At 50.6% G+C, this 71641-nt stretch overlaps 2 protein-coding genes across 2 annotated transcripts; one reads left to right on the plus strand and one right to left on the minus strand.

Moving 5' to 3' along the window:
• Positions 1-39383: 39383 nt before the first annotated feature.
• Positions 39384-41060, plus strand: LOC149326307 (uncharacterized). The gene has a single exon (XM_089562516.1). The coding sequence runs from the start codon at positions 39409-39411 to the stop codon at positions 40693-40695; it is 1287 nt and encodes a 428-aa protein (XP_089418642.1). The 5' UTR covers positions 39384-39408; the 3' UTR covers positions 40696-41060.
• Positions 41061-42080: 1020 nt separating this feature from the next.
• On the minus strand, positions 42081-44023 carry LOC149326308 (uncharacterized). The gene is made up of 3 exons (XM_089565046.1): positions 43804-44023; positions 43450-43707; positions 42081-43195 (listed from the first exon to the last, which is right to left on the minus strand). The coding sequence occupies exons 1-3, from the start codon at positions 44021-44023 to the stop codon at positions 42135-42137; spliced, it is 1539 nt and encodes a 512-aa protein (XP_089421172.1). The 3' UTR covers positions 42081-42134.
• Between the last annotated feature and the right edge of the window lie 27618 nt (positions 44024-71641).

A 71641-nucleotide genomic window follows, 5' to 3' on the forward strand; every position in this document is an offset into this window, starting at 1 on the left:
GCAATGGCTATCCTAGTCGCTTTATCTGCAAAATTGAGAAGCGGATATTGAAGCCGGAAACACAGACCGACAAGATGTTCCAGGCGCGTGCAGCCATTCCTTACGTGCGGGGAATCAGCGAGGCACTATCGCGCGTATTTTCAAAGTACGACCTGCGCATTGCCCACATCCCGACCAGCAAGCTCCGTAACCAGCTCGTGAACGTGAAAGATAGACTGCAGATTGAAGAGTATCCAGGCGTCATATACCAGATACCATGTGCTGACTGCCCCCAGGTGTACATTGGTGAGACGGGAAAGTTTACAAGACGGCTCAGTGAACACAAACGTGACGTAAGAAATAATAATCACGCGACTAACGCTATTGCACAGCATGTGCAAGAACATGGTCACGCGATTGACTGGGACCACGCCACTGTCGTCGCGAAGGAAAGGAACGTGTCATCTCGGCGGCTGCTGGAATCTCTAATCATCCAGTCGACACCAGCTGGCATGAACCGGATGCAAGGAAATATGCCACCAATCTACGCACGCTCGTTACGCCACGCGTTGCGTATATAAGTCGCGGCGCTTCCTGTCCCGCTCAGTGATCAAGGAACCCGTACGAGGTTCCGAAACGTCTAAAATTTCTTCACTTGGTCAGTGACCGTATTCTTTTTCCTTTAACTCAATGCCTGACCAGACGTATTTTCGTCGAACTATTGATTATTTTAAGCTGAATCTGCAACACGCTGAGTTTGCAACATGCAACAACGGTTCAGCAAAGCGTTTGGGCTACGAACGAGCTCCACACCACAGGGTCGTCGTCTTGTTTTTCATCCCAGTCCACCACAATGAGTGGTGGTGGTGGCGGAAACGTTTACTGCCAATGATGTGATGCCTCCTCAATGTGAGGAGGAGGCACCCTTACAACGCGAAGGATAGCCTCCGGAGCGTAATCGTTCTGTGATGATCCGGCGCTGGTCTTGAGTGGACGAGCTGGTAAGAAGAGACTCCCAGCAAGACTCCGCCGCGGTTGGTGATGGGGGATGAGGGAAAAGGACGCATCCTGACGACTTAGGGAACACCCACGAAATGCGGATCATAGCGCGGCTCGAGGCAGTCGACGAGCACTATTTCACGGCCGCGATGCCGGGCATCTTAGGGCGGTGAAAGCGGTTCAATAATGCAGTTCACTGGATAGGTCTGGTGGCACGTTACGGGCTTTGGTACTTGGAAAGGAGTTTCGTAGAGAGGCGGGGCCGGTTTACGGAACCCAAAGCCATAAGAGGTATATGACAGAAGCGGATTGGTGGGAGCACGAAGGTACTTCTGACGATTTTGGTCCTGAGTTGTAAGAGAGCGGGCAAGCTGGCGGCATTCTTCAGCATATGTGGCTGCTTGAAAAAGGGTCAGGGACTCGGACATATCAGCGCGATAAGGGAGCACGGTATCCATGATGCAGGTGGGCTCGCGGCCATAAAGAAGGAAGAATGGAAAAAAGCCAGTTGTGTTCCGTGTCGCAGTGTTATAAGCGTATGTCACAAATGGGAGAATGCGGTCCCAATTTGAGTGGTCAGATGCAGCGTACATGGTCAGCGTGTCGCTCGATGTGCGGTGGAAACGTTCGGTCATGCCATTTCAGTCATTCCATTTATTTGAGGGTGGCAGGCACTTGTAGAGCGGTGAACTATGCGGTAATGGCGAAGGAGTGCTTCGACGGTGTTGGAGAGGAAGACACAGCAGTTTCTTAAGTGAACCATGGCACAAAACGAGATTATGCAAGATGAAAGACGCGGACGCCAAGGATGGGGTTCCTACGTAACGGGCGAGGTGATCCACTGCCACTGTGACCCAGCGGTGATCAGCCGGAGTGATGGGAAGGCGCCCGTAGAAATCTGTGCCAACGTGGTAGAATCGCTTCGTGGGGCAGGCAAGGGCTGCATCGGAGCGGTAGAACAGTGAGGAGGGGTTTGTGACGCTGGCATTCCGGGCAGGAGCGAACGTATTGTCGGATATGCATTCCCCGCCAGTAGAAGCGGAGTCGAAGGTGAGTGTAAGTCTTCACCACACCGGAGCGAGCACACTGGCGGAGAGCGTGACAAGAGGCGCATATGTCGGAACGGAGGTGGCGAGGAATGATTAGGAGCCATTTTCTCCCGTAGGGAAGGTAGTTGTGGCGGTAAAGCAGGCCGTCTCACTTTGCAAATTGGAGGGCTAGAGTACGAGCCGCCGGAAGAGTGCATGACGTAGATAGGACAGCGGAGAAGAAAGCGGTCCAGGGGTGGTGGCGTTGCTCAGATGGCATGTCGGCAATGTCAAGGGAAGAGGAATCGCTGGTGGCGAGAGGTGTGGAGTCCAAGTGACAGGGGGCAGGTGTGCGGGCTAGGGCGTTGGGGTCGGAATGCTTACGGCCAGAGAGATAGAAGACTTGAGTGTCATAATCCTGTAAACGCAGCACCCAACCAGCAAGACAGCCAGAGGGGTATTTGAGGGAAGATAACCAGCAGAGGGCATAGTGATCAGTTACGACAGAAAATGGACGACCATATATGTAAGGTCGGAACTTGCGGATAGCCAAGACGATCGTCAAGCACTCTTTTTCCGTTACGGAATAATTCATTTCGGCTCTCGTCAAAGTACGGCTGGCATACGCAACAATCAGTTCGGCGATGCCGGGTTTGCGTTGGTTCAGGACTGCGCCGAGGCCCATGCCGCTGTAATCGGCGCGAATTTCAGAGCGTGTTAGCTGGGCTAAAAATGTCCGAGGATAGGAGGGTACAGAGTAGGCGGCGGAACGTGGAGAAGGCCGCATCACGGGCTGGTGTCCAAGAAGAGAGGCTGGGGTCGCCGGCAAGCAGTTCAACCAGAGGAGACAGTATGGAAGCAAAATTTCGCAAGAAGCGGCGGAAGTAAGAGCATAGCCCTATGAAGCTACGCCGCTCTGTCATAGAAGTCGGTCGAGGGAACTCGGCGAATGCAAGCAGCTTGGCAGTATCGCGAAGAACGCCTTCTTTTGAGCCGACGTGGTCCAATATGGGGCACCGCCTGGCATTCTTCAGGTTTCAGTTGCAGGCCGGAGTCCGTAAGACATTGTAGGACACGCTCGAGGCGGACCAGGTGGTAGGAAAAGTCTATAGTAAAGACATCGTCCAGGTAACAGAGACACGTGCTCCTCTTGAGTCCGCTGAGAATTGCGTCCATTATGCGCTCGGAAGTGGCCGGCGCGGTGCACAAACCGAACGGCATGACGTTAAATTCCTAGAGGCCATCGGGCGTAACAAAGGCTGTTTTCTGCCTGCTACGGACACCTGCCAGTAGCCGGAGCACGGCTCCAGCGAGTTCTGCGCCTTGCAGGCAGTTAAGGGCACCGTCAATATAGAGAAGTGGATGCACATCATCATCAGCCTGACTACACCCACTGCGGGGCAAAGGCCTCTCCCATGTCTCTCCAACTAAACCTGTCCTTTGCCAGTTGCGGCCACTGTATCCCCGCAAACTTCTTAATCTCATCCGCCCATCTAACTTTCTGCCGTCCCCTGCTACGTTTGCCTTCTCTTGGAATCGACTCCGTTACCCTCAAGGACCAGCGGTTATCTTGTCTTCGCATGAGATGCCCTGCCCAAGCCCATTTCTTCGTCTTGATTTCGACTAGGATGTCATTAACCCGCGTTTGTTCCCTCAGCCACTCCGCCCTCTTCCGATCCCATTACGTTACATCTATCATTTTTCTTTCCATAGCTCGCTGCGTTGTCCTTAACTTAAGCTGAACCCTCTATGTTAGCCTCCACGTTTCTGCCCCATGGGTGAGTACCGGTAAGATACACCTGTTGTATACTTTTCTCTTGAGAGATATTGGTAAACTGCCATCCATGACCTGAGTGAACCTGCCATATGCGCTCCACCCCATTTTTATTCTTCTAGTTATTTCCCTCTCATGATCCGGATCTGCGGTCACTACCTGCCCTAAGTAGACATATTCTCTTACTACATTCCAGCACCTCACCACCAATTGCGAACTGCTGTTCTATTGCTAGACTGATCAACATTACTTTGGTTTTCTGCATGTTAATTTTTAGCCCCACCGTTCTGCTCTGCCTGTCTAACGCATTGATCATGCTTTGCAGTTCATGCCCTGAGTGGCTTAGCAAGGCAATGTCATCAGCGAATCGCAAATTACTCAGGTATTCTCCATTAACTCTTATCCCCAACTCTTTCCATTTCAGGCCCCGGAATACCTCCTGTAAGCAGGCGGTGAATAGCATTGGCGAGATCGTGTCTCCCCGCCTGACACCTTTTTGTATTGGAATTTTATTGCTGACTTTATGGAGAACTATAGTAGCTGTGTAATGGTTACAAATATCTTCCAATATTTTCACATAACATTCTTCCACACCCTGATTCCGCAATGCCTGCATGACAGCTGAGGTTTCCACTGAGTCAAATGCTTTCTGGTAATCAAAGAAGGCTATACAGGGTCTGTTCTGAAAGTAGTAGGACTGGTTTTTTCCTGGGCGAACGAGCGGACGAGAGGTGGTCTGCGCGTGCAGGGTCGTTGAAGGGGGATATTGGGAATGCTGGGGAAAATCGGCAGTCGGCTCTCGGCCGTTGAAGAGAGGAGGTCGCTTCACTGTGAACCCCTTTCGAAACGTCTCGTCACGCAGAATCGTCGAGCGTTTACTGGATCAGCGATACGCGATCAAATTTTGAGGAAATCTTGGTAAAACGGGCAAAGGGACTCACAACATGATTAAGGAGGCCTGCGGTGAGGCTTCCATGGGTAGATCATGTGTTTTTTGAGCGGAACAAGCTTTTCAAGAAGGTAAGGAAAGAGAGGAGGAAGACGACCGCTTCAGACGCCCTTCGACCAGCAAGACCAACGAATATGTGTAGCGAGGGAAACATTTACTTAACATTGATCGTAGAATGAGTATCAGAATGATTGCTGATGACTTGATCATTCCTCAAACCCAAGTTTTTGAGATCGTGACAGAAAACTTATCCATGAGGAAAGCGTTCGCGAAGTTGGTTTCGGGAGTGTTGTCAGAGGAGGAAATGGCCAACCGGTAGGATCTTCTTCATCATGTGAATGAGGACCCCGATTTTTTGCCCAGCCGAAGGCGGCAACGCTGCCTCAGGCCCACTACAGCCTCGACTTGGCCCCGCCAGACTTTTTTGTATTCCCGAGAATAAAATCGACGCTCGAGGGGAAACATCACAGATCGGTAGAGGTGGTTCAACCGGCCGTGACGAGGGAGCTAAACATCATTCCGGTCCAGGCGTTCCTGGAGGCGTACGAAAACTGTAAAACTCAATGGCAGCAGCGTGTAGGTGCGGAAGGGTGCTACCTTGAAAAATTGTAATCGTTGGTACTATTCTCTTGAATAAATTTTGTTTAAAAAAATGAGTCCTACTACTTTCAGAACAGACCATGTATATAGGGGTTGGTTATATTCTGCGTATTTCTCTATCACCTGGTTGATATTGTGATGCACATACTTTCGCGTAATCTTGTTGAGGCGACGGTAATCAACGCAAAAGCGGATGGATCCGTCCTTCTTCATTATGAGAACACTGGGGAGGCCCCGGGGCTATGAGAAGGCTGGATGACGCCGCGCTGAAGCATTTCATCCACTTCTTTGCTAATGACGTTTCGTTCAGTGGCCGACACGCGATACGGGCGCTGGCGCAGAGGCATGCGTGCCGGTGTCTGTGTAATGAGTGACGACAGATGCGCGGACCAAATAGGTGTGCGGGAAGTCGCGAGACGGACGGCAACGCTGAAGCAATGCGACGAGCTGATCGTGTTGTGCTGGAAAAAGGCTAGCATCAATAGAGAAAAAAAAAAAAAAACATTGGAGTCTTGTTTTGGCGCAGCAGCATGCGAATTGGTGGCATCTATCTGGAGAGGGGCTCCGTCGTCAGAGATGGAGTATGCCAAGAGCGTGATCGACGACATGTCCAAGGCATTCGCCACGGAGGAGCATTGATGAGCAAGAAAAAGGGTTTATGACGTAAATTTCACTGTGGCCATCACACATAATCAGAAGAGTGAGCGAAAGTAAGCCGAAAACAGTGGCGACAGGCAGCAGGATCAGTCGGATTGAAGAGAACAGTCGAATTAGTAAAGTAGGCGCACGAAAGAGTCACCAGGGCTGTAGGGAAAGCAGGAGTGGCGGTATCTTCAGCGACCAGCATTTTACCGGCATGGGGAGAGGCGTCGAGCGGAGACAGTTCAGTGCTGGCACAGTCGATGATCGCGTGATGTCAGATGCAGCCCAGAATGACACTTCGAGTAGAGCAGGAGAGCACGAGAAACTCGGCGGTGCACAAAACGGTGTGGGTAACAAGGCGAGCTATGCACGCTGCCAGAGGTTGAATGCGGTGCGAGCTGGCAGTGCGGAAGCAAAAGTTCAAAACAGGCGTCCTCTCTTTACGTAACTTTCGGCAGAGGGCGGCGTAAATAACAGAGACAGCAGCGCCCGTGTCCACATGGGCGAGAACGGCGACGCCATCGACAAACACTCGACGACATTGGCGGGGAAAGACGCGGGACTTGAACAGTTCGATAGAAGCGCATCTCTTGCCTCCGGAACTGCGGCTGTTAGTTTTCCTTGTGGTGGGAAGGAAAACGACGGCGCGTGGAAGAGAGAGATCGACGACGGGGAGAAGGCGATCAGCGTAAACAGTTCATGAAGAACAGGGGCCGGATGAACAGGCAGCGGAGGAGGTGCATTGCCGCAGCTGTACGGGAGTGCCCTGTCCTGTAGACTCCCCGCCTGTTGTCGACAAAGCCGTGCGACGTGGCCCGGCAAGCCACAGGCATAGAAGATGGGGCGCTTGTCCTGGGTGCGCCATGGGTTCATAACGACGCGGCGAGGGGGCGGGTGACGACGGGGAGGCGCCAGTGGTGCTGGCAGCGCTGCGAGGGGGAGACGTAGGCATCAGGGCACCGAGGAAAAGAGCGGCGTAGGTGAGTGGGGCGGTCACAGGCTGAAGCCGAAGGCTTGAGGGCAAAGCATCGGCGAAATGGTCCTGGATGGCGCGTCGAAGCGTGGTATCAAGGGATGGCGCAGGATCTCCAGACACAGGCAGGAGACAGCTGGTTGGCCACCTCTTCCCTTATGATGGCCTTGGCCTCAGGAAGCAGTCACGTAGGGTCAGAAGCGAGACTGCAGACCGCCGGCGCAGGAAGGGACTTGTCGGGCACGCCGGAATAGCGAGTAGAAGCCCGCTGCTGCTTGAGGACGTCATAGCTTTGGCAAAGCTGGATAACATCCACGGCTGTTTGTAGATTCCTTGCTAGCAACATCTGGAACGCGTCATCGGAGATACCCTTCAAGATGTTATTAATCTTTTCGGCCTGGGGCATTGGTGGGTTGATGCGTTTCCACAGGTCGAGAACATCTTCTATGTAACTCGTGTAGGTTTCGTTGGTGTGCTGAGCGCGGAGGCGTTGCTCGGCGAGCAGCTGGCGTACAGCTGGGCGGCCGAATACCTTGGAGAAACTGCTCTTCAAGGAAGACCAGGCAGGCAAGTCGGCCTTATGGTTTCGGAACCACAAATCAGCCACGTCAGTGAGACAGAAAAAAAACGTTAGCGCGTTTGGTGGCATCGTCCCAATTGTTGTAGGCGCTCACGCGCTCGCACTACGACAAGCAGTCGTCGACATCGTGGTGGTCGGCTCGGCTGAGGTCGCACTGCCGGATGGTAGGCGAAGGGCCTGTATGGCTGGCGACTTGGGGCATAAGGTGCGCCTACGAAGCTCCAGGATGAGACGGGAAAGGCACAGCAGCCTCCACCAAATGTAACAGGGGGTTGTGGCTCAGCTGAACCTGCAACACCCTGAGTTTGCAACACGCAACCACGGCTGAGACAAGCGTCAGGGCTGCGAACGAGATTCACACCACAGGTAGTCTTCTTTTTCATCGCAGTTCACCACAGTGAGTGAGCGTGGCTGCTACGCCACAGTGTGATTACGTAATCGCTGAAAGTTAGCCGAATACAAAGAAGAAAACTCAACCACATGCCGCATGTGGGATCCGCACCGAAGACCTCCGAATTTCGCGCCCGGTGCTCTACCAACTGAACTACGGCGACGGTTGTCCAATCTTTTGCTTTCTGGGGTATATGTGCTGCGCGTAACCGAACCTTGAGAGCTAACCAGAGCCGCCCTCCTTCAGAGCAGAGAACGTATACTTGACAAGTCGTTTGCAGCACTGGTAGAGCTCTCTCGTCCAAACAGTGTCGGCAAGCAGGTATCTGAGCAGTGTTGTGACTGTTCTTTAAACATCTGTCGCAGTACATGAAAAAGTAGTTGCGGACAGTGTTTCGAAAGTAACGGACCGTTTCATTCATTGGCTCAATTAGGATAGACAGTCCGCCGCGCGAACACAGCACTACGGAGAAAAGCGTCCTCCGAGTCGGCTTTCTCTCCTGCGCGCAACAGCTGGGCACTGATGCTCTTTCCTTCCCACTGATGAAGCCACCTGTCGCCGGGGGGGGGGGGGGGGGGGGGGAGTGATGAGAGTATAGTACGTCCTGAATTACTGTGAGTGCCAAGTGGACTCCTTTCCACTCTCCAGTCAGTCATCTTTCAAATCAACAGCCCAAAATAAAAAAAAAATTGAAAGATAACATCGTTGACGTACTACGCGCCTTGGTTTCGATTACTGTTGGCTTCCATCATGTGAATGTCATAACGAGCCTCTCATTTCCGTTTCTTTTATCCACAGCTTAACGAGGGCCTCGGTTCCGGCAGTCTTGATGCTATAGGGAGCATAAGAGGGTTTCCGCCCCTAACGTCCGATCACTTTCCGCTTGATACTCGCGGCAGTGCAGGACGCACTATGTCCGCCGCTTATGGACATGGGTGGCGCTGGCGAATAGCCCAAAGGTTAGGTTACACGCAGCATAAATACCCCCGAAAGTATAAGGTTCGGCAGCCGCCACCGTAGCTCAGTTGGTAGAGCACCGGACGCGAAATTTCAAGGTCGTGGGTTCGGATCCCACCGGCGGCATGTGGTTGTTCTAATCAATTATATCTCAGCGATAAATTATTTACACTATTAATTTCCCATTATTCGACGCCATAAATTAAAAAAAGAAACATTCCCCCTATTATACATGGTTTCGACGACTGCTGGCTTCCTTCATTTGTAAATTAGCTAGTAATCTGCTAAGCCACTTTCTAATAGTATACCCCTTGCATTAGACCCCTGGCTGCAATCAGATAATCTGTAGCAGGCCGCTAGTATAGCCATAGCAGTTCTGCAACCCGGAAAATGCGATCAGCCTGTGGCTCAAGGAATTTCTCCTGAAATTCGAAAACCATCGACGCACACCAGTGAACGTCTCTTCGTGGCGAACGTGACCTTCTCTGCCTCTCCTCGGCTGGAGCAGCGGTGACCATAAACTATAAACAAGCTGTTCGACCCAGTTCGCCAGTGGAATCATGTACTGCACTCCATCGTCGCTGTTTCACAGGCTGTTTCAAATTGCTCCGACCAGCCTTCACATAAAGCTGCTACATAGTGCAAGAACGAAAGAAAATCATCATTATGCGCTAGCATTTGCCCTGGGAAAGTCTTAGCATCATTCCTTAACAAAGCGGTCTTCAAGAAGTAGATTCGCATTTTTTTTTTAAAGTCAACTTCAGTTGGAAAGTTGCTGGAGAGAGCGAAAGAAACCATGAAATGGCGCGATCAAATATTACATTCTCTCCAAGTGTTTTACTGAAGGAGGTTTCCAGTTAGGTCCTGTGCAACGACGTTGGTGGGTTCCTCTAGTGCTGACAGCGCCGGACCTTAGCGAGAAGTGCAAGAGCACGGTGCACAGAAAAGCGTTCACTGCGCGCACTTGTGGCCACAAGCAAACGGCTCACCTTGGAGAGAATGTGCGGCGGGGTCGATTGCTATTGCGGTCAAGGGTCAGTGACCCCGAGGAAAAGATCTGGGCGGTGCTAGATTGGAAATCGGAAGTGCACTAGTAATGACGAAAATAACCGCATTTTTTTTAAATTGATTGTTTGACGTGATAGCGCAAGCAAAACGAGCTTAAATAGTTTTAACCGTGAAAAAAAAAACTATGCAAAAGAGAAGCCAAGGCCAGACAAGACGAACTCATTTAGCCTATTCAGAATTTTGACAACAAATAAGATGTCGACGTGCAGTGGAAACGCATCTCATCTCGTTCCTTTCCTGTGTTGCTTTGCATGTTGCTATAACGAAGAAATGATTTTTTAAAGCAGTGTTTCAACAATTACAATAAACTTTTCTACGCACTACACATGAGGCTTTCGAAGAGTGCTGTGCGTGACTCTTGGCCTGCGCCGTTCGGCCTTGGGAGACTACATATGCCGAAACTTCTTGCAACCTGCGCCCTTGACAGGGGGACCACTTTTGAGGCACGGGAAAGAAAAATGTCATTGGGGATGGATGTGCAGTGCCAACTCGCCGGTCGTCCGCGGCCGGCGTTTCCTCAAGCAACGGCCATGTATAAGGTGATACCGTACATCATGCCTGTGCGGATGCGCGCGTACTCGGCGCGCTGACAGAAGACACGTTCGCCGGCGCCGGAATTTAAGCGCATAAAAAGCGCGCTATCGATGCCCCTGGATACACTCCCTCCAGCCAATGTCACCGCGGTTACTCTCCTCGCACCGGTAAGGGGATCAACAGCGACGACGTGCCTGCGGTCGGCTGAAGGGAGGCGTGTCTCGGACTAAGCTTGCTGCGCGACACGGACAGTGAGCGCACAGCCTTCGTCAAAAGTCCCAAGGGGTTTGCTCCTAAGCACTATTGTGGCGATCCTGTAGCACTCGTGGAAGTCCTACGCATCGGAGGGAGCAGGACCAAAAATATTCTTCCCTTCAGGAGATTTGGGATGCTGAGGACGCATTACGAGCAAAGCAGTGTGGCCCAGAAGCAAACCCCCTGGGCTCTAAACTTTTGACAAAGACTGTACATCTGATCTGACGCCGGCGCTGCTCCGATTCCCTCAGAGCAAGATCACGCCGCTTCACAGGGAAGCTGACTGTTCACATGCACAAATAGTTGAAAGGGCAGTTGAAAAAAAAAAAAAAAGCCGATAGCGTTCATCAGGGAACGTCACTAAACATAACCCTGTGACATTACGCGAATGACACTAAAGGCGACTGTCGTTCGTCAAAAGTGACGCTCAATCTGCCACAGTGGCATTGCTCCCATAGCTGCTCTCTGCAGCCTCGTTACTCAACGGCAGCTACGAGGAAACCATGGGCTTCACTCACATATTGCTAGCTTTGTGCAAACCATTTAGTAGAAACAATTTGCGGGTACCCGCCGCACGTACCTGAAGGCGCGAGTGGGCTGTCCACTGACCATTTCCCTCCCTCAACCCCGGCGGAGGGTTTGGAATGCAAATAGGCCAATACACTCCGTTTCATACACACGCTGCGAAAGCTACGAAGAGGGAGGCGTGTTACTTGCTGTGTGGTCTTGGGTACGAGAAAGCGACGGCGTGTCGTCAGCAGTAGGAGCGAATTTAATGAAGCTCGTGGCAAATGCATTACGTAACAATACAACAGGCAAAACGTTTACTTTTTTCGCTTGCCGCAAGGAACGTGCTGCTTTTTGTTCGCGGCTGTAGGCAGCGCGAACAAGAAAATTAGGAGAGGTGTATCGGCGGGCATCGCAACCGCGGAGGCAGCAAGACGGGAGTGGAACAGGAACGCTTCGATGCTCGCCACCTCTAAAACGGAGTGTAGCTTCCTGGGCCCCGGATTCTGTGAAGTGTACCGAGAACGCGATCGAACCGCATGCGGAAGAGCGTATCGACACCAAAACGGGCTTGGGAGGCGCCCAAGCGGGCAGTCGAAACGTCAAAACGGACTTCCCACTCGAGACTTCTCGGCCGCTAACGCCCATCGGCTTTCGCTGAATAATACGCTCAGCTGAGATGTAATATTTTTTTTGCCCTTGTCTTGCCGTGGCGTAACACGTCCGCTTTTGTAAACGGTCTGTGCCACTTGATAAGTGGAAAATTCCCGTGTTTAGGCTGCCTCGAAACACCCCCGAGCGAAGAAGCCTCCGAGGCGCTCTCCATAGCGAAACAAGTGGGCCGCTAAATCAGGGGCATCAAATGCCGTGAAGAAAGCGTGACGCGCTTACGCCGCTCTCGGCGAGCGCACTGTTGACGATGTTCTTGAGGTTGTACCAACGGAGTCCCCACATCCACTGGCAGCCGAGGAGTTTGTTGGGCACCGGCAAGTAGTAGTTCTCTGCAAGAAACCGTCAGCGCGGACATCTTCAACACGGCCGAAGGGTTACAAACACGAACAAATTCTTTAAGCTCCAATTCCAATACAAGCCGGGCTATTCAGCAGCAAAAAGTTTGACGATTCGATTGAAATAAAGTATTTACGCGGGACATCGTCTGCTCAATATTTCATAACGGACACGGAAATGGTAAGTAGCACTAAAGTTCCTTCACCAAATCTTGCGAATGTTGTTTTTCCCAGATTTTTTTCGCCACGTTAAATATTATTTCCGCGCAGCACATGCACGTACGCGCCTGCCTTTGTTTGCACAGCGCTAACAGATTGTCTGATTCAACGCACACCGTTAGCACGGGTATAGTGTGCTGGATACGACGACGTCAATAAGAGGCCTAGTCAGCACACGTGACTGACCCCACGCTTCCAAAACTACACAGTAGCGACACGATAAGTAAACTCCGGCTTCAAAAAATCAGTCAACTGCAAACAGAAGGGGCACAAGATATCTGTTCATCTTCGTGCAGATTTTCGCTCTCGAAATGCGCGCTGTCTCAAGGGGTCGTTTCGGGTAGAAAAGGGGCGAGACCCGATTAAGAAAAGGCTGTTCAAGCACACGGTGAAAGCGGGTTTCGTCCGAAAACGAAGGCCTGCAAGGTAAGTGGTAAAGAGCGCAGAAAAATCGCGGGACGGACGCGAGAACAGCGGCCCTCGCTTGAGTGGATTAACTCCATTCCAACGAAGGCTCCGCGCGTACAGCAAAAAACATTGGACTATGGTACCGCGCAGGTGGGGCCGGTTATCTTAGAGGGCAACTGCAGCACTTTTTTGAGAATATCACGATATTCAAGGATTCAAATTTATATAGGCTGCACGTAAAGCAAGCCAAGTGTTTTTGCACTAGCATTTAAAATAGTGACGTAATCTACGATTGAATTTTGCGCTTGTCCTCAATGCACCGGAGGAGTGCAGGGAAATTCAGCGTGACGTCACGGAAGGTATGATTTTAAATTGCCGCTGTCGTCAGCCACACCCTGCCCTGACTCGTTAGACGCTCCCAAACAAATCTCGGCCGGGTTTCCCTTCGGTGGCACTGTTTTTTTTTTCCTTCAAAGCAGGCGTTTGTGCATTGCAAGTGTACCGATACCTTCGATGACGTCATCATGCGCCCCCCACTTGGCGCTGTGCGCTGCGGAGAAGCTTGAAGGGCGTCCGGATTTTAATCGGCGATTACTTCACTATTTCAAGTGCTAGCCCAAAAAGACTTCGCGTGCTTTACCTGCAAGTTTCGCACATTCGGCAACCTTAAACTCATCGAATTCTAAAACCCATGCAGTTTCCCTTTAAGGTGACGAAAAGAGCCGGGACAGCTTTCGCCGAAAGCACCTGCATGGTTTGGCATGACCGTTCTCAAGCTATGAGGCACGCCGTAGTGGATCGACCACTGGGTGAGGCTACCCTGCGGACTGTCAGCGCAGAATGACACAGCTCTGCTGGTGTCCTTTAACGTGCGCAGGATGCGGTTCTGTCTGCCGCCGCAGGCTTTTTTTTTTTCTTCTCAGAACGCGCTCATGCAGACACGCGTATGCAGGCACGTCGCCAGCGTGCAAAGCGCTGCGCTATGCCTGGTCTCCCATGTTTTTTTTGCGCAGGGAAAAATATGCTTTTAGATGCGCTGCAAAATAGATGACATGTACCACATGCATGCAGCATCACCATTACAAAAAAAAAATTGGCGTGGGCTTGGCTTTGTTAAGCCTGGTAGGTTGCGAAAGCGAGCGCAGCGCCTCTAACGGAAGGAACGCGGCGCGCAGCGCCTCCAACAGAAGGAACGCAGCACGCCACGTTTACAGGTCACGCGTGGCTACCGCCGCCGCTGCGCGACGACTCGACTTGGTAGCCCATCTCTCACCCTGGTATGACATCACGCTAGGACGTCACTAGGCATGGCATGACGTCAGAGGTCATTCTAAATGCCACGCGTGGCTACCGGCCGCCGTTGCGCGACGACTCCACTTGGTAGCCCATCTCTCATCCTGGTATGACGTCACACTATGACGTCACTAGGCATGGCATGATGTCATAGGTCATTTCTAAATGTCACGCGTGGCTACCGGCCGCCGTTGCGCGACGACTCGACTTGGTAGCTCATCTCACCCTGGTATGACGTCAGAGGTCATTCTAAAGGTCAAACGTGGCTACCGGCCTCCGCTACGCGAAAGGCCGTTCATGAGCGTAGTATTGCTTTCGCAATAAAAGTTTTCCCAGCACGGCTAACCACGTACACAGTAGGTGAGGCGCCCAAAGCGGTGGTTTTTTGCCATAAAAAACGTACAACCAGCTGACGCGTGTTCGTCAAGATTACGTGTGCATCCCCTGGCGACAGCTATAGCCGGCAGCTGGGCGCAACGTGCCCTGATTCGTTCCCGCTTACAACCCACTGGAAGCAGTTTGCGAAGTAGAAACTTTGAACGACCACCCAAGAGTCAACCACAACGGTAGTCTTCGATCGCACTTACTGCGTAGCTAGCAGACACGCGACAATCGACGGCACACCCTTACAAAAAAGTTTTAGACAATCTGTAGAGTGTCTATAGACTTCTGTCTATAAAGTCTGTAGACTGTCTAAAGACAAATCCTAGAACAGTCTATAGGCAATACAAATGTCATAGACAGGCTATAGACAATCTATAGATTTATGGTCGTACACTTTTAGTAGACTTTTGTCTATAGACAGTCTATAGACTATGAATAGACAAAAAGCAATATCTATAGGAAGTCAATAGAGTCAATAAGAAGTCTATAGACTGCCTATAGACCATTTTTATAAGGGCCGTTTGGTGGTAAATGCGCGTGCTATTTTTCACTCAAATGTGGAGCTGAATGAATACGTCCGAGGGTGACTGCAGCTGCCAAGCATGCGTGTACAGTACGCGACGGTACACAGCGCACCGAAGGCCACACGCCCGAGTTATCGTCGCCGATGCATCGCAGCTTTCTCCGGATAGCACACCATGTTTCCATGTAGAGCAGTACGCGCTGCGAATTTAGCGCACATCCGGCCACTACTGATTGCAAGCATTGCATGCATTAAATCACGCAGGAAACAGCTCCTTCCAATTTCCCAAAAACCACCTTCACGGTAATGTGGCCGCTGCTCACAAACGTTCCCCTCAAGCAGGGTTCGCAATTCACGTTAGTCAAGATTCCTTCTCATGGCAGAAGTGCGCACTGCAAAACGTCATAGCCACAGGTTTTCCAAACGCCAACATTTTAAGCAGCGCCCAAAAATGAGAACAATGGACAGGATAACCGTAGCGCTACCCGGCCGAAAAGAAACAAACCATTGGGTCCAACACAGCGGATGCTCTTCACACGGCTAAAAAATAACCCGGGTTAGCCACAGGCATCACACGCAACGTACAGAAACGGGGCCAGAACACCGTTTGTCATGAGTAGAGGCTGTAGAGCGAAGGGGTTTGGTTCTAAGGCATGTTTCTAAGGCATGTTTCTAAGGCATGGTTCTAAGGCATGGTTCTAAGGCATGCTGACTTTTTCGGAGGAGACAGCTCCCGTATACTCCGAGATATTTGCAACGCCGGCGAAGAATAACGAGCAACACAGCACGCCTAGATGCGAACCTCTTGGGCTCCACACTCTGACAAAGGTAACAGCATTCACACCTCGATGAACTTGCCTTCCAGTATTCCTGGTGAGCTGTACGGGGCTGACGCGACCTAACGCGGACGGCCGCCTCAGGTCGCATGCCTGCAGACGGTGCCAGCCTGGCGAGGCGGTAGTTCTTCACCAGTAATGAAGTTTTCACACCACACGGCGATTACTTGCCGGGAGGGGAAGTACTCTCGTCCTCTCTGTAGAGGCAGTTAACACACCTGGGCATATTTTCCACTTCTTGTCTTCGCTTTCATGACCACTGACACACACACACCACTGGCTGGACTCGGCGGGAAGCAGGCCTAGCTGCAGATCGGATCGATAGCTCGGATTGACAGGCTCCGCGCAGAAAACACCAACATCCTTATGTCAGCAGATGCACGGGGCACTTATTCGTTGATCGTAACAAGCACATTGTCGGCAAACAACGGTTTCCGACAAAAAAAAGTGAAAATGAGAGACCTCACGTGCACGAAACGACACAGCCAAACATTATCAAGGTACGCCGTTCCCTAGGCGCGGTTTGAAATTCCCTGACTAGCGGTTTCACGTCACCAGTGCCATTGAGTTCATATAGTGAATCTAGAGGGAAAGCTGCGCCTTCATCGGCACTAGGCCCATGGATTCCAGCGGGCAACAAATGACAGCTGCCAAGTTCTGTTTTGTCACGTGACTGCGCGTTCGTGCCATGCAAAACTACTCCCGCTGGCTGCACAGCTGTAAGCAGTGTGTAAACTGAAGCGTTGTATTTGGAACATTTGAGAAGGTATGTAGCGCCTACTAAGGCGCGTATCCACTGTAAGGTATTCGCTTCGTCCTGTATTGGCATGAAAGCAAATATTCCAGTAATCTCCGCGTTGAATGGTCTGCACTCAACGCTGGACATGTGTGTCAGTCAAGCGCGCGCGCCTGAAAAGCGTCTAAGAATTCAAAACGTCTCAGAATATCGCTGTTTGGTGTACGGCACTCGGCGTTGTCGAACGGTCGCGGCGGCTACGTGACCAAGGGACCCGGCTTACTGCTTGCAGTGCGTGCACTTTAATTGCAACCTCTCGATGGTGACGATAGCTGAAATACTGAGGCAAACCGTGTGCGTATTTTGTTTTTCCGTTCGCAAAGAGAGCGGTGCTTTTTTTTATTTGCTAGCTCAGAACGAGTGCGCATTGTGGTCGTATATTCGCAGCGGCGATTCGGGCTTTTTGCTGTCCGAGCACGCGTTTGCGCATCCACACTTCATTATAAGCTCTTGAACAGAAATGCGCGCAGCAGTCGTGTGCACTACGCGCCTATGGAGAAATTACAGAGAAGGCTACGAAACATCCGCGTTAGACAGAACTCGAAACCTCTGCGTGCTGGTGTTTTCCCCGTGGAAGTTACAGGTAATGCATTGTTAGAACGCTGGTGTTAGGTCTCAGGACAGATTGAACGAATCGACACGTGCCGCAAATCATTTCGATACACTGACAATCGCTTCGACCTTAGTCACATGGTCAGTAATTTTCTCTAAAAAACGCGCTGAGAAAACCGTTGCACGGTCTGTGCTGTCTTGTCTCTCTAGGGAATGCCGGTCAAGGCGGTCCCTGAAAATGTCGGTTGCACTGAAGTTACCCTTCTCAAAACTGTGCTTAGGTTATTTATACAGTTACGAAACGAAAAGAGACGCCTGTAGCGATGTTTTAGGAATGAATGTGCAGCACAGTGCTCGCTTGCCCTCATAAGCGACAGGGAACGTAGCCCACGAAAAATGCGACACTGAGAACAAACACATCCGAAACCGAAACTGCAAGAGTCACCGCTCATACGTTGCGGTGACTGTGCACTTAAAGTAGTCAGGAATGCCATTCTTAGATATTTTCAGTAACCAGTGTCTACGTTGAGACTGTCCTGAAAAAAAAAGTGTTCTGGCCACAGTAAGAACAGAGAATCTGCGAAACTGCTTCGTGGTCGGGTAACACAACGCCCGCAGCTTCCTGTTTCCATCCTCGTTCGGTCGAGCTCGTGGTCCAGCTGATCGAGCTGGTGAGCCGTTTGCTGTATGCGTCCTTTCCTGATACCGCTGAAGGAGTCATGAATATCTCGAGTGGGATTTCAAAACGCAAGCTCCAGCCACTGCTTGCACTGCTCCCCCTACCGAATGTAGGTCCTTTTAGTTACGCGCCTGTACGATCCTACCGCGCCCTCAGCTTGGCTTGAAGTTAGGCGCAGCTTATGGAAAGAACCGACCCTGCATCGAAAGTCGAACCGTCGAAATCTGTGCCATTGTCGTTTTAATGTGCGCATTTAAGCATCGGTTCAAGCGTCGAACATTATCACCGCGATTTTAGTCTCAAGTGGACGAAAATGAACCTCGTAAGCGGTTATTTTGCGCTAAGTACATAGATGCGTTGACCTCTGTGTGCATTACAGCATAACCACACAAGACCCTCGACCAGCTACGTAATGCCATTCTTTGAACTGCAATGTACGATGCACATCCCGCGCTTTTCAACGCCATCCGGCGCCGCTGTCAGAGCATATTAAGGCGAAATGCCTCATCGTTGTCGACAGGAGGCTGTCAGCAGAAGCTTGTCAGCAGAGGTGTCACGCTTTTTCTAGTCAGACCAGAAAAAAAAATCTTCGTGCACGATGGGATTCGAACCACCATCCTCTCGTTCCGCAGCCGAGCGTGCTAATGGCTGCGCTGCTTCTTTTTCTTCTTTATAGCCTGGATTTGGCACATAACATTCAATCAAACAAACTGCCAACGCATATGTATATAGTTCTCCTTGTCTAGGACGCTGAAGGGTGTTTGCAGAAAGGCGTCGAATCAGACGGATGCCTACGAAATGTCCTCCAGTGTCTCCAGCATTTAAGATTCACAAACAGTTGTGTAATTAACATCTTAACCACACATCAGTGACACAAGCAACACCGTGCTAAAGGCTTTCGCCTCACCGCACTTTAGGTCAACAAAGTACCCCCCTGAATTTTTTTTCAATGTCTCAGCTCCTAGCGGCACATCAAAACCGCGGAGCAAGGTGTTTTTGCAGCTTGCCACAATGATAAAAAAATCAGACGACCTGGAGCGGTTTCAGCACACTGCCGTAATTTGTAACGCATCCCTCCACGACAATAATAGATACGTTATTCATTTTTCGAACAAACTCCTCGCCGCGGATATCGATCATAAGAATCATGAAAAAAGAAAATAATTGCTGGGGTTTAGTTTTGGTTAAACCTAGGAGGTTGCGTAAGCATCCATAGCGTTCCATTCGGGATCATCACCCATTGTAGACGATTCGGTTTCGATAGAGGCGCGGTGCGCCCGTCTAGCAGCGTCTTGAGCGCGCCGCTTAGCAAGGCGCTGTTCGCGTTCTTCGTCTGTCTGTCTTCGTCTGGGCTTGGGCAGGGCATGTAATGCGAATGCAAGATAACCGCTGGTCCTTAAAGGTAACGGAGTGGCTCCAAGAGAAGGCAAGCTTAGCAGGGGGCGGCAGAAAGTTAGGTGGGCGGATGAGATTAAGAAGTTTAAGAAGGAGGGGATACGGTGGCCGCGACTGGCAAAGGACAGGGTTAATTGGAGAGACGTGGGAGAGGCCTTTGCGCTGCAGTGGGCGTAGTCAGGTTTATAGTGATGATGATGATGATGCAGTTGGGTGTTAGGCTGGTATGGAAACTTTCACAGCATTTCTTCGAGGTGTGCCTCGAGAAGAGACGTGTTTTTACGGCTGAATCCACGTTTTATGCCCAACTGTACGCAAAACCCACGCTTGAACCCTCGGGGAGGCGATGCGGTCTTTCCTTTCAGACAAGCAACTAGGCTTTGCAACTCAGGATCCGAGCGCTGCTTCTGCGCGAAACTGCTCGCGCTTACCGGTCCTAAGAAAGAGTCGTCGTCTTCCTCTTCCGGTGCTGCGTCGAGTGGGGCTCGGGACAAGCAGTCTGCGTCGGAATGCTTGCGGCCAGATTTGTAGACTACAGTTATGTCGAATTCTTGAACGCGCAGGCTCCAACGAGCAAGACGGGAGGGATCCTTCAAATTGGCAAACCAGCACAGAGCATGGTGGTCGCTCACAAACATGAATGGTCGTCCGTACAGGTAGGGTCGAAATTTGGACGTGGCCCAAATAATGGCGAGACATTCTTTCTCGGTCGTCGAATAGTTGGCTTCGGCTTTCGACAGTGAACGACTTGCGTACGCGATAACTTTCTCCTGTCGGCTATTTTTCTGAAGGAGGACCGCTCCTAAGCCCACACTGCTTGCATCTGTATAAATTTCGGTTTCGGCGTTTTCATCAAAGTGTCCGAGCACAGGAGGGGACTGTAAGCCGCGCTTCAGCTCTTTGAAAGCTTCCACTCGCGGCATTTCCCATTTAAAAGTCACGTCAGCCTTTGTAAGTTGGGTCAAAGGTTCAGCGATGCGCGAAAAGTTCTTGACGAATCGCCGGTAGTAAGCGCACAGTCCGAGGAACCTGCGTATAGATTTCTTGTCATTAGGCTGTGGAAACTCTGCGATCGCAGCCGTCTTCTGAGGGTCTGGGCGAACTCCATCCTTGCTTACGACGTGACCAAGGAACAGCAGCTCCTCGTAGGCGAAGTGGCACTTCTCTGGTTTCAGTGTTAGCCCTGAAGACTTGATTGTTTCCATCACTGTCCGAAGCCTTCTGAGATGGTCTTGAAAGCTTGAGGAGAAGACAACAAAGTCATCCAAGTAGACTAGACAAATTTGGCACTTGAAGCCTGCGAGCACCGTATCCATTACTCGCTGGAACGTCGCTGGGGCAGAGCAGAGGCCGAATGGCATCACCTTGAACTCGAAGAGTTATTGTGGCGTGATGAACGCAGTCTTCTCGCGATCTCTTTCGTCGACTTCAATTTGCCAGTACCCGCTCTTCAGGTCCATCGATGAGAAGTACTTAGCGTTGCATAGCCGATCCAATGTGTCGTCGATGCGGTGGTGGTGGTGGTGAAAAACTTTAATCAAAGAGAGCTCGAGGGTAAAAAAAAAACCCTGCTGCATGGTCGGTATCCTTAGTCCGGGACACCGCATGACGAGGCCCCGTCTCGCGCCCGCTTGACCTTTGGGACTCCAGTGTGGAGCAGTTGAGGAGGGCAGTCTCCCATGCCTCTCGGGGGGGGGGGGGGGGGGGGGGGGGAAGGTGAGGATTCTGAGTACATGCCCACACCGTGTGAAAGATATCGCAGATCTCTCCACAGTGCGGGCAGCGCTCATCTGTGTTCGGATCGAAGTGTTTTGCTATTGCAGGACAGAGAAGGGGGTTCCTGTCTGCAGGCGCCGCAGAGTTCGCTCCTCCGCCTTACTCAGCCCCTTGGCAGGTGCCGGGTAGAGACGGTGGCTGTCGCAATAATAAATTAGGATTTCGCGGAACCGCAGAAGCGGTTATGAGCTTCTGAGCCAGGAGAGCTAGGATGAGGAGCCCGGTGTGTGAGCGCTCGGGCGGCCGCATCAGCGGCCTCATTGCCTCGTAGACCCTGGTGGCCAGGAGCCCAGATCACTTTTGTGCGAGTTGGATCGGCGAGAGCGCGTCTTAGAATTTGCGAGGCAAGAGGTGATATTTCGCCTGCAAGATAATGTTCACAGGCCCGGCGAGAGTCTGTGATAACCGTTTTCGATTTTGGATCGGCGGCAGCGAGAGTTATTGCGACTTCCTCCGCTCGTGTTGAATTTGGGGCCCGAAAAGATAGCCCATCGACATTCATTTCCCGGTGGACTACGGCAGCCGTGAAGAATCCCGCGGGCGACGGCCCTGTGATGTCCACGTAATAAACGCCCTCTTTATAGCCATATTGCCTCTCAAGCGTGCGAACCCGCGCTTGTCTGCCTTCATGTGAAGCCATGTCCATGTTACGCGGGAGCGGAGCGACCAAGAGCATGTGGCGCCACAGCACCGGAATGTTCTCCGTCCCCTCTGGTATGCATGTGTGTTGGATGTGTAAGCGGTTTAGCAGGCGGCGCCCAGGCACCGTCTCCGATAGCCGCGTATATTGGTTCACGAGGTGGGCCTCCCGCAACTCCTGATAGGAGTTTACCACTCCCAACGCCTTCAGTTTGGCGTTGGAGGTAGCCACCGGGAGGTCCAGTGCTCGCTTTGTTGCCTTCCTGATGATGGCGTCAATGCACTCGTCTTGTTGTTTGGTGGTGCGTAGGTACGGCACGGCGTAGAGGATCCGGCTGGTCACGAAGGCATAGGCGAGCCGTAGCGCGTCCCTGCCCCGCAGACCACCCCGCTTGTTGGAAACACGGCGGATCATGCGCCCTACCTGTTCACCTATGCTCTTGAGTTTCGCTATAGTAGAGTCCGGCCTAAGTTTGTTATTGATGAACAGACCCAGGATCCGGAGCTCCGCCACTTCTCTGATGGGACCGCCCGACAGAGATATGTGTAGAGACGTGTTGTCCTTGTGGTTTGTCCTGACGTGTACAAGCTCTCATTTCGCGGGAGCACATTGGAGACCACAGTCGGCAGCATATGCTTCGACTATGGAGGCGGCCTGCTGAAGGCGGTCCTCCATCTCCCCAAGGCTCCCCTCGGTGGTCCAGATTGTTATGTCGTCTGCGTAGAGTGCGTGTTTTATGCCATCCACCTGAGCCAGTCGGCCGGGCAGGTGCATCATGGCGATGTTGAAAAGGAGCGGTGATAACACCGCCCCCTGTGGTGTACCTCGTGTACCCATAGAGTACGGGCCGTATTCCTCGTCCTCGATCCGGAGGAGTGCCTGATGCGCAGAGAGGAAGTCTCTGACATAGGCGAAGACCTTCGCCCCGCAGTTAGTGGTGTTCAAGTTAGAGAGTATGGTGCCATGTTTAACATTGTCAAACGCCCCCTTAAGATCGAGGGCGAGAATGGCCTTGCCGTTTTGTTGCATGGCTGTGGGTCGTATTATGTCCCTGTGTAGTTGGAGTAGGACATCCTGTGCAGACATGTGCGGGCGGAACCCGAACATAGTGTCTGCAAAGAGGCCCTTACCCTCCATGTATGGAGAGAGGCGATCCCGAACCATCGTCTCCATGAGCTTTCCCACACACGAGGTTAATGAGATGGGTCTCAAGTTGTCCGTAGTCACGGCTTTACCTGCTTTGGGGATGAACGTTACAAGCGATGTTTTCCATTCGAGTGGGAGCGGACACCCATCCCAGATCTGATTTATGTATTGTAGCAAATGGAGGTATGCAGAGTCGGAGAAGTTCGCCAACAGTTTCACTGTTATGCGATCCCGACCCGGTGCCCCACCTCGGCGCATTTTAGCCAGGGCCGCCTTAAGGTCATGCAACTCAAAAGGGGCGTCTAAATCCTGATTTGGCTCGCCGGAGTACGTGTACTCGGGCCCAACCGGGTCATTTGTGCGGCAGAGATACCTGTCGCACAAAGTGTCCGCAAGTTGCGCCGTCGTACCTTGGTACCCGTGCAGAGCCCTCCGGAGCTGTTTTTGCGTCTCCCCTTTTGTTTGAGAAGGGTCGATGAGGCTGCGCAAGAGACGCCAAGTCCCCTTCGAGCTCATCTGACGCGCTGCCGAGTTGCAGCGTTCTATCCAATTGGTGTCTGTGAGCTGGGCGGCATATGCCGCCGCCTGCTCCGTAAGTTGTGCAATGCGAGCTCTAAGCTTGCGATTCGTCTTGTGTTTCTTCCATCGTTTTGTTAAGCTCCGGCGCGCCTCCCACAGATGCAGGAGGTGATTGTCCACTGCGGGGATCTCGTCGGTGGTGTGAAGTGTTTGCGTGTGTTGTTTCTGTATGTTGGTGACGTGTGTTGCCCACTCCGCATAGCCGTCGGAGAATAGTACCGGAGGGACGTCCTGAGTTCGAAATTGGTGCCAATTGGTTATTTTCGCCTGGCCCCATTTTTTACGGGCTGCCTTCGCCAAAAGCGTGATGCGGAGAAGGCAGTGGTCGCTGCCCAGGGTATCCCCCAGGTTCTCCCATGTGGCGTTTGTAGTGTTCCTAACCAGAGATAAGTCAGGACACGTGTCACGGGTGACCGAGTTGCCCACACGTGTGGGGCAAGACGGATCCGTGAGCAACGTAAGACGAAGGGTGGAGATGAGCTCCGCCAGCTTGCGTCCCCTGGATTTCTCGAAGTAATAGCCCCAGTGTAGACTGGGTGCGTTGAAATCCCCAATGATCACCAGGGGTTCATTGTCAGCCGATTTGAGAGCACGATAGAAAATTTCGCTGAAAGTAACACGCGGCTTATGCGGGGGGCAATACACATTAAGCACATGTATTGACGGGTCGCGGCGCCTGAGAGGCAGAACCCTCACCATGGTGTATTCCTGCTCAGTCTCCAGATCAAGATCGACCTGAATCGCTGTGTATGCTTTATGCACCAGGATGTAGGTGGAGGGGCCCCCCTGAAACGAGCTATACCCAGAGAATTTAGCATCATTGCAGGGCTCTTGCAAAGCAAGAAGCGCCGGATTGTCACCAAGGGACTGCAGGTAGAGCTGGAGATGTGACCGTTTTTTGCAGGCTCTGAAACCCCTGCAGTTCCATTGAATGATTTCGAATTGGTCGAATTTTTTAGCTTTCTGAGAAGGTTTGCCAGCCATATTGATGTTTTTATTTTACGGTGCTGGGTAGCCACTCGGTTCGGGGGCCGGCGCAGCCCCAGGTAGGGGTTGCATCAACGCCGCGGCTATCGGGCCGGAACCGCTTTCTTCCGCTGCCTGTCGAGGAGCTATTTTACGTTTTAGCTGCGGGGAGTCGCAGGAGAGCGAATTTTGTATTTGGGAGCTGACCCAGGGCTGCACCGCCTTAAGGACAGAGTCAGTCACCTGGGCCGCAATGTCGGGAAGCATTGCAGCAAATGCGATGCGGGGGAGGGGGTAGACATCCTTCTTTGTAATGCTGTTCAGGCGGCGGTAATCGACGCAAAAGCGAAGGGTGCCGTCTTTCTTTTTCACTAGGACGACTGGAGCTGCCCAAGGGCTCCTCGATGGCTGGATGACGTCGTCACGAAGCATTTCCTCAACTTGCTTGCGGATAGCTTGGCGTTCTAGCGGCGATACGCGGTAGGGGCTCTGTCGCAAGGGTCGGGTGTGTTCGCCTGTGACAATGCGGTGCTTGGCAAGCCGGGTTCGTCGCACATTCGATGCTGATGAGAAGCAATCGCTCTACTTTTGAAGAAGACTGCGTATTTGGTCTTGTCCGCTCCGTGGTAATGCTGGGTTGATATCAAACGTTGGTTGATGGCCTTGGTCAGATGGTTCTACGGGTTGGTCGGGTAGGGCAAATATGTCTCTGATGTCTGCCAGCTCGCCGAGGAAAGCGATCATCGCACCTTTGTATAGATGCCGGCATTCTTCGGTGAAGTTGGTTAGCAGCACCTGGGCTTGGCCATTTCAGATTTGGGCTACTCCCCTTGCGACGCCCAGTCCTCGATCAAGGAGTAACTGGGTGTTCCCTTCGACGACGCCTTCGGCAGTTTCGATGTCTCCTGTACCTATCCAGGTGACGACACTTGATCGGGGCGGCACGCTCAGTGCTTCGTCGAGGACGTTTAAGGCAACGCGATGAGTCGCTGTCGTCGCCGCAGATATGGCTTTGTCCGTGGAAAGCTTGATCGACTTGGATCGAAGGTCGATGATCGCCCGATGTTCATTCAGGAAGTCCATTCCCAAAATCCCGTCTCGCGAGCATTTCTGTAGGACCAGGAAGGTTGTAGCATAGGTTCGCCCATTTACTGTAACTCTCGCAGTGCAGCTTCCTGACGGCGTAATAAGGTTACCACCTGCGGTGCGGATCAGCGGGCCATCCCAAGTTGTTGTCACTTTCCTTAGTCGGACAGCGAATGGCCCGCTCATGACGGAGTAGTCAGCTCCCGTGTCGACCAAGGCAGTAACCGCTTGACCGTCGACCGTAACTTCAAGGTCACTTGTTCGCGTTCTTTTATTGCACGTTGTCTTTGGTGTCCGATCTAGGCTTCGTCGGGTAGTGAGGGTGCGGTTGGCGTACTCCGACGTTACTGCTATGGGCAGCGGTAAAGGCGTCAAGTCTGGCCGCGTCATCGTCGTCGGTGTTGTTGTCGAAGTTGTCGTCGTAGGTGTCGTCGGAGGTGTCGTCAGTGGAGGATCTTTGTACTTGCGCTTAGAAGCAACCTCACCTCCAGAGGCTGCTTTATTCAGTTTAACCTTCGGGGGCTGGGGGAGCGTCCACGCACGGCGTAGCCTCGGCTAGGAGATACGAAGCGCGGTGACGATGGCGACGGGGAACGTGATAGGCGGCTGGGCGTTGAGTATTCTTCCCGACGCAAGAACTCTTCGATTTTGGCTGGTCGCTGGCCGGGTCGGGGTCGTGGGGCGTCGTAAGAGAACCCTCAGATGCCCATTCTCCTGTATGGGCAGTACCGGAGAATGTGACCGGCTTCGCCGCAGTGGAAGCATTGTGGTCGGCGCTGGTCGGGTGTTCTCCACTCGTCGCATTTCCTCGGCCCTGTGCGACGCTCGTAGGACGGGCGGGTTGGGGCGAGAGGGCGGCGGTCCAGCGCAGCTGGCTGAGGACGATAGGGGCTTGGGTCCCGTCGTCGAGGTACAGGACGACGCACTGCTGCGGCCTAAGTCATGGCTGGGGGCTACATAGGCTGCGTGGTGGTCGGCGTCACACCCAAGGCGTGTTGAACTTCGCCCTGGATGACGTCAGTGAGTGATGTAAGCTGCGGCTGCGTTCCATTTGGCAGCAATCGTCAGAGCTCTTCTCGTACAACTTGGCGTATAACCTCCCGCAGGTTATCTTTGTTAGCGGTGTCCAGGCAGCTTGCTGAGAAAACGCTCTGCTGGCGGTCATACTGGCGGGCTCGGGCATCAAGCGTTTTTTCCATCGTGGATGCCTCTGATACGAATTCCGCAACGGTTTTCGGTGGGTTGCGGATGAGGCCGGCAAAGAGTTGCTCTAACTCCTCGCATAAGCAACTTCACTTTCTCTTCTTCCTTCATGCTCGCGTCGGCACGCCGGAAGAGACGCTTCATTTCCTCAGTGTACACTGCAACGGTCTCGTTTGGGTGTTGTATGCGAGACTGTAGCAGCTGCTGGGCTCTCTCCTTTCGCACGACGTTTGTGAAGGTCTTCAGAAGCCGCTCCTTGAAGGTTTCCCAGTTGGCAAGGCTGGCTTTCTCGTTCTCGAACCGGACTCTTGCTGGTCCCTCCAGGGCGAAGAAGACTTACCTAATTTTCATGGCATCGTCCCAGTTGTTGAAGACAGCCACACGGTCGAACTGCTACAGCCATTCTTCGGGGTCGGCGCCAGGCGAAGCGTCGAAGGTTGGTGGCACCCGGGGCCGCTGCAGAATGATTGGAGTGGTCGTCTGGGGCAAGCTCATGGTGGACGTTGCTACTGGTTTTCGCTGCCGGGTAGGGTCCGGCAGAATCCCGAACTCAGGTGCGTCCCCTAGCAGACGTCGGCTTGCGCGGTGGACTGGACGCAGGTCCTGCGGTGAATGACTCAGAGGGCTGGCGTCACGACTTGTAAGGGGGTGTCCGGAACATGGAAGGCTACCCAGCACCTCCACCAGATGTCACGTTGTAGTGACGGCAGTCCAGCGGTCACGAAAACACCAACAAGACTTGGAAACGAAGCTCTTTATTTGGGCTGACTTGCGCCCGCAAAAGAACTGAATCACTCGGCGGCGGCGTAAGCAACAAACGTGCTCGTCAGTCGTCGAACTACGAATGCCCGCTGCTCGCGGCATCGTTCAATTTAAAGCCGGCAAGGAAACTTCGATATAACAGGTCGAGATCGTCTATAGTAATCTGGAAACACGTAGATGCAGCTCGGCATGGCTGTGATCAATCGAGATTAGTCCGGTCGCTTCTCGCGTCACGAACACAAATGATAACACCCCTTTCCTGCGGCCTTGCGCGAACGAACGGACACTACAATGACACGTGCAATATTTCATTGTCACCTCGCTTATTGTTGCAACTCATGGGGCTCTACCTTTAAAACCTACTTGGATCCCGTTATAAGCCTTCAAAAACGGGCGATACGTATTGTGACATTCTCCAACCGACACCAGCCAAGCAGTACGCTTTATCAAGAACTTAAAATACTTCCGTTCATGCTTATGTTTCAGGTTAAGGTGTTATGTACGGTGCACAACATTATATCGAACAACTACCCACTCACAATCCATATCTTTACTATGCCTAGCAGTAACACTAGGAATGCTAGCCGTCTCAACTTACGTGCCCGAACTGTTACTTTTTCAGCCTCCTTCTTCCCACGTGCAGCTAAAGATTGGAACGGCCTTCCCCAGCATATCGTCGACATCACCTGTCCATCATTTGCAAGCAACCTAAACAACATTTTTTGTTCATGATCACATGTCTTGTACCTTTTGTGCTAATCCCACCCCTTATGTAATACCCCGCGAGGGGTCTTTAAGGTAATAAAATGAAATGAAATGAAATGAAATCTCCCTGTAACACGCAACATTTATGGCAAGCGACTACTGCAGTTTTATGCTGCAAAAATTTGGAATGATATCCCGCTGGAGGTGAAAATATCCACGAACTTTGAATACTCAGTAAAAATATTTGTTCTTAGCAGTATGTAGTAATTACATGTAGTGTTTCCAATTTTCTGATTGTTTCTTATTCTTTTTTGTACTATGTCTGGGATGCATTTCCACTATTTGTACTTGTGAAGCCAAGTGTGCGTAACTATGGGCCCAAACTAGCTATGGCTATGGGCCCAACAGATTCTGATGTATAATTTATGTGTTTTGTTGAATAAATGACTGACTGACTGGTTTCGGCATTCAGCAGCCGCATTCTGCGAACGGGCTCAAGTCGCTCCGTACAAAGCGCATTGCCCTTCGAGCGCAACGCAGCCCTTTGGGGGAACCACATCTCTAGCACCGTGACGTCACACAGCAGCGGTAGAACGAGCACGCGCGTCGGCGGCGGTGGCAGCTGCACCACCGCTCCTTCGCCAGACGTCTCGTCGCAGTCGAGTGAGTGAGACGCATGGCTCCGAAGCGGCCCCGTGATTTCGCGCCAAGCGGTTCGGGGAAGCGGCAGTGGGTTGAGCACAAGGCTTTCGCCAAGCACACTTTAGAATTTCCAAAGTGTCTTCGGTAATTTTTTTTAAATGACTATTTTCCAACTCGTGTCTGGAACGGATGAGGAACGTTTTGCCCATTTCACTGCAGGAAAACAGCTACAGGCTCCCAAAATGCAGAAGTGCCTCAATAACGGCCCTTTTTTTTCAGGTTTGTGCTTTACAAGAAGAAGCTTGCCGATCGACACTGCTTTTCATTCGCCTTATTGCACGAATGGCTACCACGTTCAGCCGCCGGGCACATTTATTTACGAGACGCAACTGTGGGGAAAACTTGTTTTTTCGGCTCAGTCATGTATTGCAGTGGCCTGAAATGTGTCAAGGGGACGTGCACGCTCTCTCCGCTGGTAATAATAGCGTGGTAGAGGTGCAATAAACTTTTTTCTGACGACAGATGCCCCATAATTTTGTGACCGCGATAGAACTAGCCAGTAGATTAGATAGAAGTACAGATATGCGCTACTGCTGAATATTTTTTCATTAGTAACGTTTAAACTTCAGCAATGCCTATTTCATTGAAAAATGTTCTCTGAATTTCTTCTGTGACATTGACTCAAACTACACTTGAAACAACTGATACTTCAAGCTTAAAGGTGTTATGGCTTTAATGCGCTTATTTTTCTAATTTTTCTAGCAGAAGGAGCCGCCTTCGATGTCGTGCCCTGTGAGTTGTAACCAGCGATAGCAAGCCATGTCTGTATGTGGAAAGGCAGTGGCTTTCAAGATGTCCTCCTCGCCTGTAACAATGGTATATATATTATCGTTATTTAGGGTATTTCAAACTCAATACCCAAAGAGAGCGCGGATCAGGCAGTCCTCTTATTTACTGCAGGGGCCAATGTGTTGGTTCTCTGTAAACATCTAAACCAAGCTGCCGGACACATGGCTCGAATGTCTTGTATCGAATAAAAATAGTGTTTGAGATAAGCGCCACGAATTTCATTAACGCATTCACTCTGGAACACACAGCTCTATAATTAGGCCTATATGGGAGTGCTGCGTTTTAAATGGAGCGCGAATTGGTGGGCGAGTTGGTTATTCATGTTCCATCAAAAAACCAGCGAAAACAAAGACGCACGACAAGAAAAAGGCACACTCACACACTTTTTCGAGAGAGCATTTTAAATGAGCTCCCTTATGAAGTTAAGTATACTGCTGTGGGCATAAAAATGTCAATAAGAGGGCTAAGTCGGGCTGGTTGGTTCGTGTATAACAAAACGACGAAACAGTGCCGACAAACGGGACCAGAGAAAAGAAGAGACATACAAAAACACTTGTCTCTGTCTCCTCCTTTCTATCGTCCCGTTTGTCAGCGCTGTTCAGTCGTTTCGTTCAATAAAAATGTCACCTTATAGTAGGAAGACTAGTGCAAAAATTTGCTGTAGAAACTACTGCGGAAACTACTTATGTACATATTCCTGAAATGTATAACAATCTCAACTCCAAATGAGCATATAGTACTAATATATGCGTAATTTACTCGCATTCACAAGCGGAAAATTTATTCCAACATAAACTCCTCTCTAGAGGGTGGTTATACTCGAGTCCTCTTGGACCCCCTTAAATACTTTATATAGCAGTAGAACAAGTACTCCTTTCATGCAGGCCATATGAACCAACATTTTGGGAGTGCCCCATGCCACAAGCCATTTACTCTAATCCAGATGGATTCCTGTTTCGGTACTTGCGTTCTTCAGCCTGTTCTGGCGCCGTTTCCAAACCGCACATAAGCGGGTCCGCAGTTCCTTCAGCGGTGGTGGACGAGAATACATGTGCGAGCAAAGACGAATGCAGCGCACCAAACGGTGGTTTGCTGCACCGCTTCAAGGATTTCTCACTGATACAGAGGTATTTCTCTACCGCCGGTAAATTCTTTTGTAGTGTGAGCTACACTGGCCGTGGATGAGCAGTTTCACGTGAGCTAGGATGAGCCAAGCTGCGCACGCGCGAGGAGCGAGTGACGTCACAGCTGCGCAGCTGGTACGCCGAAGCCGCCGCCGCTGCGCGGGGGAGACCCGCCAGCTGCGCATTCAGGAAACCGTGGCGTCATAATGGCAGACACGCCGGCGCGCATTCCAGAGGGTAGCAGACGGCCTACGGCTTCAGAGCCGCGTTTCTGGCGCAACGTTGTCAATGCCAACGCATGCAGCGCACACCTGTCACTTAAAGCACGGTTGAGGTGTCCACTGTTACGAGAGGGCAGTGTCCACCGAGATGTGGACACCTCGCCCTCACCTCACGCTACGTATATCCTGGCATGGCAGAGCTAAGCCACTGCCAATTTTTTCCAACAACCGCCTTTCGCAGCGCTTGTTGCGAAGGATGCCGAATATGAGGGCCACAGGAGAGGCAGCGTTTGTGTTCGTCTTCCAGTCGTGGACCTCAAACTGTAGATGCTCTTTGGAAAGCGTACAAATTTTAGAGTCCGCGTCAAGCGGATGCGGGCGCGTTCCTTTGTATTACCTTCATTACACCACACTTGACGGAAGCCAACAGAAACCGAAACCATGGAGCATAGGGGATGTCTCTTTTTTTTTTTACTTGTAGTATTTCATCAGTGGGAGAATAATAAAAGCAGAAGAGAAACCAATCACATGCCACCGGTGAATTTCGCGGGTTCGGATCCCACCAGCGCACTGCGGTTGCTTTTTCTTCTTTATTTGTTCATCTTCCACTGATGAAAACTAGAGAAAAAAAAAGACTTCATCTCTGCTCCTTGGTTTCGGCGACTGTTGGCTACCGTCATTCATGTCGTGAACGAGCACCTCTGTCCGTCCCCTTATCTGCTGAACCCTTCAATGCACCACGGCGGTTACTCTTTCTCCGCAAAGGAAGCTGCGTGGCAAGTCAGTGCACCGCATCGCTTCGGAGGGGAGCGCGGCACGCGGAAGAAGCGTACTCCGATTCGCTCTCAGGCATGCCGTTTCCTGAAGCGCGCATTACGCCGCCAAGCCCGATGGCGTTCATCCGCTGCGTGAAAGGTGCGTGGTTGCAACCCCCTGCAGTACCGCAAGGAGGCATGGGAACACTTATTTTGCCGTTTCTGAGCTAGGATAACACCATCTGCCGGGCTAGTTGGTTGCGATCCATATGCATCAGAAGCGCGAACACCACACAGGAAGAAGAAGAATATAGTACAGAGCGCTGAACTTCGAAGTTTTATTTGAACAAGAACTCAACCCTCACTTATATACATACGCTTTTAACAAAATTCGCGGCTTCATCCCTGTTTTTCCATTTTTTTCCATCTTTTTTGTCATTAGTGCACACTCAACCCTGTTTTTTTTTCCCCATTTCCTTTTTTTTCCGCATGTCATTCGTACTTCATTTCATGGAACTCATTGTATTTTATGATTCTTGTTATCTTTTGATGCCCTGGACATCGTGTGGGTCCCAGTTCCATCGCGTGCCTTGATTACTCCCCCTGGTGGGCTTTTACCCGGTGTGTGTATATAAGTGCGGGTTCAGTTTTTGTTCACATAACAGTTGGAAGTTCAGCGCTCTGTACTATCTTCTCCTCCTTCCTGTTTCGTGTTCGCGCTGCTGATACATATGTTTCTGAGCTGTCATGAGTAGGAGAGCTTTGCATTTCTGTATGGATAGTGTTTTCCTAGCCACAACGAATTCTTCTCATGACCACGCACCGAAAACCTGTATCACGCGTACACCACAAACAGGCGTTGTCTATACCCGGTGCAGCTGGAGAAGTGGCCTTCCCTCTCTTGGCGGTTTCCACGAACTCCAAAGAGATGAAGTAAGTCTGGCTGGAGTCCATGCCCTCCAAAGCGACGTGCAGGCACGGGAACCTGCGCAAATGGTGCGAGCTGCGTTATACGACTGCGCACTTTCCCTGCTTAATTTCGCGAGAGAAACTGGCGTGGAGCGGAGCGTGTTCCGCTCGCACCGTGACGTGCCTTTCTCGACACTGATCGGTGCCTCCTGAACTGGACGTAGCTTTTCAAAGCATGAGTGGTAACCCCCAAGTTGAAAGCGCAAGCACGGTACGACCGGACCTCGTGAATGACGCCGACCAAATCCAGAGAGCGCCTTTCGTGCACTCTGTGTAGTCGAGCACTGCATGTGCTCTCTAACGAACAGTAGACATCTTGGAAAGATGCGAAATTGGAATAATGCCTTTCGTTTTGGAGGAGAAAGAACAAAGATTAATATATGTCACACTAAACCAACGCGCAACGTTTTGACACTGCAAAGAACGGCTCACGCGTTGGGTGCATGACCACTGCGGGGGCGTTACCAATCGGCAAAGGTGACCATTCAGTGTGCAGACATATAGTCGTACTCAAAGCAATTTATGATCTCCGCGCATACCACTGTGCGATTAGCGTTATTTCTAAACAAAAATATGCATGCTTGGAAGCAGCGTGCGGATGCGTATGCGTATGCGGAGTTGGACCCTGCATATTAATAAGATTCATGCCAGCATATCAAGGTCATTATGTGTATTATATAAACTTCGAGACCTTGTTCCGAAATGGCTGAAGTGGCAGTTATATTATACCCTAATTCAATCACATCTTCATTATTGTTTACTTGTTTGGGGACCTACAACGAAAACTAACCTCACGAGGCTGATAACATTACAGAAAAAAGCAATACGATATGTCGAAAACCTTGCATACAATGATCATACAGGTTTGTACTTCTCTAAGCATTCTATTCTAAAAGTCAATGAATTATTTGAGTTGAAACTGCTTTCTTATGTGTTTAACGATTTCAAACATCATCCCACTAAATATGTTCAATTAAACTCTAGTAGTGACGCGCCTTATAAATTAAGGCACGTCAGTTACAGAGTACCATTCGTAAGGACTAACTATGGAACCGAAATGCTTTCATATTTAATTCCCAGTCTTCTAAATAAACATACACAGGCCATAGAAATTATTCAGAAATCTGTTTCCCAAAAGTCATTCAATAGAAATGCTAAAGCTTACCTCCTTTCTCGCCCGAATGATTAAAATTCTTGATGTCCCTGTTTTTCCGTCAACTCTTTGAATTCTCGTGTTCTTCTTGTTGTGATGTGCCTTGTAAATATTTACTTTAATTATGTCATTGCAAAAGTATGCACCTTCCTCCTACTTTTTTTTTTACCTTGTATAATTATGTGTTGTTTTTTTGTAATGAGAGTGTATGAAGCTTCTTTTGCCGCTTGTTCTGAGCATTGTGTCGGGTGCTTGGGCCCCGTCAGGCAGAGTGCATCTGCCTTTTGCCCCTGTATCCGAGACCTTGTTGTCTGAAATAAAGATCTATCTATCTATCTATCTATCTATCTATCTATCTATCTATCTATCTATCTATCTATCTATCTATCTATCTATCTATCTATCTATCTATCTATCTATCTATCTATCTATCTATCTATCTATCTATCTGTCTATCTGTCTATCTGTCTATCTGTCTGTCTGTCTGTCTGTCTGTCTGTCTGTCTGTCTGTCTGTCTGTCTGTCTGTCTGTCTGTCTGTCTGTCTATCTATCTATCTATCTATCTATCTATCTATCTATCTATCTATCTATCTATCTATCTATCTATCTATCTATCTATCTATCTATCTATCTATCTATCTATCTATCTATCTATCTATCTATCTATCTATCTATCTATCTATCTATCTATCTATCTATCTATCTATCTATCTATCTATCTATCTATCTATCTATCTATCTATCTATCTATCTATCTATCTATCTATCTATCTATCTATCTATCTATCTATCTATCTATCTATCTATCTATCTATCTATCTATCTATCTATCTATCTATCTATCTATCTATCTATCTATCTATCTATCTATCTATCTATCTATCTATCTATCTATCTATCTATCTATCTATCTATCTATCTATCTATCTATCTATCTATCTATCTATCTATCTATCTATCTATCTATCTATCTATCTATCTATCTATCTATCTATCTATCTATCTATCTATCTATCTATCTATCTATCTATCTATCTATCTATCTATCTATCTATCTATCTATCTATCTATCTATCTATCTATCTATCTATCTATCTATCTATCTATCTATCTATCTATCTATCTATCTATCTATCTATCTATCTATCTATCTATCTATCTATCTATCTATCTATCTATCTATCTATCTATCTATCTATCTATCTATCTATCTATCTATCTATCTATCTATCTATCTATCTATCTATCTATCTATCTATCTATCTATCTATCTATCTATCTATCTATCTATCTATCTATCTATCTATCTATCTATCTATCTATCTATCTATCTATCTATCTATCTATCTATCTATCTATCTATCTATCTATCTATCTATCTATCTATCTATCTATCTATCTATCTATCTATCTATCTATCTATCTATCTATCTATCTATCTATCTATCTATCTATCTATCTATCTATCTATCTATCTATCTATCTATCTATCTATCTATCTATCTATCTATCTATCTATCTATCTATCTATCTATCTATCTATCTATCTATCTATCTATCTATCTATCTATCTATCTATCTATCTATCTATCTATCTATCTATCTATCTATCTATCTATCTATCTATCTATCTATCTATCTATCTATCTATCTATCTATCTATCTATCTATCTATCTATCTATCTATCTATCTATCTATCTATCTATCTATCTATCTATCTATCTATCTATCTATCTATCTATCTATCTATCTATCTATCTATCTATCTATCAAATTCCCACTCAAATCCGAAAAGTGCGCTCGGGTTCGTCGTTCGTAGTCTGAAACTTGTCGCGGAAGCACGGGCAATCGCTGGGCGCATAGCTCCACGAGATGAAGTGACCAGTACGGTTCGCTCAAGCAAGGGCTTTACCGAAGTGTTCCGCTCGAAACGGGAACGCTGCTAGTCCAGCTCGCGCTTATAGTACAGTCGTCCGCGCACTTATCTGGAGCACTCTGCACCAGAAAGCAGTAAAAAGGAAGGGCCTCTGGCGCACTCCCTTTTAACTCCAGTATAGGCGTATTCGTGTAGCTTCGTGCCCTGCAGAGCGTCAGCTGCCCGCTTGGCTCGCTGCCGGGCGGCAAACGCCTCTCAGGTGCATCACGCATCGCCCAGTGCAAGTCAGCGCTTCCTCCGAAACGGCGCATCCGGCACCTAACGGGGCGCACGGCAAAAGGCGGCCGCTATATGGGAACTCCGTGAACCGTGCGAGGAAATTCACCTCGAGGTCAGCAGCGAGAGTTTCTCCTGAGCTCCAGATAAGTGTGTGGACGCCTGTACGCTCGTCTGAATAGCGCACATTTCGGTTGTCTATAGACCGATGCGCTGAATCTCCAATACGCTGCCAATGTCGATATCCACGTTCTGCGATGCCGAGATCCACGCTTTAACACTTTTCAGATGCGTGCTTTTAATGCCACTGCATTTAGGTTGTTGTTGCCTCGAAAAAAAAAATTTGCGGGGGCTTAGCTTTGGTTCAGCCTGGTAGGTTGCGAAAGCAGGTGTTTTATACCGCATATGCAGCGCGTCTAGTGGGAAGAGCGCGGCGCGCCGTGCCAAGCGCCCGCCGTTACCCGACGAGCCGAGTTGGTAGCCCGTCTCTCGCTATTGGTATGATGTCACGCTGTGACGTCACTACGTATGGTATGACGTCAGGGGTCATTCTAAAGGTCAAACGTGCCAAGTAGCCGCCGCTACGCGACAGGCCGTTCTTGGGAGCAGTATTGCTTTCGCAATAAAATTCCGGCTTCTGTGTCAGGAAATTGCCTGATTGGTCGATAGGTCTCACATGACTTTGTGACGTCATCATAATCTGTTTCATAACTACAGCGCAAATGACAGGACAGAGATAAAGAAGGGACACCACACAGCGCTGGTGTCCCTTCTTCATCTCTGTCTTGTCGTTTGCGCTGTAGTTATGGATCATCGAAAACACCAACTCGCCCAACAAATGCTTTTGTCGAACATCATAATCTGCCCACCATGGCGCTGCGCATGAGCCTTACGGGAGCTCGGAGAGAGCAACATGGGTCTCACAAGCCCCACCAGTGGCTGTCAAATAGCCACCTGTCGGGGCAGTTGGCGCACCACTGCGCCAGTAGGGCTACGATGACCACCCGCAATCTGTCAATGCGATTGAGAGGGCCATGATGTCATCAACACCACGTGACCACCTGTGGACCACTCGCAGGAAACGCCTCATTTGAAAATCTGAAGATCCCCAAAATTTGGATGTCAGCCCACCCACAAAATTCCAAAGGATCCTCGAAAATTTGGAAGTAGGCTCACCCCAGAAAATGAAATAGGGGGGATTAGTGGGTGGATTAACGTCGGTGAGTGGCCGGCTTAGTATAATCTCTCGTTACAATTAAACGAGAGGTACTTCACCATTCTAAAAGGTGGTACCATGCATACCATGTAAGGGCAATGGAACCAGTTCTAACCGTTTGGCGGGAAAACCGCAAGAACATTAGGCACTCTCTGTAGACACTTTGGCAGGCAGCCTAAATGATATCGCAATTTCTTGTTTAAGAATGTGGCCCCCCAAGTTGTTTGCAGTGTACTCCTATTCAATAACAGCACGCAGAATAGAAAAATGGTGCAATGCAAATGAGGTAGATTATGACACTGGATATAGTAGTAGTAAAATACTGTTATTCGGCGGCTGTTACCTGTTAATACTGTTACCTTGGCGACTAATCGACGCTGTTGTGCCCCTTCAGCCAGGCGGTCATTAAAAAGGTACCCGACTGCTGAGCAGGCGAGCAGTAGACAAGAGAATGGGATAAGCCAGCACGGGAAGAGGGCCATTGGGTGAGGAGGGGTAGGATCGATAGCAATATAGAAAGAGGCGTCTCCCACGGTCTTCCGAGGGCGGTCACGGGATCAACGGTCACCCACGAAAAGTGTCGCAGGCGGGCTGATGGGTTAGCTCATCTGAATGTTGTATGGAAGAGACCACGGAAATCAGGTTTCGCTCGTGATAGCTCTTTGCTTTGTGTATCAACATCGAGAGCACCGCGAATACGCAAGAAACTGCTCTGGAAACGTAATATCCTTGTCACACGGGCACGCTTAACCGCGGTTATGGTAACCACGGTTTTCGCAAACTGTAGTTACTGCTGTTCACATGACGGACAAAACCGCGGTTACGCCGCTAACCACGGTTATCCCGAACCGAGCTTGGCGACCTCGGTTTGCATCGTTAACCGAGAAGATGGCGGCGTCTGTGGAGGGAAAGTGTCTGTCGGTGTACGAGTGCGAAAAAAGCACGAGGTGGCCCACTTCAACGACGTACATTTTATTGCGAAAGCAATACATGGCTTGCATGTGACGTCACGTCCGGCGGCGCGCGCTGCGGCGGACATGTTGGTGCAGTGAGCGGAGTCGGCGGAGTGCGGGCCGCATGTGTTTAGTCGTGTTCGCTGGAGGTAACACGTGCAATTTTGCCTTTTGCCTAGCATGCCGCCGCTTGTCAGTAAGCAGCCATTAGACGCGACCTACCGCTCAGATCTAACGGGGTCTGAGCGCGTTCGGTATGCGGAAAAAGTTCGTCTCTGCAATAACATCGACCCCTTCATGCTGCGGCCGGGAACAGACACGACAAGCGATGTCGACGTATTCCCGGAGGTTTGTTACGGCGACATCGTCAATTACCTCGTTTTCTCGGCAAACTTCCTGACCCTCGAGGAAATGAAGGCATTTAAGGCCACCGAGGCGCATAATTATTTCACTAGCGGCTGGGTGAAGGGGCTGTCTACAAAACAACTGCAAGATGACAAGGTACTTCTACTTGGAGAGGTAAGCCGCAGGACTTTGATCTTACTAAGGATGAGAGTAAAATAATAACGTTTATTGAATTCACAAGGGACTGAGTGCAAGCACTCGCTCAGTAATGTTCTAAAAAGGACTGTTTACTAACGGTCAGGCTAGTGATTCATTTCTCTTCGTATGTACAGTACCTGGACGATTTCAAATTTTTCATCACGTGTCATTCTATTTTTGTGGGCATATGAAAGGAACCGTTGCTGATTTGTTTTGTTTTGGCAACCTAACAAGTTATTGCGCGAAAAAGAAACGGGTCACGCGTGAAGATTGTTATCGCTCGCTACAGATTTGCCGAACAACAATTTAGGTCTCGCCTGTTGCGTCGCGCAGTTTTTATGGCCTGCCTTAACTGATCAAGCTCATCGCTGTTGCCGTTTTCGACGGTCCGGTAGCGCGACAAGATCGACAGTGATGTGCACCTGTGCAGAGATGTGCCCAATGTTAATTTGGACTTGGCCATATTTTCCTTGCAGGTGAACCATTCACAAAGGTTGCGAAACCAGCCTCTACGTGTGTGGATTCTGTGCAAAAAAAGTGGGGCTGTGCTCACAGCCCACTGCACGTGTATGGCAGGAGCAGGACAGGCCTGTTCTCATGTGGGAGCCTGCCTTTATGCCGTTGAGACCGGAGTGAAAATGAAAAACGCCACCAGCTGCACCTCGAAGACCAACATCTGGCTTCCTGCCTATGTGGAGAAAGTGCAATTCAAGAGGCTCAAAGATATCAACTTCACTTCATCCAGGATGAAAAAGCGAAAGCTGGATGATACAATCAGCAGCAGCACTTCAAATGAGAGTGAAGCGAAGAAACGAATGGATATCCCACCACCAACAGAAGAAGAACTTGGAGAACTTTACAGAGCTTTTCAAAACACCAACGTTGTACCTGCGCTATTTTCTGTGCTGCCAGAATATAACGAGTGTTTTCAGGAGCCTGTACGGACACAACCTGCTCACTTAAGGAAGTTGTACTCACAGGAGAACTTGGCTAATGATCTTGACGTGCTTGTGGAGAAGGCCAACGACTTTCTGTCCACATTTGCAGTCAGAGAGGACACAGTAAAGTCAGTTGAGGCTGCAACAAGGCACCAGAGCAACTCATCGGACTGGTTCCTTTACCGAGCTGGCAGAGTGACAGCTTCAGTAATGAAAAGGGTGTGTCACACAAGTGTTGAGAGCCCCAGCTTGTCACTGTTGAAGTCGTTATGTTATCCTGAACAAAATTCTCTCAATGTGCCTGCTGTTATGTGGGGTCGGAAACATGAGCAAGATGCTTTAGAGGCTTACAAAGCTAAAGAAGCCACCAAGCACCACGACTTCCAGTGTCGAAGGTCAGGGCTGCACCTGAGCACTGCTTACCCATTTGTTGGCGCATCACCTGATGCCATAGTCACATGCAGCTGCTGTGGGAGAGGTGTTGTGGAGTTGAAGTGCCCATTTTTGTTGAAAGACGGTGAAGAGATCACCACCAAGAATTCGTGTTTGAGTGACATCAATGGAACACTTAAGCTTGACAAAAGTCATGCTTACTACTATCAAATCCAGACTCAGATGAAAGTGTGCCAGGTTGAATTCTGTGACTTCGTGGTGTGGGGACCGAATGTGTTACACATTGAGAGAATAAGGTGTGATGAGCCGTTTTGCACTGACATATTTGCTCGTGCGCGGCAGTTTTTTCAGAGGGTAATTTTACCTGAACTGTTCAGCCGCTATTTCACACGGCAACAAAACAGTCTTGAGGACAAGCCATCTGACGGTGTAGAATACTGTTTCTGCCGTGGACCGGATACTGGCAAAATGATTGCTTGTGACAGTGCGTCATGCCAGTACAAGTGGTTCCACTTTTCCTGTGTTGGACTCAAGCGCAAGCCGAGAGCAAAAAAATGGTTTTGTCCTGAGTGCAAAGAAAACAAGAGTGATTAGCCTGTTTTCCCTCGCTCTTTTACTTAAGTGCAGTTCTGGCTTCCAGCTTCTCTGTTGCCGATAAAAAGAAAATATACCCTGCCTTCTTCAATCCCTCTGTGTCAAGGCACTATTCATCTTTCCACATCAGCATCAAGAACAACACTGAACATAACACACAGCTGGCAATTGCAGGAATACAAAAATGTGTTCAAGTTGCATTGTAAAACCACTTTATTGGAGTCCATCTACAACTTTCATCAAATCAGAAAAATTTATACATCTCAAGATGTTACATTATGTGTAGTGGTAAAGGCAGTAACACTGCTTCGTATGTTCAAGAGGTGTATATATTCAATGCGGGCCACAAAGTATGGTATACTTAAGACATGGAGACAAAATAGAAAGAAAGGAATAATGTCAGTCATGCCCCTTTTCTTTATTGTTGATGATTAACAGGAATATTCATCTTTACCATGCTGCGACTGCAAATGTATGCATTTCAAACGACAAATGGAGCAGAAACAACACAACATTGACAAAAATCTGAGGGGCAACCACACTGACGGTACAAAACGATGCAAGATACAGTGCCATGGATAGCTTTGTACCTAAATAATCTGCGATTTGCTGATGACATTGCCTTGCTAAGTCACTCAGGAGGTGAACGGTGAGTCTAAAGATTACCATGCAGAAAACCAAAGTAATGTTCAACAGTCTAGCAAGGGAACAGCAGTTCACATTTGGTAGCAAGGTGCTGGAAGTAGTAAGAGAATATGTCTACTCAAGGCAGGTAGTGACTGCTGATCCGGATCATGAGAGGTAAGTAACTAGAAGGGTCAGAATGAGGTGGAGCGCAAATAGCAGGTTCTCTCAGATCAATGGCAGTTTACCAATATCCCTCAAGAGAAAAGCGTACAACAGCTGTATCTTACCGGTACTCACCTATGGGACAGAAAAACGTGGAGGCTAACAAAGAAGGTTCAGCTTAAGCTAAGGACAACGCAGCGAGCCATAGAAAGAAAAATGATAGGTGTAACGCTAAGAGATCGGAAGTAAGTAGACGGAGTAGTAAGTAGTACTCCGCTAAGTAGACGGAGTAGGTGAGGGAACAAATGTGGGTTAATGACATCCTAGTCAAAATCAAGAGGAAGAAGTGGGCTTGGGCAGGGCATGTACTGCGAAGGCAAGATAACCGCTGGTCCTTAAGGGTAATGGAGTCGATTCCAAGAGAACGCAAGGGCAGCAGGGGGCGTCGGAAGGTTTGGTGGGTGCACGCTGGCGAAGGACAGGGATAATTGGAGAGACATGGGAGAGGACTTTGCCCTACAGTGGGCATAGTCAGGTTGATGATGACGATGAAAAGCTAATCAGCACACTTATTTTAATCCACCCCCTGAGGTGAAATTACTTCTAAAAAAAAAGTTTCTTGGTGGGTCTGAAACCTATAACTTCCATTATCATTCCCCAGCCAAGAAAGGCACCTGGTCTTCATCGCACTGTTTTAGTGATGCTACTATTGAAGGACATAGGTTGGAAAGTGCACAGCAAACGGTAACAATCTTGTCGAGAGGTGTCAAATTATCTCCAGGTCTGCAAACAACATAGTCAATAGGCAGCGTGGCCTTCAGAATAACATACTTATTTCTGATAAGCCCGATAACTCTCTCAACGTGGATTCTCACATTAGCTAGCTTCCTCGTGGTCAGAACGTCTGCTGCGGACAGTTGCTTCTTTCCCTTTGTGAATGCTGGTACATGAAGTTTAGCACAGTAAAACCCGACACTTTCGGACACATTGAACCCTCGGTCTGCAAGCACTACATCACCTGGAAGTAAATTATCTAAAAGTCCACAGTGCTCAGTAATGTGCCTGTCACTACACCGCCCTCCCCAGCCTTCAGAGATGAAGTTGACAATGCCTTGTGGTGCAATGCCAATTAAATATTTTGCCGTATTGCTGCCTTTATACTGAGACCATGTCTCACTTCTTGGCAAATACGAATATGGTCTCTCTATCTTTATTTCAAAGCAGTCGATTATGACTGCAACATTTTCCCCAAAGGAATCATAAAATGCTTGTGGCATGGTCCGGTGCAGAGCACTTCGTTGCGGCCACAATATTTGTGACTTTAGACGAGAGTAGGCAGAATGCAGCCATTTGTCAAAGATACGTGACACTGTGGCATCCGACACATTAAACCTAAAGGCGAGGTCAGTGATTGGTGAATTCAGTTTCAGCTTCATCATGAATAGCAGGAACTCCTGGAATTTCACCAAACAGTTATTTGCATTGTGTGACACAAACCTCTCAAGAAAATTAAACAGTGCATAGAGAATTGTGAAATTCGCCATGCCAGTGTAGAAGACAACCTTAGCGTCGCTACATCTGAGGCCATCTTCAGTCAACTCCAGCAGCTTGCTTTCATTCCTTGAAGTGTAAAGACGCTCATTGAGTGCCACACATTCCGTCTCCAATGCTTCGATGTCGCTCATTTTAAGGTCAGTCTGGACTGCAATCCCTGCAACAAAATGAATTTCGTTCTGTAGTTTATCATGTGCTGCAAAAAAAAAATTAACTTGAGATATGGAGTGGGGTGCGGGGAAGCATTGTAGTAGGGCAGGGGGGACAGGAGGCTGGCAAAGAAACAAGAGGGTGACATCTGGGGTGCCCCACCTGAATGAAAAAAAAAACTCAGTCCCTCCTCCCCTCGCCAATTTCTTTTTTGTTTCGCCGCAACCGGCCTCAAACGCACAAAATAAAAAAGACGCTCACCTGTTTCGCAGTCTTCTTCACCGACGTCGGGCTCCGCTCGCGGCGAGGACGGCGGAGAAGCGGCAACGACGTCCGGATTCGTTGCCTCCATTGTACCTGATGCCTCAGCCTGAAGCACAGCTTGAGCCACACGTATCTGGGTCCGTCGTCTTGCCGCGCGAGCGTGGCGTCCGGGATCGCCATGTTTTGCGCTGTAGCCGAGCAAAAGCGTAGGAGCCCAGTCCGGGTCCGTCTCCTCCCACAGTTTTGATGGTCTGCCTACAAATGCATGAGAAATTTGTTTAAAATGAGATGTTCCGCCTTGCTTGCACGTCATGCATCTGAATAAACATTGTGCATATGCGACGGGCTTACCTTTTACGAAGTGGGCGCCGCAAACACGTATACCCGTCCTTTCGGTGTTGAGATCAGCGCGTTTTAACCGAGCCAGCCACACATCCCGTCGCTTCGCGCACAAGGCTTTCGTACGGTCCCCCTGATGCTCGATGATCTTTGGGAGACGAAAAAAGTTGGTGTTTGTTGACTTCGCCCAACAAGTGCGGTTGGAGCATCCAACAACAGCGCAGATAACCATCGCGACGCCGTTGGCAGAACACTGTACACGCGACTACCACGGCTACCACGGCTGCTGCGACTGCACCAACATGGCGGAACAGTATCCCAGGGTTCCTAGCTACGACGTCAGTGCAAGCCATGTATACTACTCCCAAGAACGGCCTGTCGCGTAGCAGAGGCCAATTGCCACGTTTGACCTTTAGAATGACCCCTGACGTCATACCATGCCTAATGACGTTAAGGCGCGACGTCATACCAGGAGCGCTACCAACTCGGCTCGTCGGGTAACGGCGGCCGCTTGCCACGGCGCGCCGCGCTCCTCCCGCTAGAGGCGCTATTGACGTTATGGCGTGACGTCATACCAGGAGCGAGCGACGGGCTACCAATTCGGCTCGTCAAGTAACGGCGGCCGCTTGGCACGGCGCGCCGCGCTCCTCCCGTTAGAGGCGCTGCATATGCAGTATAAAACACCTGCTTTCGCAACCTACCAGCTCAACCAAAGCGCTGTGTGGCCGGGTGGAAGACTAACGAGTCTGATTTGTTAGCAACAACGGAAGAGGTTGTAACTAGCTACACTAATGAAAGTGTGGTTGTGGAACAGCCGGTTCCTGCAACTGTGATTGAAGAGAGTGAAGTCAACACCAGAGTGTCGATTCCTGAAGGAAGTGAAAGTAGCTACTACCGAGGTAGTAGGCACTTAGGAGAAGGCCAACCTGACGCTTCAGTCAGAGGGCACCTTAGGGCAGTCGCCTGGAAATGAGGAAGAAAGCTGGAGCTCCACCGAAAAGTCAGAGGGGTGCTCGACTGAACGTTGCAGCGCAGACCACGAGAAAGAGTGGTCGAGTGGCACTGAGTGTGCAATCTCCGACGAAGTAATTGCTGAGGAGAGCGCACTCGGTGAAAAACCGGAACCCATTCCCAGTGAACCCTCGAGCAGCGAGGAGACCTTTCCCAATGAGGAAGGTGAGGAAATTTGTGCCTACGAGGACGGAACACGTGCAGTGCAAGGAAAGGAGCAGGCTGAGGAAAAGCCCTCTTACAAGTGCACTGAAAGTGATCAACTAAGGGAAGCTATTGAGGAAGTAGTACTGAGTAGAACTGAGGAGAATGATTCTCCAAGGAGTCCTAAGCTGAGCTCCGAGCACTGTACTCGAGCAAGAGTAAGAAAGAAGGACAAGAGGAAAATATGGGAAGGAACAGGAAGGTCAAGCCAGGAAAAACCGAAACGACCTAAACTAATGGCTTCATCGCGAGAACCCATCTCGGATGATGCAAGTGAAAATGAACTGGGCTTGCCCCGTAGAAAAGTTTGTAAGAAAGTAAAAAGAAAGAGAATTCAGTCCGGCACCACCGAAGCAGGTGAAACCGAAAAGCAGAAGCCCTAGAGAAAATTCAGGAAGGAAACGGGAAGAAACAGAACCAAGCTTAAGACAGCTGCGTGGGATGCAAGCGAGATGCATGAACATCGCAGCAAAGTGAGAAAGAAGCTGAGACGAGCGAGCCCAGCGTTCAGCCAGGACTCAGCCTGGAGACGAAGGCACAAACACAAAAGCGCACACCGAAAAGAAAGAATACACGAGAAGTGAAGCGTTTATGAGCAAAATGGCATTAAATTTGTTCGCAACAGACGCGCTGACCACAAAGAGGAAGGGCTCGAAGTACGAGCAGAAACACAGAGCAGCACGAATAGGAAGCGGGGCCAGAACAGCGTACGGGAGAGTATAACACGGTCTTGATACTCGTACACTTGCTGGTATTCGTTTTCAGCGTCTTCTTCTGGTACCAATGGTTCAACTTATTCGTTGACATGCTCTAGCTGTTGCTGCAGCTTGCTGAGTCGAGCGTGAAACGACACAGCTTCTGTACTTGTGAGGGACGCTTGGCTTTCCTCCGTTTTGTTGATGAGCTTCGTTATTTGCGAGTGCAAGGCTCCTCGTTTCTTTAAAAGGCGCTCCATTCTCTTGTAAGGTTCGTTGAGCCAATTAGTTTACCGGATTGATGACATCAGTAGTCGTTGTTCCTCAGACGTACCTGAAGTGGATGCTTTGAGCGTGAGCGTTGGAGCGATGTAGCGATGATCTCACAAAATCCACAGCAGAAGTCCCGGGTTTCGGCCCCAAACTTGTTTGGTTTTTACGAGAGGGGGTACGTGCTCTACGTACGCGTTCGTTAGTTTCGTTCACAATAAAAGAACTCTGGTAAAACTTAACAACTGGTTTAATTGGCCGAATGGTAAAACAAGAAAACTGTACAGAGAGATTGGAAGCACGGCCTTTCCGTTGAGCGTCTCACAAAGCACTGTCTTTCGATGTCGGGCCGAGCTTTCCTTTCTCCCTCTTCTGCCGCCGCTCCCGCCTCTCCGACCTTGGACAGTCAAAGAGTTCCCGGAAAACGGCGACGGGCAACCGCGCTGCCCGACCTCAAAGGCTGCCGCCCGGTTCAGGGACGGTCGCGGGGGGGACGGCCGCGGGATCCCCTTTCGGGCGCCTGCCGCTTGGTCGGCTCGCGCGCACACACTCACACACGCACACACAGGCGCGCACACACATGTACAAGGGTCCTTGACCGAGGAAATCGCGTGTCGAATGGCGCCGCATCTTGTCCCCCTTTTCGTCTCCGACAAGAGAAGCCTCAGTAGAAGGCCGAAGAAGAGTCGAACCCGCAACAGGAAGAAAAGCCGCAGTCGCTTGTGAAAGATAATTAAAAGAGCGACTGAAAGCAAGAGCGGAACAGTCCTGTTCCGAGCCCACTGTGCACGCCAAACTTGGAAGTATAAGTGAAAGTATACCCCGTACTTGTGTGCTTCCTGTTGTCAATGTATTGCCGAATTGCGGCTTGTTTTTAAGTTCATTGCGAACATTGCATTGTGTGAAAACATCATTGTACTTATATATGTATTTTACATCAACGATCTAACAGTTAATCTTAACGCAACAGTCCGAATGTTCGCAGATGATTGCATTATTTATAAAGAAATTAAGTCGCATGACGATCAAGTAACATTAAACAATGCAGTTGGTCGAATATAAAAATGGTGTCGAGAGTGGCAGATGACCCTGAATCTTGAGAAATCAGTGTGTATAACTGTATCAAGAGAAAAGAACCCGCTCGTTTTCTCGTATGAAGTCGAAAATAAAACTTTAAAATCAGTCCAAAAATACAAGCATCTCGGCGTCGTCATCTCCTCTGACCTGAAATGGGATAATCATGTAGAATATATATCGTCAAAAGCACTTTCCGCACTCTTTTCTCTTAAGCGATCGATACCGACTGCCTCTCCCGACACCAAGCTACTGGCATACCGTTCCCTCGTCCTTCCTGTGCTGGAGAACAACATCCTGTGTTGGTTTCCACACACACAGAAATTCATAAATAAGTTAGAAAGCGTTCAGCGGAAAGCTGTAATGTTTATTTTTAACAAATATCAACATAATGACTCCCCAACTGAACTCTTAAACAAGGCAAATCTATCCGCTATTGGTAACCGCACCCGTACCTCGCGCCTTAAATTTGCTTTCTCCTCTTAAACGGTGCTCTTAGAATAGATTCTGAACGCTACTTAGTTCCTTCACCAAAACGCAATACCAGAACGAAACACTCACAGCATTTAACAGAGTATAAGTTCAGTACTGACACCTTTCGTTATTCATTTTTTCCGCAAGCGATTAGGGAATGGAATATGTTACCTGCAAATGTTGTTAGCTCTGAATCTCTCAGTAGTTATCTTTGTCACCTGTCATAATTGTTTATTTTAACTTAGTAAGGCATTGCACGTACTTTTTTGTAGAAATATTTCTTACACTATGCTTTAATTTTGTTGTTTAATACTGCGTCTTGCATTTTGAAACTGTATCCCATGATTAATCATTTTACAATGTTATTTCAGTTGTGTGAACCTTCTTTGTGAATTTTGTTTGAATTTTACTAAGGTAATCGCTAATAGGGTCAGGACAACCTTACACTTCAATCAACCAAAGGACCAGGCAGGCTTTCGCAAAAGATACTCGACAAAAATTCAGGGGCACTTTGACTGTCTAAAGTGCGTAGAGGCGAAAGCGTTTTCCGCACCACTTTCGCTGCTTCTGTGGCACTAGTGGCGTCACATATAATCGAGTACTATTTACTAAGTGATGACAAACCACTAATTAATGCCTGAATACTAATTCACTGCTAATCAATGACGCTCAAGTTTCGCCTTTACTAGTGGAACGCGACAGTGTGTTGTAGCGCTGCCAGGGAGTCCACGGAACGCCACCACCCGTTCGGCGCGATGCCTTGCCCTTTACACGCAACGCTTTTTGAGGAAAGGAAATGGGGCAGTAATTCTCTATCATCTCGGTGGACACCTGAATCGCACCGTAGAGGAAGGGAGGAAGTGGGAGTGAAAGACGACAAAGAGGGCCTGTAATGAAGAAAATGAAAATTGTATTTGAGGAAAGGAAATACGCAGTAACTGTCTCGCATATCTCGATGGACAGCTGTCAAAATTCAGGGGGGCACTTTTTTGACCTAAAGTGTGGTCACTGATGCGTGGTTAAGATGTTAAGCTTCACCTCTAAGAGTGGAACGCGACAGCGTCTTGCAATGCTGCCAGGGAGTCCATAGAACGCCATCGCCCATTCGGTTCTACGCCTCGCTCGTCGCTAAATTGGTTTTTGAGGAAAGGAAATGTATTTGTCTCTCATACCTCGGTGGACACCTGAAACTCGCCAGGAGGAAAGGGAGGAGGATGAGAGTGAGTGAAGACACCGTATTCACTAGACGCGCCTTTGTTCATTCCAAACCATCGCGCTGGCATGGCGGAGTGGATAGCATGCACGTCTCGCACGCCGAAGACCGGGGTTCGATTCCCGAGCTCAACCAATTTCCTACTCGGTTTTATTTACTTATATGGCCTGACTAGAAAAGTTAATTAGGCTAATTGGGTAATTAAGCAATTAACTAAGCTCAGTCCCACTTGGAGTATCACTATATGATCCCTTCAATTGGTAGCATGGTTACTAGCCAAAGTACAATTGGCCCCGTTTGAAATTCGCGCACTGTGACGTCACGACCGTTTCGACCAACTGAAAAGCGTGACATTTCTGTCGACAACTGCTGCTTACAACGATGAGACATTAAAGGCTTTCGCCTTAATAGACCATATTCATGCAATCAATGAGGTGATAGTGAAATGCGCAGAATGTAACCAGCCCCTATATATACCGGGTGTTTTTTTTTAGAAGGTCCAAAATTTTTAAAAAACGGTAAATTGCTTTAGATTTATTTTAGCACTGGGGCTATACTGGAGGCTACGGCGGGCGCCAGGCAAGAGGAAAACTGCTTTAATTAGTTCGCTGATTAACTAAATATGTTAATTAACTTTTCTAATTTTTGTTTTAGGGGATATGTTGTATTCGCAGAATTGCAGATCGTCCTCTAACAGTCCAACCGAGAAAAAACAATTTTCATTAAAAATTTTTCACGCACGTTACGAGGCGCGAAAAAGTCACCCTGGTAGGCATCTTCACACCGTAACGCAGCGGCGGGAGCGCCTCTGACGTAGTTCACTCCGCCCTGCGCTTTGCGTCAGGCGTCCCGGACTGGCGGCCTGCGCTATCGCTGCTTATCTCGATTCGCTCCGCGGCCTCACGGAATGTCGCGCTGGAACAAAAACGCATTGACACAAAGTGCAGGGCGGAGCGAGCGCTCACAGACGCTGTGTTACGATGTGAAGCTGCCTACCAGGGTGACTTTTTCTCGCTTCGTTACGCGCGCAAAAAATTTTTTCATGAAAATCTTTTTTCTTGGCTGGACTGTTTGGAAGACGATCTCCAATTCTGCTATTACAACATATCCCCTAAAATAAAAATTATAAAAGTTAATTAACGAAATCAGTTAATCAGCGAACTAATTAAAGTAGTTTGCCTCTCACCTGGTGTCCGCCGTAGCCCTCAGTATAGCCCCAGGGTTAAAATAAATCTAAAGGAATTTACCTTTCTTTAAAAATTTTGGACCTTCTAAAAAAAAACACCCTGTAGAGTTCATTGATTACGAGAAAGCATTCGATTCAGTAGAAACTTCAGCAGTCATGCAGGCATTGCGGAATCAGAGTGTAGAAGAGTGTTATGTGAAAATATTGGAAGATATTTATAACGATTGCACAGCTACCATAGTTCTCCATAAAGTCAGCAATAAAATTGCAATAAGGAAGGGTGTCAGGCAGGGAGACACGATCTCGCCCATGCTATTCACTGCCCGTTTACAGGAGGTATTCCGGGGCCTGAGACGGGAACAGTTGGGGATAAGAGTTAATGGAGAATATCTAAGTAATTTGCGATTCGCTGATGGCATTGCCTTGCTAAGCCACTCAGGGCATGAACTGCAAAGCATGATCAATGCGTTAGACAGGCAGAGCAGAACGGTGGGGCTAAAAATTAACATGCAGAAAACCAAAGTAATGTTGATCAGTCTAGCAATAGAACAGCTGTTCGCAATTGGTGGTGAGGTGCTGGAATTAGTAAGAGAATATGTCTACTTAGGGCAGGTAGTGACAGCTGATCCGGATCATGAGAGGGAAATAACTAGAAGAATAAAAATGGGGTGGAGCGCATATGGCAGGTTCACTCAGGTCATGGATGGCAGTTTACCAATATCCCTCAAGAGAAAAGTATACAACAGGTGTATCTTACCGGTACTCACCTATGGGGCAGAAACGTGGAGGCTAACAAAGAGGGCTCAGCTTAAGTTAAGGACAACGCAGCGAGCTATGGAAAGAAAAATGATAGGTGTAACGTTAAGAGATCGGAAGCGGGCGGAGTGGGTGAGAGAACAAACGCGCGTTGATGATATCCTAGTTGAAATCAAGAGGAAGAAGTGGGCTTGGGCAGGGCATGTAATGTGAAGGCAAGATAACCGCTGGTCCTTAAGGGTAACGGAGTGGATTCCAAGAGAAGGCAAACGTAGCAGGGGGCGGCAGAAAATTACCTGGGCGGATGAGATTAAGAAATTTGCGGCAATATGGTGGCCGCGGCTGGCGAAGGACAGGGTTAATTGGAGAGACATGGGAGAGGCCTTTGCCTTGTAGTAGGCGTAGTGAGGCTGATGATGATGATGATGGTTCACCTCGAATGGGGCAATGGTGCCAAGGAAAACCGCTTGAACACATGTGCCGTTCTGGGAAGGTTCACGGGTATGATCCAAAAGGACAAGTCTAAGGGTAACCTCTAAGTCTTTACGACTGCTAGGAAAGCTTCTAAAGGCAAGGAGAGACGTTGGTCCTTAGAAGAGAGAAGCAGCTAGTCACTCAGAACAGCGGCAATGTAGGATCCAGTACACGTTACATTTCTCTAAACGACCACACCTTCACAAACGGAAACGGAAGAACGAAGGAAAAAGTTCAATAATTCAACGAACCCACAGTCAGGAACAACGGCGTGGTTCTGTTAAGGCAGAACATTATGGACTTCAACGACCTCTTGAATGCTAGAAGCAACTACTCCTGCGGGATGAAGTAACACAAGTCCTTGACTTCAATCTAAAAGGCCCACAGGCGTTGGGTCTCATCCTCAAGAAAAGGTAACTCCAAAGAGCTCTTGATCATAAATTGGTCATCCACTTGGAGGACACGTAGGTTGTTTTAAATATATATTGCAACTAATTTCAGTCAAATTCAGTTTTCAGGCAAGGTAATGTGAAGCAAACAATCCAGTTCATGAGTTTTAGCTGTGAAGGAACTTTGATCCCTGAGAATGTGCGTTTATTCACGAATTGTGCAAGGAATCGAGCGTTAACTCGGTGCACAGCTCCTTTGCCCTCTGCTTAAATATCACGAAAAACAACAGTAAACAAATTAGCGATCCAAGTCACAAACTAGCCCCTGCAGGGTTCCCTGCAATCTTGGCGAAGGAACGCAAGAGAATGTCCTGGCCTTCTTATGAGCAGCGGATCAACAGGGTTCCGCGGGGTTTGACACCAAGCTCACAAGAACCCTTTTTTTTTTTTAAATAGCTGCCACCACGCAGCCCTTGCCGACCGCGTGAGTAGCAACCCGCAGCCAGGCGCTCGTACGGGTGCGGCCCGAGCGGGGGGGAGGAGTGGGCGGGCGGAAGAGCCTCTTGCGAACATCCCGCGGCATAAGGAGGGCCGTCCGCGGGGTGGTTCGAACAGAACGGTCTTCCAAAGAAGACGTTTGTAACCCTGCTACCTTTGCCGTTAAACCACAGTTGTTGTTTAGTTGTTTTGATTCCATGCGTGTTCTAGAATCTGCTTTTCCCTGCACGGGAAACTTAAGCAAGGATAAGTGCCAATTTTGTGACACACTGTCACCCCATTCTGTGCGTCTCTTCCTCCCCCACCCTCTCCTTACCGAGTGAAATCCTAATGAGGTGAGGGTGAGGATACCCTCATGAGGGTACCCATGTCTGCTGACATGTACGGGGCCAAAAGCGGTGTTCACGTGAACACGACACTGGCGGACCGAGTCAGACGTCAGCACTAGTCGCTGTCTGCGCGTTTACGTACACACATGACAACGGCGATGGTCAGCGTCGAGTTCTGCAACGCGAGTTCGGAAAGGAGGCGTCCAGATCGCGACTTCTCCTCTTCGCTCCCAATGACCCCACGAACGTCGGGTCGGACCGAGTCTTACCGACGCTGTAGGAGGATGGACAATAGGGCAAGTTGGTAACGGTTCATACTGGATGTGGAGCTCATGAAGGCTGCAAAGTTCAAACCCGAGAGGGAAAAGTTGAGCTTCTCTGTCGGGCGGAAAACCGGCTCCTCTGTTCATGTAAACGCCGACGAGTCGAATCGGGGAGTGGAAGGATAAGGTCCAGTCGGACGGACAGCGGGTGGGTTGACTCGCTGGCCAGAATGCAGATTATGCGCCTGAAAATGGATTATCTGGCGGGTAAACAGCAGGAGCAGGGGCCTGTCTACAACGCATGCCGCCATGCTTAGGAGAACGCGGCGCGACTGGCTTGACGCGAGAAGTATCTTATCGAGAAAACGCGCAGTAGTCGAGTTGGCATGACATCTCTAATACAGACGACTGACTAGATAAGCTCCTGCCAGGTTTATGTAAAGAAGGCTAAGATTATAAAGATAGGTCATGGTAGGGGTGTTCAAAATAAAGATTGGTTTTATGGGGTTTAACGTCCCAAAGTGACTAAGGCTATGAGAGACGCCGTAGTGGAGGGCTCCGGAAATTTCGACCACCTGGGGTTCTTTAACGTGCACTGACATCGCACAGTACACGGGCCTCTAGAATTTCTCCTCCAAAGAAATTCCAGCCGCCGCGGCCGGGATCGAACCCGCGTCTTTTGGGTCAGCAGCCGATCAAAATAAAGAGACGTAATTATTTAGTATATAGTTACGTTCAGCTTAACTTATAATTTCCGACCTCCCGGCGTAGATTGTAAAAATGTTTTAAAATCACTTTCTTCAATATTATTCAATATTAAAAAAAAGCTGACCCAAACTGTTGTTCGCTAAGTTTTGGTTGAAGTTTCTGTTTCAATGCAGCTACTTGCATAACTTAGTCTTACAATTATGTTTTACGTAGCCTTGTCTATAGTATATACAGGGTGTGTCACCTAAGAATTTACAAAATTTTAAAAATAGGCTTTTTGAGTTAGAAAACGCTTTTTTCGACATAGCATTGTTAGTGATGTAATGCATCATAAAACAGCTGAGATGCGCTAACTAGCTGGCTTGTTAACAAATATTGAATGATTAACTATTACTGTCAGGGTCTTTAATTATTCAGAGGCATGTAGCACACCGTAAGCAATATCCATATCAGTTTTTAGAATTTCGAAAACGTGGTTACCCTCAGTGTTGTGGCCCACAAATTCTGGTCAGATCGCGTCAAAATACATGTGCATTCGAGAAGCTTGCAGGCAAAGCAACCTTTCCAGTGCGCGTAACTCGTAACCCGTCGTTCAAAACAAAGCTGCCCGGTTCATCGTAAAGAACTACTCACGCACAGCAAGCGTATCTGAAATAAAAGGGTCTCTTGACTTATCTCTGCTGGAGAAACGCAGGTTGCTTCAACTCATGTCCTTCTTTCACAAACTTTACCATAGTCGTTAACGCTTTTCTGCGCTACACGTAGTGCTAGCTAATCAAGTATTTCCGCGACTGGATCACCAACATAAAGCACAGCCCATTTTCGCCCGCACAAATTGTTTTTTTTCGGTCACCGCTTCTTGTTGCCATTCGCAACTGGAATCAACTCCCGGAAAACGTGGCGTTCATCACTGAAAACGTCACAATTGTCGACAGTGTGAAGTGCTTCCTGGGGCTGTGAATGTTGTATGAGCCGCATATATCTTCCTGCAATGACGTATTTGCTTCATGTTCGAATATTGTGTGCACTCGCCTGTTTGTGTATTTTCTCCGCGTTCTAAACTTTTATTGTACCCCCCCCCCTCCCCTGTGTAATGCCCACACGGGCCTTTAAGGTAACTGAATAAATAAGTAAATAAATAAATAAATAAATAAGTATAGCCAACATTTTTGGGACACAACGCAGACAGTAACCGCATTTTCCAAATAAAAAAAACTGATATGAATACTATTTACGGTGGGCAAAAATTAGGGAGCCTAACAGTAACAGATAAATAGTTAACTATACGGAGTGCTGATGGCACTTTTTTTCCTCCTCATTCCCTTCCCCGGTGCAGGGTAGCCAACCGGAATCCTTTCTGGTTAACATCCCTGCCTTTCCCCTCTCTCTGTATCTATCTCAGCTGTATTCTGATGCATTACATCACTGACAGTGCTATGCCGAAAAAAAGCGCTCTTCTAACTCAAAAAGAATATTTTTAGAAATTGAGGAAAGCCGTAGGTGTAATGCGAAAGCCCTGAGGGTAAAATAAATGAAATGAAATGAAATGAAATGAAATGAAAACACCCCTGTATTCTTCGGGCCGTTTAACATGCATGCGATTCTCGCCTGCGGCGCTGCGAATTCTGTCGGTCTGCGACTGGGGAGGGCCGTCGGTCTAGCCGCAGACGGCCTGCGACCGAGCTCCGTCCGGTTGGAATTCAGTCGCAGCGTCGGTGTGTTCTCTCTGCGACTGACCAGTGGGCAGCGCCGAGACGGCGTGTGACGTGACGTCACGTGGGAGCTGCTGCCGCAGCGTAAGCAAAACTGTTTATTCTAATCGAAACATACCAAATATTGCCTTGCATCTAAAAACACGCCGGTCATAACATCATCAACACATTCCGTGCAGTGTTCGCGTTTAATCATGGTTTGCCTGGGCGAACATCGAGCAACCTTGCGTGTCTCTCCGACCGAATTCGCTGGGTACGCGTTGCATGTGAAAGAACTGAGCGAAAATCGCACTGCGGCGTCACCGACCAGGCCGAATATTTTCGTTCTAGTCACAGCATGTGAAACGGCCCTTATATGTCATTCTTAGGGCCGTTTCACATGCTGCGACTAGAACGAAAATAGTCGGCCTAGTCGGTGACGCCGCAGTGCGATTTTCGCACAGTGCTTTCACATGCAACGCGTACCCAGCGAATTCGGTCGGAGGGACACGCAAGGTTGCTCGATGTTCGCATAGGCAACCCACGATTAAACGCGACAGAAACGCTGCACGGAATGTGTTGACGATGTTATGACCAGCGTGTTTTTAGATGCAAGGCAATATTTCGTATGTTTTGATTAGAATAAACAGTTTTGCTTACGCCGCGGGAACAGCTCCCACGTGACCCCACGCCGAGACGACGCGTGACGTCACGTCACGTGCGAGCTGTTGCCTCGGCCGTTCTCGACGCACGTGCGCTCTCGCTCTCGCGCCTGGAGACCGGTCGTGGCCGCGGCAGCTGCACCCGCGTGACGTCACGTCACGTGCCGTCTCGGCGCTGCCCATTGGTCAGTCGCAGAGCGAACACACCGTCCATGGAGGAAGGAAAAAAAGAGGTGAGGCCCTTTCCACACAGCACCCTGGGAGAAAAGTGTGGAGGAAATCACGTGGTTTTTTCTCGATTGGGAGGCCATCTTACTCCGGCAGCTTAGCAACGGCGTTGTAGTTGCTGTTTAAAAACCAGGCGATAGCAGACGGCCGCGGCGTAGCATTTGAGGTGTGGCGTAGGCGTGCTTTCCTCAACTGCTCGAGTTTGTTTTTGATCGTGCTCACAGGGTGACGTTGGCGCCGTTCACTCATATCTCAGGTGGAATTCGCTGCAAAACTCTCGTTGTTGCGTGCATTCATTTCAACGTGCTCGGCGACCACGATCGCACGGGCATTTCGTCTACTGCGTCACTGCTCGGAGCCGTCGGGAGACCGCCGCTGCATTCGCGCTGTTCGTTCACCAGTGATTCAATACGGCGTGCGCTAGAGCGGTCGTCGGCGCATTGTGCGGACGTTTCGCGTCCTGTACGTGCAGTGTGTGTGTGCCATTCGCGCTCCCGTTTACATCGGCAGCGAAACCTCGTTGCTACCTATGCGTGTTCTTGCAACGCTCCAGCGATTGTCACTGACGTCGGTATAACTGTCATTTTCGTTTTCCGACGATTGCGCTTGTTTGAGCGGCGGGGGCCATGACATGGGCGGAGAGCGATATTGTAAAGGAAGCAGCTGCGCTCGCTTTGCTCTTAGTATACAGAAACTTTGTTACATGCCCGTTTGAAGCGTGTAACGTTTGAAGCGTCTAGCGAGCTAGTTGCCTCTGGGACGTGCCGGGCTCAAGTGTATTCGTTCATATTGTAGCGTGCAACGCGAAATCGAACACCGGAGTACGAAAAACTGCGACGGTCCCTCAGTGGTTGTTGTTGTTGTTGTTGTAGCCTACGACAGAATGGCACATACCCACTCTGGGGGATCGGCCAAGAATCGGGTGGTAAAGGTTGGTATTCACCTGTACGTAGTAAAGGCAAAAGGAAAGCACACGGGAGAGGAACACCGAAGCTTATAATCTCCACCGTCAGAAAAAGAAAAAAAAACGTAGCCAAAAGTGGCGACGGGTACTGCATGTCAAGATGGGTCACCGCAGTAATTGAAAGCGAAGGTCACTTCCCGCGCTTGCAGGAGTTGAGATAAGCATTTTTCCCGGCTGCAACTAATTGTGACCAGGGGTGGTATTCTGCCGGTGTCGCCTTTTGCGACATGTCGCATATGGGCGGGGCCTAAAAAAGTGCTTACAGATGCTCGAAGAAACGGAAAAAGCCGCCGGCACTTTCGTCTGCGGTGCATTCATTCACTCCGAGAAGCGACAATTTACCACTGCTGATCCACTAGCAGCAGTAGTTTCGTATCTTTTATAGCAAGAACATTTGCCATCACATGACGTCTAATGTTCAAAAAAACATTTGCAAATTTAATATAAACTCGCTTTACTTCATGTAAGTCTATAAAACACCGCGAAAAAGCTCCAAATCTATTTTTCTTTCGTTCCGGATGGTTGTGCTAGGTTTCGGCTGCGTTTCGGGCAGTTGCAGACGGTAGCAGTGTAGCTGGAGGTCCCATTAGGCTTGCGCGCTCCAGAATCGAGAGCGTATCTAACAAACTAGGCTGAATTGTAGCTTAAACTTTTTCATCGAAGCAAGGTAAGTCATAGCGAAAAGTAACAACACCAGTAGTTGCCGGTAAACATGCCGACCGGAATCGCAAGCACTGCTGAATTGGCTGAAGCGGGCGGCTCTCGCTTGAAAGGACGTCGCCATGTTTTCACGCCAAGGGCCCAAAAGCCGCAACTGCTGATTGCGTTCGTACGCTAACGGTAGCCTGTCGCCCGCGCGAATCGCTTCAGCGCATTGCGTTGTTCGACTAAGCGTAGTAAATTGGGGCGACGTCACGATAACGTAGCAGGAAGGCGGGTCCGTGTCGTCACGCCGCCGTCACCGCGGCTGGAGCCAATCTGCGAAGAGCGAATGCGACATGTCGCAAAAGGCGACACCGGGAGAATACCACCCCAGGGCCGAGCAGTTGGAGACGGCACGAATACGACGCAGTACGAAGCAGTAACTGGAAGTAGCCGCCTGTCTGGCACGGGTATTTCCGCTTTATTAACTTTTCCGCTGACGAACACCAGCATAGGGCACCCTAAACCGGCAAGCAGCCAAGCGCCACTCGCGCGGGGGCCTGCGCCCATGCGGTAGCACGCTCCTTCGTTGGCTTTGAAACGCGCGCGCAATCGGCGCGGCGGCAAAATGTAAACAGAAGCCCGCCGGAGTAAGATGGCGCCGAGCTTGTTTCCAGCTTCACAAAATGTCACGTGACGGCCTCTCCTCTTTTTTTCCTTCCTCCATGACACCGTCGCTGCGACTTAATTCCAACCGGACGGAACTCGGTCGCAGGCCGTCTGCGGCTAGACCGACGGCCCTCCCCAGTCGCAGACCGACAGAATTCGCAGCGCCGCAGGCGAGAATCGCATGCATGTGAAACGGCCCTTATACGTATGTCAGCATTCACATTTCTTACGAGCCACGCGGTCCCAACACGCCAGCACAGGACATTTAACGCTCCCGCTCAGCGACCACGAGGCGCCCCGCATCCTAACTTTCTCCTACGAGCGTCCCCCTTGACAATCCACGATGCTGCGCCTTACGGCAGCGGAGTCCTAAGGAGAAGTATCTTCAACCAACACGTCTGGACTTGTCACAAGAGGCCAGACAGCGAGGCCATAGAGTAATATAGAAGTAAAGAGCGGACACTCCCGTAGGCCCCAGCGGCCGACTTTTGTGCACAGCGCACCTAGCGGACCCGGGGAAACGCACTGGCCTCAGAGATGATAGGTGTAAACAGGAATCTTGGAGGCTCTACTGTCAAAACCTGGTGGTGGGCATCTGCCCTTGACGCAGCTTTGTTGCCTCTTTGGAAGTGCTTAGGAAGAGCCGCCGCCGCCGCCTTTAAGGCCGACAGCTGCAGCTTCTTGTTGGACAGTTCACGGGGTGGAAGAAACAACCGTCCCAGCACCACAGCAGTACACAAAACGGACGTGCCCACGAAGCTTGCAGACGCCGCAAAAAAATACAGCCGCTCACACCGTCGGTCCGTCGCACACTGCCGCCTGGGCGTGCTTGCCCGTTGGCTTGACGCACTTAAAAGACGCCGCTGTTGCTGACGTAACTGCGGCCGTAGGCGCGCAGCGCACGTCACTGCAAGCCAAGATATGCCAAGACCATACTCTTTTTCCTTTTTTTATTTGCACGTTCAGTGCCATCTGGCGGAAACGGGGAAGCGCCGAACTCGGCCGCGAAAGGGCCCGAGTGTCCGCTCTTTACTTTTATGTTACTCTATGGCGAGGCGCCGTTTCCTCCTCCCCCGGACGCCAGCGCGCGCGGCAAGATTTGAAGCGGTTGGCCGCGCGGTCGCTGGTTGGTCCTTTCGGAGTGCCGCCTTTGGATTGGCCAGTTCGGAGGGGCCACCGTTCCTCAGGCTATAAAAGCCCCACCGCTGCAGCATGAGAGAGAGATGACCGAGAGGCGCCGACGATACGAGACGCGTCGGCAAGGCCCTCCCAACTCTGCAGATCCGCCGAACCTCCTACGTATCAGTAATCCAGTTATCTCATTCTTGTATCGTTAAGTCTTAAAATAAACCTGTTTTCTTAATTCGAAAAGAATCCGGCCACTTCTTGCTAACACGTATGCCATAACGAGCCCCTCATTTCCCTTCCATTGTCTGCTAATAGCTTAACGAGGGCCGCAGTCTTGATGCCGTAGGTAGCACAAGAGGGATCTCCACAGCTTCTGCCCTCACCGTTCGATCACGTCCCGCGTTGCACTTCCGGTAATACTGGACGCACTACGTCCGCCGCTATGGACGAGGGTGACGAACACTCTCAGGGTTAGGTTTCACGCACACAAAAATACCCTCGAAAGTAGAAGATTTAACCGCCGCCGCCTTCGCTCAGTTGGTAGAGCACCAGACGCGAAATTGAGATATCGTGGGTTCGGATCCCACCAGCGGCATGCGGTTGTTTTTTTTTCTACTCAATTATCTTTCAGCTATAAAGTAATAGACTACTGAATTCCAATTGATCAACATCACGAATTGGTAAAAAAATACAAACTTTCCCCTATCCTCCCTGGTTTCGGTGGCTATTGTCTTCCTTCGCATATTTTGTGAACGCAGCATGCGCCTTCGTCTTTTGCGCCTGTCTGGCTGCGACTTCATTCTCTTTCACCTCTGATTACTCATCGTCATCGCTGGGTTGTTCACTCGGGGCGCGTCTCTGCAGGCGGGTTGGAATAAACATCGTCCGTGAAGACTTCCCTCGCAATATACGTGTCAGTGCCTCGTGAAAATAAACTTCTACCCTGGCCTATGCGCCCTCCCTCCGCTCGGAGCGCGCCTCACACGCTTGGCGGCCCCCTGCCACCGACACACCACATATGGACTTTCGTCTGGCTTTCCTGAATCTCGGTTAAGTCGTGCTGAACTATGCCATCTGCCTCCTCCTCAGCAGGTGGCGGTAAGCAGATTAGGCATGCTCAACGCTGCGCGAACCTCACGGAGTGGGACGTCGTGGAAACCCTGCTCACCTGCCACCGCTGGCCAGCACCAGGCCCGTGGCGTCGTCCTTGTGCTTATCCATGTCGTCCACTCCCCGATGGTCGCCGCAGAGGCAGTGCTGCACCACCGTGATGGCGTCACACTTGGGGCCGTCGCCGCCGCACTCCGCCGCCTTGGGGTCCGGCGGCGGCAGGCTGTTGCAGCTGACAGCCTTGAAGTTCAGCCTCTGCAGGTCGTCGGTGATATCGGTGCCGCGATCGAAGGGCCCCACCATGCTGTAGTGCACCACGGGTGGGCCTTCCTGCGTGTCCTGCCAGAGGCATGCCCCGGAGCAGCAGCAGCAGGAGCACGCCTGGTCACCCCGGTCGCGCATCGCGGCGCACACAGCGCAGTCCTCCTGCGGCTGCACCGCCGGAACCGGCTCCCGGAGAGGCCCCGGTTCGCAAGCCGGAGGCAGCACTGGACGAACCATCGAAACCGACCTCAGTGCGCGCTCAACACACTAGCGCTATCGCTCAATACGGCTGCCCAACTCACTGCCTCCCCTGGAACAGCCGGCCGAGTAAAGCCTTCAGTGAGAGAGGACGGTCTGCGATGCTGCCTGCAGCTATGGCGAAGCGTTGCCTCTGGCAGCGCAAGACGGCCTGCACATCTTCTTTCTTCCGGGACCCCAACATGTTCTGTCACAATAATGTCGCACTACTGCGGCGAAAATGACGGAACTTAATTTCTATAAATACTAAAAAAAAAGCATCGGTCAAAAATAGAAATACAGATACACCGCCACTGGATGGAAGTGTTTCGAGACTGCATTGCCCCGTTTATTTTATCCTCGTCTTCTTCCAAAGTCGTCTCGATATCAATGGTAGCTCACTCGCCTTACGCGGCGCGCAGTGCAGCTTAGCGCGAGACGGACAGAGAAGCACGAGCGCTAACTGGTTCTGCTTCTTTGAACAGCCTCACGTGCTTGCCGTCTGAAAGGGGAGCATGCGGGTTTCTTGATTCGGATGAAAAATTGAAGTTATTACTTTTAATGCGACATGGCATAAATTATTATCTACACATAGAGACTCACGCCGGATTCCCGAAGGAAATTCAGCAAGATCCGATGGTGCGGCCCAAATATCAAGTCGTCTTAATCAGGTGGTCGACCTGGGTGTGGTCCGCATCGTAGTAGTAGTAAGGTTAACTTTATTTCGGAAAAGTGCAAACACTCTTTAGAATAAGCCACAGGCCAAAAGCTAAAGAAAAAAAGAAAAGAAATTCAGGGGCACTTTGTCTAAAGTGCGTAGAGGCGAAAGCGTTTTCCGCACCACTTTGACTGCTTCTGTGGCACTGGTGGCGTCACATGTAATTGAGGACTAATTACTAAGTGATGACAAATCTCTAATTAATGGTTAATTACTGATTAATGCCTGAATACTAATTAACTGCTAATTAATGACGCTTAAGCTTTGGCTTTAGGAGTGGAACGCGACAGCGTGTTGTAGCGCTGCCAGGGAGTCCACGGAACGCCACCACCCGTTCGGCGCGATGCCTTGCCCTTTGAACGCGACGCTTTTTGAGGAAAGGAAATTACGGAATAATTCTCTGTCATCTCGGTGGACACCCGAACCGCACCGTAGAGGAAGGGAGGAAGTGGGAGTGAAAGAAGACAAAGAGGGCCCGTAATGAAGAAAATGAAAATTGTATTTGAGGAAAGGAAATTACGCAGTAACTGTCTCACATATCTCGATGGACAGCCGTCAAAATTCAGGGGGCACTTTTTTAGCTAAAGTGTGATCACTGATGTGTGGTTAAGATGTTAAGCTTCGCCTTTAAGAGCGGAACGCGAAAGCGTCTTGCAACGCTGCCAGGGAGTCCATAGAACGCTATCGCCCATGCATCTTCTACACCTCGCTCGTCGGTAAATTGGTTTTTGAGGAAAGGAAATGTATCTGTCTCTCATACCTCGGTGGACACCTGAAACTCGCCAGGAGGAAAGGGAGGAGGATGGGAGTGAGCGAAGACACCGTATTCACTAGACGCGCCTTTGTTCATTCCAAACCATCGAGCTGGCATTGCGGAGTGGATAGCATGCTCGTCTCGCACTCCGAAGACCGAGGTTCGATTCCCGAGCTCGACCAATTTCTTACTCGGTTTTATTCATGTATATGGCGTGACTAGAAAAGTTAATTAGGCTAATTGGGTAATTAAGCAATTAACTAAGCTCAGTCCCACTTACTACTCTATGATCCCTTCAATTGGTTGCATGGTTACGAGCCAAAGTACAATTGGCCCCGTTTGAAATTGGCGCACTGTGACGTCACGACCGTTTCGACCAACTGAAAAGCGTGACATTTCTGTCGACAACTGCTGCTTACAACGATGAGACATTAAAGGCTTTCGGCTTGAAATAGCTTGAAGATGCCTGTGGCTCATATGCGAGTAAAAGCCATTACAAAAAAATGAATAAAATAAACACGTACATGCAACGGTGGCAGGTCGCATAGGAGCACACTATAGCAAATAAATTATAACATTTACGGTTGTAGAGATTGTTATACAGAGAAGTAGTTTTGAAACTAGCAGAAAAACTTTACAACTATACAAAATGGATTTTAAAGTGACACACTGGTGGGTCGACGACAAACGGGGTAGCTAGCGTCGGTGACGGGAGCGGCCGCATACCGCGTCGACTCCGTGACAGATCGCAATCAGTTGCGATACACCAACTTTTTCCCCTGCAAGCCTGGTATCGACGTCTCCAGGAACCTCAGCGGCACCCGTCTACACCACGTTTGTTAAGGTGGGTCCAATTTTTGACCACTTTTCGGTCACTTGAAGCTTTCGTCACGCCTCGGTGGTGCTAAGCCTAACGGCGCCCGGGCTTGCGATGGCCCCGGTCGGGGATCCCTCGGCTCTGGCGGCTCCAAATCAAGTCACCGGATACGACCCGCAGTCCTTGCAGATTGTAACAATGGATACCCATCAATCCGAGGATACGACTCAAGGCGAGTGTTGTAGCCGCGGCGAGCGAAGCAGAGGCAGAGCGACCAGGCAACATGTTTATTCGGCATGCTGGGCCGTACAGATTAAGAGACACGCACGAGCGATCTGCTCGCTGACTTCTTAACAAGTGCAACGCTCCCCCTCTCCGCGTTGCCATTCACACACGTCACAGCATCACGTGACACTACATACCAATCGCGCACGATGCGATTACATGATACTTCAGCGAGGATCCTCTACCAACCGAGGACGATTACCTCCAAGATATGGTCCGCGTCTGGCGCGGAAAGAAGAACGCGCCGGCATCGAGGGACGCTGGTGCTGGTGCCACCCAGCAATAGGCGCCGGCTAGCTCTGCACATACGCAGGGCGGTAGTGCGCTGAACGCAGCCTCGAAGAGCTCCAAGCAACTCCGGTGGCGGCCGCAGAACACGCCGCGCATTGAAAAAGATGACATTGTCGTGGTGCTGAAACAAAGAAACACGGTCGACCTCAAGGCAACTTTTGGTCCTGGACAAACCGGCGCTGCAGTCCGCAGCATCCTCGGGGACGACGCAAATGCTGGACTTGCGGTGTGGCCCGTTTGGGACCAAAACGTCCTTGTATGTGCACTGAAATCAGTCGACGCCGCGGAGAAGCTACTCCGGGATATTGTGCTGCGGGTAGGGGAACGCGAGCTACCGTTCCGGGGAGACCCTAAACTCTCCAGTGCGTTCTGTCGAGGTGTCGTGACTGTTTCGCCAGACGAAACGTCTGAAAGCGTTAAACGAAAACTCAGTGCGGAACAAAATGTGGTGTCTGTGCGCAAGCTCGGGGGAACCCCGGTTGCGGTGATCACCTTCGCGGGGACCAAGGTGCCACGGACGGTGTTGTACAGCTACGAACGGTTCGCCTGTACAAGAAAACAGTGCCAGCATGCCACCGCTGTGGCACAGTGGGCCATCGGGCCGATGCGTGCCCGCGACCGCAGCCGGGATGCTGCAAACGCTGCGGAGTCCAGGTTCCCGATGCCACTCCTGACGGCCCGGCAGAACATGACTGTGTGCCGAGCTGCCTCATCTGCGGAGGCGGCCACCCTACCGGAGTTCCTGGCTGTGCCGGACGGTTCCGGAAAGCCATCAAACCGAGCTCCCCATCCGGATCCAAACCGAAGACAAAGACGGGGCTCAAGCAGGCTCCTCCGCCCAAGGCCAAGAAAGCGCCAGCCGATCAGGAAACCAAGGCCAAACCCGGCACATCGAAACCTGTCAAGTCCGCGACCCAGGCGGTGCCCCCGGTCCTCAGCGCCAGGGACTTCCCGCCCTTGGCACCCGTCCAACTACAGGTGAGCAGTTGGAGTAGGGCAGTCTCCGGGCCCCCTACCCGTCCCTCCCCTACCCGTCCCTCCCCTACCGAAAACGCCCTACAGCAGCAGGTAGAGGAGCTCAGGCGCCAGAACCAAATTCTAGCGCGCAAAATTCAAGAATTAGAGGCCAAACAGGCCGGGTCATCTGAACCAATGCAAGAAGCTGAGCCAGATGACGCGGATGACGGATCATCCGTAACATCTTGCCTCACTAGCATCTCGCGGCAGAGCGGGGACACGGTAGTTGGATCTGCTGGTCGCGTCGCCAGCCTACAGGCACTGCAGCGCCAAACCGAGCAACTGGAGGAGCAAGTGGCGGCCCTCCCGAATCAAATCATGTCAGCAGTCCACGAGTCCTTCCAGGACATGTTCAAGGCAGCTTTAACGCAAGCACTTCCCGACCTTATGGCCCAGGTCACTGACTCGGTCCTTAAAGCCGTGCAGCCCTGGGTCAGTACCGAAATTAAGAACGCCACTAGCTGCGAATCCCCTCACCTCAAACGTAAGACAGCCTCCCGCCAGGCAGCGGAGGAACATGGTTCAGGCTCGGCAGCTGGTGGGTCGGTGCGGCCCCTCGCTGGGGTTGCGCACGCTCCCGGCCAGAGCTAGTCCGCTCGCCCGTAAATAAATAGAACAAGATGGCTAGCAGATCTAATAGGAATAATAAAAACCTTGAAAAATTCCTGATCATCCAATGGAACTACACGGGTTTCAGAGCTTGGAAAAAACGGTCACACCTCCAGCTCTACCTGCAGTCCCTAGGTGACATGCCGGCACTCATTGCCCTGCAGGAGCCCGGCATAGACGCTAAATTATCAGGATACAGCACCTTTCAGGGGGGCCCCTCTACGTGCATCCTGGTGAATAAGGCTTACACCGTGGTTCAGGTCGACTTAGACTTGAGTACCGAGCAAGAATATACAATGGTCCGGGTATTGCCTCTCAGACGCCGCGACCCGTCAATACATATCCTCAACATATACTGTTCTCCGCGTAAGCCGCGCGTAACTTTTAATGAAATCTTCCTTCGCGCGATAAGAATGGCAGTCAAAGAGCCTCTAGTGATCGTTGGAGACTTCAATGCTCCCAGCCTTCATTAGGGCTACCACTTCGAACAGGCAAGAGGACGTAAGCTGGCGGAGCTCATCTCCACCCTCAGCCTCACGTTGCTCACGGACCCGGCGTATCCCACTCGAGTGGGGAATTCGGTAACCCGCGACACGTGTCCAGACCTTTCTCTCGTTAAAAATGCTAGAGCAGCTGTCTGGGAAAACTTGGGAGATTCTCTAGGCAGCGATCACCTCCTTCTCAGGATTACACTCGTGGCGAAGGCAGCGCGCAAAAAATGGGGTCAGGCCAAGCTGACCGATTGGCACAAATTCCGAAATCACACTATCCCTCCCGTACTATTTTCCGGCGGCTACGCGGAGTGGGCTAACCACATATGCAACATTCAGAAACAACACGCCACAACACTACAAACCACCGAAGAGATCCCCGCAGTGGACACCCACCTCCTGCATTTGTGGGAGGCGCGCCGGAGCTTAACTAAACGGTGGAAAAAGCAGAAAACTAATCGCAAATTACGCGACCGCATAGCCAAACTCACCGAGCAGGCTGCAGCGTATGCTGCCGAACTCTCAGATTCAAATTGGATAGCACGCTGCGACGCCGCAGCTCATCAGATGAGCTCGAAGGGGACGTGGCGTCTCTTTCGCAGTATAATCGACCCCTCCCAAACGAGAGGGGAGACGCAAAAGCAGCTCCGGCGGGCTCTGCAAGGGTATCAAGGTACGACGGCGCAACTTGCGGACACTCTGTGCGACAGATATCTCTGTCGTACGGAGGACCCGCCTGGGCCTGAGTACATGTACTCTGGCAGGCCTAATGAAACACTTGATGCCCCTTTTGAGTTGCACGACCTTAAGGCGGCCTTAGCAAAAATGCGCCGGGGCACGGCTCCGGGACGGGATCACATAACAGTGGACCTGTTGGCGAACCTCCCGGACTCAGCCTACCTCCATTTATTAGAATACATCAACCAGATCTGGGACGGGCGTCCACTCCCTCCCGAGTGGAAAACGTCACTTGTGACGTTTATCCCTAAAACAGGTAAGGCCGTGAATACGGACAACCTGAGGCCCATATCACTGACCTCATGTGCGGGCAAGCTTATGGAGACGATAGTTCGGGATCGCCTCTCTCCATACCTGGAGAGTAAGAGCTTCTTTGCAGTCACTATGTTCGGGTATCGCCCCCACATGTCTGCACAGGATGTCCTTCTCCAGCTGCACAGGGATGTAATACGACCCACAACTATGCAACACAATGACAAAGCCATCCTCGCCCTTGATCTGAAAGGGGCTTTCGAGAACGTTAAACACGGAAACATCCTGGCCAACTTGAGTTCTACCGATTGTGGGGCTAGGGCCTACGCGTATGTACGAGATTTCTTGACTAATCGCCAGGCCTTTCTTCGGATTGAGGGCGAGGAATACGGCCCTTACATGATGGGAACACGGGGTGCCCCTCAGGGAGCGGTGTTATCACCGCTCCTGTTCAACATAGCTATGATGCGCCTCCCAAGCCAACTGGCTCGGGTGGAAGGCATTCAACACGCGTTATATGCAGATGACATTACAATTTGGACCACTGAGGGGAGCCTTGGGGACATGGAGGCCCGCCTTCACCAGGCCGCTTCCATAGTCGATGCGTATGCTATTGACTGTGGGCTCCAATGTGCTCCAGCGAAATCGGAGCTTCTGCATGTCAGAGCGAACCCAAAGGATAGGACAGCAATTCACATCTCTTTGTCAGGAGGTCCTATTAGAGAGGTGGAGGAGCTCCGTATTCTGGGCCTTTTCATTCACCACAGACTCAGACCGGACTCCACCATTGTGAAACTCAAGAGAGTAGGCGAACAGGTAGGGCGCATGAGCAAGACGAGGCGCGAATAGACGCCATCATCCGCAAGGCAACTAAGCGAGCCCTGGATCTCCCGGTGGCTACCTCTAATACCAAACTCAAGGTATTGGGGGTGCTAAACTCCTACCAGGAGCTGCGGGAGGCCCACCTCGTGAAACAATACACGCGGCTCATGCAGACGGCCCCTGGGCGCTGCCTGCTAAACCGCTTACACATCCAACACGACTGCACTCCAGAGGAGGCGGAGCGTATCCCAGTACTGTGGCGCCATATGCTCTGGGTCTCCCGCTTCCCCGTAACATGGACACCGACATGCACGAAAACAGACGACAAGCGCGGGCTCGGGCTCTTGAGAAACAACACGGCTCCCGACCCGGTGTATATTGCCACACTCTACCAGCGCCCCCGTGCGGTTTGTCTTCGACCTTTGCGCGCGCCGGACTTCGTCCTCTTCTGCTCGGTGCTAGGGTCGGCCGGCTGCGCTCCGCCCAGTGTGCTCGCCAGGGACAGAACGTTCTACCGGCGCCCGTGACATTTTGGTGCAGCTGCGGGGTACGATCCATGTACGAAGAGGTCCCAGGAACCTCCAGCGCTCCGCCACACCCCCTGGACACGACACCTGTCCACAAGTCAAGCCGCCGCTTGAAAGGCTTAGCTCCCGAGTACAAACCCCTCACCGCGCCATCCCGCACGATGACCTCTACGGTGGCCAGCCAGACCTTCCAGCCATCTGTGAGTTCGCCACCGCTACTTCTTCATACGCCTCGCACGCCTGCGTCGTTTCATGGTGACAAGTTTGAGGATGTGGAGGACTGGTTGGACGGGTATGACAGGGTTGCTGAATTTAATCTGTGGGACGAAGACCGCAAGCTTCGGAACGTTTACTTTGCCCTCCAGGACGCCGCCAAGACGTGGTTCGAAAACCACGAGTCCGCCATCCACACCTGGCAAGACTTCCGGCGGCAGTTGCTGTATACCTTCAGCAGCAACGAACGGCGGGAGCGTGCTGAATTGGCCTTGCAATCGAGGGCGCAGCAGCCAAACGAGAGCGTGGCGATGTTCGTGGAGGACATGACCCGGCTCTTCAACCGCGCTGATCCTTCGATGTCTGAAGCCAAGAAGGTGCGCCATTTGATGCGGGGAGTGAAGGAGCAATTGTTCGTTGGGCTCGTGCGCGATCCTCCGGCTACAGTCGCCGATTTTGCGAAGGAAGCGGCAGGCATGGAGCGCGCCCTGCAACAGCGGTTTGCGCACTACGGCCGTCCATCAAACATAACTGCTGTGGAGTGCCACATTCCGAAGCCCGGGGATGAGAACACCTCCCTCCGAGAGCTCATCAGGAGCATCGTGCGCGAAGAGCTGCAGAAGCTTCGCTCTGTGGAGCAGCCTCCTAGTGTGACCGCCATCTCGGATGCTGTCCGTGACGAGATACGCCGCACGGTGCAGCCCATTCCGCCTCCCCAACCGCCAGCGCCCTATGTGATGACATACAGCGAGGCATTGCGAAGTACTGCGCCACCACCGCCGGCGTTCTACTCTCCTGCCCCTACCGCGCGGTCCCGCCGATTCCCGTATACGGCAGCGCTGCCAGACGACCGCCCACCCGTCACGAAGGCAAACATGTGGCGCACGCCGAACAACAGGCCCTTGTGCTTCCACTGCGGCGAAGCAGGCCACATCCGTCGTCACTGCCCGTACCGCCGGATTGGCCTGCGCGGCTTTTCGCCAGACGCACCCCTGCCACGCTATGGTGAACGACCCCGCGAGATCGATCAGTACCTAGCGGCCAACGTCCCACCTGCACCCACTGCCCAACGTCAGTCCAGGTCACCGTCACCTCGACGGTTGTCTTCACCAGCCCGCCAGTCCTACGTCCGGCAGTCCTCTAGCCCGCGCCGGGAAAACTGAGTACGGCGACCCCCGGAGGTAGGGCCGCCGTCACTGGACATAATGACGAACATCCTCCGCTCACCGACGTTAGCATGCCACCCGACCTCCGACCTCACGCCGCTACGACCTTTCGACGCCCAGAGACGTCTCCGCTTGACGCACCAACTCGACCGCGAGAACGATCCCCAAGTCCGACCACCCCCACACAGCGTTTTTCCGAAGGTGACCAAGCTTCGGCTGAAATCCCGATCATCGTTGATGGCCGCCGCGTGACTGCTCTCGTAGATACCGGCGCCGACTTCTCCGTCATGCGTCGTGGTCTGGCGACTGTCCTGAGGAAAGTCCTGACACCTTGGCCTGGAACGCACATCCGGACAGCTGGAGGCCATCTGGTGACACCGCTAGGTGTCTGCACCGCTAGAATGGAGATTCGCGGTGTAACCTTCATTGCCTGCTTCGCTGTGTTGGCTCATTGCTCGAAGGACCTCATCCTCGGGTTTGATTTTCTTCGAGAACACGGTGCGATAATCAACCTCCGCGAACTTGTCGTGACGTTCTCACCTCAGTGTGCCACAGCCGGCAGAAGCGAGCCCGACAGGCCTGTTTTTCGCGTGTGTGATGACAATGTCACGCTACCACCACGCTCCAGTTTGTTTATTACGGTGGAATGCTCCAACCCACGCACGCCTCACGGGATTGCGGAAGGTAACCTGTCGTTACTGTTGAGTCAACAAGTCTGCGTTGCGCGTGGTGTTGCTTCCCTCCGCGGAATGCGAACGCAGCTTTTTGTTACCAACTTTAGCGCCGAATACCGCCACTTGCCGCAAGCAACAGCCATAGCCTATTTCGATGAAATTAGTGACTCAGTATCCCACTGCGCCTTGACCCTCAACGATACCCAAGAATCGACGTCTGACGCCCCCGTTCTGACCGACGTGAACCCCGACCTAACCGCCGATCAGAAACACCGCCTCCACATGATCCTCGACTCTTTTCGTGACTGCTTTGCGACCACTTCTAAAGTTCGGCAAACATCGGTCGCTAAACACCGCATTGTAGTTGATGAAGGCGAGAGGCCTATACAACACCACCCCTATCGAGTGTCTGCGAAAGAAAGGGAGGTGATTCGGAGGCAGGTTGAGGAAATGCTCCGCGACGAGGTTATCCAGCCGTCAACAAGCCCGTTGTGCTGGTCGCCAAGAAGGATGGCACTCTCCGATTCTGTGTCGACTATCGTCGCCTCAACAAGATTACTAAAAAGGACGTTTATCCGTTGCCCCGAATTGATGACTCATTCGATCGCCTGCGTCATGCCCGCTACTTTTCCTCTCTTGATCTATGCAGTGGGTACTGGCAGATCGAAGTCGATGAACGTGACCGTGAAAAGACCGCGTTCATAACCCCCGACGGTTTGTACGAGTTCAAGGTGCTCCCCTTTGGCCTGTGTACCGCTCCTGCCACCTTTCAAAGAATGATGGACACTGTCCTGGTTGGCCTCAAATGGCAGTCGTGTCTCGTCTATCTTGATGATGTGGTTATTTTCGCTGCGACCTACGAAGAACATCTCAAACGCTTGAGTGCAGTATTGACGGCAATCCGATCAGCCGGTCTGTCTCTAAAACCCGAAAAATGCCACTTCGCGTACCAACGGCTGAAGTTTTTGGGCCATGTTGTGACACCTGAGGGCGTCAGCCCCGACCCTGACAAGACGGCCGCTGTAGCTGCGTTCCCGACTCCCACTGATAAGCGAGCTGTGCGCCGGTTTCTTGGCCTCTGCGCATATTACAGACGCTTCGTGCAAGACTTCTCCAGGCTGGCTGAGCCTCTCACACGGCTGACAAAAGACGATCAGCCTTTCGTCTGGGCACAGGAACAGCAGGACGCCTTCGAAAAGCTCCGCGAACGCCTACAAACAACGCCCATTCTTGCCCATTTTGACGAGGAGGCGGACACGGAACTTCACACCGATGCCAGCAACATTGGCCTCGGTGCAGTCCTCGTCCAGTGGCAAGATGGTGTTGAACGCGTGATT

The sequence above is a fragment of the Amblyomma mixtum genome, chromosome 10 (assembly GCF_055824585.1).
Source record: "Amblyomma mixtum isolate Tamu chromosome 10, ASM5582458v1, whole genome shotgun sequence".
Taxonomy (NCBI): Eukaryota; Metazoa; Arthropoda; class Arachnida; order Ixodida; family Ixodidae; genus Amblyomma; species Amblyomma mixtum.

What these genes read in the sequence shown, in the direction of transcription:
- LOC149326307 (XM_089562516.1), top strand. Translation starts at nt 39,409, where the DNA reads ATGAAAAACGCCACCAGCTGCACCTCGAAGACCAACATCTGGCTTCCT.
- LOC149326308 (XM_089565046.1), bottom strand. Translation starts at nt 44,023, where the DNA reads ATGGTTATCTGCGCTGTTGTTGGATGCTCCAACCGCACTTGTTGGGCG. An exon ending in CGGCGCCCACTTCGTAAAAG is followed by an intron (nt 43,708 to 43,803) that starts GTAAGCCCGTCG and finishes ATGCATTTGTAG; the next exon opens with GCAGACCATCAAAACTGTGG. An exon ending in TGAAGAAGACTGCGAAACAG is followed by an intron (nt 43,196 to 43,449) that starts GTGAGCGTCTTT and finishes ATTTTGTTGCAG; the next exon opens with GGATTGCAGTCCAGACTGAC.